Source organism: Mixophyes fleayi, chromosome 9, assembly GCF_038048845.1.
Source record: "Mixophyes fleayi isolate aMixFle1 chromosome 9, aMixFle1.hap1, whole genome shotgun sequence".
Classification (NCBI taxonomy): Eukaryota; Metazoa; Chordata; class Amphibia; order Anura; family Limnodynastidae; genus Mixophyes; species Mixophyes fleayi.
The window spans coordinates 68,745,103-68,817,191 of record NC_134410.1 but is presented as its reverse complement, the minus strand read 5'-3'; positions in this window follow the sequence as shown (position 1 = coordinate 68,817,191).

The following is a 72,089-nucleotide window of genomic DNA, read 5'->3' as shown; positions in this document are numbered from 1 at the left end:
TGACTGCGTAGTGTGGTGGCCCCCGGTACACAATTTGGTACCGAGGCCACAATATAATTAAAAAACCCTCCACGGGTCAGAATTCTACCAAAAAAGGGTATGGACTGCGTAGTGTGGTGTGCCCGGAACACAATTTTTTACAGCTCCAGCAATATAATTAAAAAATTGGGCATCAACTGTCACCGTTGTTTAATATCTGATACACCTAAATATGGACTGCACAGTGGAGTGGCCCCGGTAGTAAATTTGGTGCCGGGGCCACAATACCTCCTCCAACTTCCAAGTGTAGTGTTTATAAAGACAGACAGCGTCGAAGTGTTATTAGTTGACTTTCTTAACCCTAAAATTGTCCCTGTTGCAAATATTTGTGCAATGGACAGTTAGTTTTTCATTGAAAGACTCAAGCTTTCAAGTGTAGTGTTTATAAAATATAAACAACAATACAGTAGTTTTAGAGCACGTCAATACCTCTTGTTTTAAATTATGACAGGGCATTTTACTTTTGGTTTAATTTCTTGAATTTGTTTAAATTTGGTTTTACTTTTTGAACATGGCAAACGACTGTTGATTGGTCATATAATGCAAAAAAAAAAGTTCCAAGATGGAATTGTCCTTGGGCCCTCACACCCACCCTTATGTTGTTGAAATAGGACATGCACACTTTAACAAACCAATCATTTCAGCGACAGGGCCTACCAAACAACTTTGGCTGAAATGATTGGTTGGTTTGGCCCCCACACCAAAAAAGCTATTCATCTCTCCCTGTACAGACTAAACAGGCTCTACTGAGGCAAGATGTCGTCCTCATCCTCAACCTCTGATTCCTCTCCCCCTACAGTGTGTACTTCCTCCTCATCACACATTATCAATTCGTCCCCGCTGGACTCCACAACCACAGGTCCCTCTGTACTATCTGGAGGGCAGTGCTGTACTTCATTGAGGAATTGATTATTCATTTTTATAAACATCATTTTTTCATCATTATGAGGAAGCAACCTCCTTCGCCGCTCACTGACCAGGTTCCCCGCTGCACTAAAAACTCTTTCCGAGTACACACTGGAGGGGGGACAACTCAGGTAAAATAGAGCCAGTTTGTACAGGGGCTTCCAAACTGCCTTTTTTTCCTGCCAGTAACAATATGGACTGTCTGACATGTCTACTTGGATGGTGTCAGCAAAGTAATCATCCACAATTTTTTCTATTGTGACAGCATCCAATACAGCGAGAGTAGACATGTCTGCAATGGTTGGCAGGTCCTTCAGTCCGGACCAGATGTTATCAGCATCCCCGCCAGCGCCTCTTTTGGGAAAACTGAGCTTTTTCCTCGCAGCCATAGATGTGGAAGAAAATGAGGGTGGAGCTGTTGGCATGTCACGGTCCTCTTCAGAGGATAATCTCCTGACCAGCAGGTCTTTGCACCGCTGTAGACTTGTGTCCGCCGGAAACAGAGACACAACATACGCTTTAAACCGAGGATCGAGCACGGTGGCCAGAATGTATTCCTCTGACTTTAAAAGAGTGACCACCCTCGGATCCTGGCAAAGCGTACGAAGGGCTACATCCACAAGAGCTACATGCTTGGTGTAATCGCAATGGCTTACCAGCTCCTCCCTCACTTTCTCCAGCTGCTTCTGCAACAGCCTGATCAGGGGAATGACCTGACTCAAGCTGGCAGTGTCGGAACTGACTTCTCGTGTGGCAAGTTCAAATGGCTGCAGAACCTTGCACAACACGGAAATCAGTCTCCACTGCGCTTGACTGAGGCGCATCCCCACTCCTTTGCCTATGTCGTAGGTGGCTGTGTAGGCCTGAATGGCCTTTTGCTGCTCCTCCATCCTCTGCAGCATATAGAGGGTGGAGTTCCAGCGCGTCACAACCTCTTGTTTGAGGTGATGGCAGGGCAGGTTCATGCTTTTTTGATGTGCCTCTAGTCTGCGGTAGGCACTGGCTGAATGCCGAAAGTGTCCAGCAATTTTGCGCGCCACCGCAAGCATCTCCTGCACACCCCTGTCACTCTTGAGGTAATGCTGCACCACCAAATTAATGGTGTGGGCAAAACATGGAACGTGCTGGAAATTGCCCATATTTAATGCCCGCACAATGTTACTGGCATTGTCTGACACCACAAATCCCCATGAGAGTCTAAGTGGGGTAAGCCACTGGGAGATAATTTCCCTCAGTTTCTCTAATATGTTGTCAGCGTTGTGCCTCTTATTAAAGCCTGTAATACACAATGTTGCCTGCCTTTGCACGAGCAGCCATTTTGTAGATGCTGCTACTGATTCAGCTGTTGCTGTTGCTGCGGAAGGGGATGCATCTACCCAGTGGGCTGTCACAGTCATATAGTCCTTCGTTTGCCCAGAACCACTTGTCCACATGTCCGTGGTTAAGTGGACAGTGGGTACAACCGCATTTTTTAGAGCACTGAGGACACTTGATCGTACTTCTCTGTACATTTTTGGTATCGCCTGCCTAGTGAAGTGGAATCTCGACGGGATTTGGTACCGGGGACACAATACCTCCATCAACCCTCTAAATCCCACTCCACTGATGGCTGACACCGGGCGCACGTCTAACACCAACATTGCAGTTACAGCCGCAGTTATACGCTCTGCAATAGGGTGACTACTATCGTATTTTGTGGTCATGGCAAACGACTGTTGGACGGTCAATTGTTTTGTGAAAGACTTAGCGGTCTTACGACTTCCCCTCTGGGAAGATGACCGACTAACAGCAGCAACAGCAGCAGTGGCAGTAGTAGGCGTACTGCTGCAGGATTCCTCGGATGAATCCCGTATTGAGGAGGACTCAGTCTGGCTGCTGACTTGGGCTGCAGGACTGAATCTGATGGAGATTGTGGAGGAAGTTGACGAGGAGGGTGTTGCATGTGTGTATCCAACTGGACCACGGGATTTAGGTGTCCCTGTACCGATGAGGGTCCTAGCCCCAGTTCCTGAACTAACCACTGAACTATGAAGGTTATTCAGGTGACGTATAAGGGAGGATGTTCCTAGGTGGGCAAGATCCTTACCCCTGCTTATTTGAGCTTTACATAAGCTACATATGGCCATACATTGGTTGTCTGGATTTGGATAAAAATAACTCCAGACCGAAGAGGTGCATTTTTTGGTCTTCTGACCAGGCATGACGATGGGCTTTTTCATCCCATGGACATCAGCTATGTCACTCACCAGACTGTGAGTGCTTCTTCCCGTGTGTTTAGGAACCGTGGCCGTCCACCATCCTGAGGGTCTGCGCATGTGCAGCCCTTTCAAACCTTCAGTTCATGTTCCTTTTAGTTAATTGGCTGATCAGGCAACACTCCCTATTTAAAGCACCTGAGTTCCATACCTCGTTGCCTGATCTTGGAGTCTCATTCCCCATGAGCCTCTGAAGGTGTTCCTGTGTTTCCTCGTGTATTCAGCTCTGCTGATTCCTGTGGTTTCCAGACCACTTCTACTCCCTGTGGTTTCCAGACCACTTCAACACTCCTGTGTTTCATCGTGACTGTATTAGCTGATTCCTATCCGCTGCCTCCGTGCACTACAGTTATCAACTCACTTCAACTCTCCTGTGTTTCATCGTGACTGTATTAGCTGATTCCTATCCGCTGCCTCCGTGCACTACAGTTATCAACTCACTTCAACTCTCCTGTGTTTCATCGTGACTGTATTAGCTGATTCCTATCCGCTGCCTCCGGGCACCACAGCTATCAGCTCACTTCAACTCTCCTGTGTTCCATCGAGACTGCACCAGCTGATTCCTATCCGCTGTCTCCGTGCTCAACAGTTCCAGCTCATCTCAACTCTCCCGTGTTTCATCGAGACTGCACCTGCTGATTCCTATCCGCTGCCTCCGTGTACCTGCGGTGTCCTGCTTGCCGCTACCCTTCAGTTCTATTCGTGTCTGCAGCCAGCTGATCCACTCTCCGTGCTTCTACAGTGTTCCTGCCTGTGTCAACTCGCCTGTCTGCATCGGATCAACGCCTCGCTGCTTTCATCTCGGCTAGACCATCTCTACACGTCAGTGTTCTCCAGGTGTCCATTCCTATATACTACTGCTTCCTGAGTATTTGTTCCCTTCTCCGCTGGTCTACCTACCTGTGCGCTGCACCTACTTGACTACCGCTTCTACCCTCCTGGGACTTCGTATCCTGCCGGCCTCCAGCCATTCAGGTATCTCTGCACTCCTGTCTGACAGCCTGCTCCTGAACCACGGTATGCATACTTCTCATTGACTGTGCTGGTGTATTGCATATCTTGCTGGACTGAGTTGTTCTCCCCTGGAGTTTACTATCCGCTGAGAGTATTGCCATCATTTGACTGTGTTACCTTTTGCCGGATAGTTCCTGTGACTTTGTATTATTGTGCAGTGCTGTTCAGTCAATACTATATTGTGCATATCATCGTGGGATCAAGTTCAGTGTGCCCGTGTATACTCTGTATTGCAGTTCTCTCCCCGTGCTCCTCCTCACATATATATTCAGTGGTACAACTTGCTAGAGGCAGACCACTGATCCCTGTTTCCCGAGTCACCTGTTTCTAGTATCCTTTCACATAGCAGTGGTACAACTTGCTAACGCAGACCACTGACTTCCCGGATACCTCCACCTGGATTCCATTCCTTCACATAGACAGCGGTACAACTTGCTAAACGCAGACCGCTGACTCTCATCACCTCCTCGTTGCTGCTGGACATTCCTCCTCACTATAGCAGTGGTACAACTTGCTACCGCAGACCACTGACTACCCTCACGTTTCCTTTGTCCATTCAGTTCCTCGTGTACTACTATCTGTATATTACCAGTGCTGCTAGTCATAGACTTTCCTCGAGCATTCTCTCCCATCTTCTGTCTCCTGTTCCGTGATCACCCCGCTACCAGAGTACCATATTACTATCTATACTACTCTGGTAAGTCTATCACCTGGTGATCCCTGGGTAAAGACTCCTAGTGCCCGTGACAAGCTGTTTCCCCCCCGGTGCCTCATTTACAATAACCACATCACCATCCTCATCATCAAGTTCCTCCACAGCGCCAGCTACATCATCAACAGGCTCCTCCCGAGCCACCTCTTCCCGTACAGTGATGGGAAGGTCAGGCTTGACAACCACCAACACCCTTTGACTCGCCTTGAGGATTTGTGATAATTTCTCTTTAGAAGGCAGAGTTGTTTGCTGTTTTGTTGCTGACAGCATAACTCTCTTCAATTTTTTGTAGGGGGGGGGAGGAGGAGGAGGGCTAAGATCCGTGGGTGAAGCTGAACCACTAGTCATGAACACGGGCCAGGGCCTAAGCCGTTTCATTGCCACTCCGTGTCGTAAATGGCATATTGGCAACTTTACGTTTCTCCTCAGATAATTTTAAGTTTCTCTTTTTGCTACTTTTTCTTAACTTGGGCTTTTTGGATTTTACATGCCCGGTACTACGAGATTGGGCATCGGGCTTGGAAGACGACGTTGATGGCATTTCATCGTCTATGTCATGACTAGTGGCAGCAGCTTCAGCATTAGGAGGAAGTGGGTCTTGATCTTTCCCTACTTTATCCTCCAAATTTTTGGTCTCCATTATATGTAGCACAAGATACTGCAGAATGTGTGAACTTGGTAATATTGCAGTACCAATGGACTTATACTGCTGGATTGGTTTTGCAAATTTGGTATCACTTTTTTTTTAAAAAAAAATTTTAAAATATTTTTTATAACTTTTTTTTTATTTTTTAAAAACTTGGTAATAATGGGGAAATAACTATGCCCTTAGAAGCACAGAGCACAGGACACAGCACCACTGGACTGAACAGGACACAGCACAGGACCCAGCAGCACTACGGAACTCAGCAGGACAGAGCACAAGACACAGCACCACTGGACTTTTACTGCTGAATGTGTGAACTTGGTAATATTTCAGTACCAATGGGCTTATACTGCAGGATTGGTTGTGCAAATTTTGTTGTAATTAAAAAAAAAATTAATTAGTTTTTGGTATTTTTTTAAATAACTTTTTTTTATTTTTCTAAACACAGGGGAATATTGGGGAAATAACTATGCCCTTAGAAGCACAGAGCACAGGACACAGCACCACTGGACTGAACAGGACACAGCACAGGACCCAGCAGCACCACTGACCTCAGAAGGACAGAGCACAGGACACAGCACCACTGGACTGAGCACAGCACAGCACAGCACAGCACTGAACTGAACAGCACAAGATATAGCAGGACAGAGGACCACCTAACACACGCTCCCTCTACCCTGATCAATGCCCGAGTGAAGATGGCGGCGACTAGCGGGGAATTTATAGGATCCGAGTATCGCGAGATCCGACAATGGGATTATGAGTCAGAGCCTCAGTTTCAGATTTGAATTTGGCGCCAATACCCAGATCTGTCTCGGATACGACTCGGATCGGCAACGTTCGGGTGGGCTCGGATTTCATAAATCCGAGTGCGCTCATCTCTAATATATATATATATATATATATATAAATATATATATATATATATATATTCTTTCAGTAAAGTGCTAGCCACACCCACACAGTAGGTTGGCCACACCCACTTGTCAAATGCCACTCCCACTTAGATGGGGGGAGCCTGTGCCCTGTCTCGCCCAGGGCACTAAAATGTCTAGTTACGGCACTGGTGCCACGTGATCTGCAATAATGGGATTTTGAAAATATAAAGGATGGAGTGTAGGTTGAAGGAACTCCAGTTTACAGGACTTTCAACTGCAGAAAAAGTAAAGGTAGATGTAGTTTGTAGTTTCACATATATACAACCACTGCACCACATTAGTCGTACATAAATGCCTCTGCTGCAGAGCCTGTGTGTTTTATTATTGTCTATATAATCATATTAAACAGTACTGTAAAGAGAATTTGTAATCACATCAGTCCATGCCCCTATGAAGATTAGAGTTGAAATTCCGTCTCACACACACTCTATGGTTAATTTTATTAGAAGCCAGTTAAACTACTAGTGTGTTTTTGGACTGTAGGAGGAAACCAGAGCACTCAGAGGAAACCCACACAAACAAGAGGAGAATATACACACTCCACACAGATAATCAAAGCCGTGATCCAAGTGCTGTCAGGCAACAATTCTAAACACTTTTAGAAAATATAAAGGTTTGTGGATTTTCAATTTCCCCCTTACATACTATTATTATCTGAGAGAAGGATCTGTTCGCTGCACCCTACTGAAAACTTTTTCCTTTTGTGAAAGGCAAAAAAAGACAATAGATTCATTCTTAATAACTAAATACAAATATTGGAATACATCTCAAACTAAAAAGGTGTATCGGGCAGTTGGATACTTCGTCTTATGGAGACATAGGAACAATTTACACTGTAGAAACCTAACATTCGCTAACATTTTCTCTAGACTGCTGCTATGCCACTATATACGTATAAGATGTGTTTGTAGTTGGATCACAATATATTAAAATGTGTCTCCATCACCTTCAGCTAGGTCATTAAATATCACAAGGTTACCAATGTGTTAGCATACCCTAATTATTTGTAATACAGTTTCAAATACAGCATAGGTTGAGCTATGGTACGATTAAATTCTGCAATGCTGTGCAGCAGACGTACTGAAACTTTGTCCTAAAGAGCTACCAACAGTTCATGTTTTCAGGATTTCTTTAATCATGCACAGGTGAGTTAATCTATTTTTATGGGTTACAAATTGTCCCACCTGTTTCTATAGACAGAAATCCTGAAAACATGACCTGTTGGTAGCCCTTGAGGACTGGATTTGAGCACCTCTACTGTAGGGAGTGTTATCCTCCATGTTTGTGTGATTTGGTGCTCTTAAAATAATCCGAGACAACATAGTGGAAACATACCACATACACGCGCTTTTCATTCTTTCAGATGCTTAATTGTAACATTAATCTACAAGCTGATGTATTTTTGGTGCAGATTGGTCATACATACATTCAAACTCTGCACTTGCTAATTATATCGTATTAAACAGTAGTTGTCAGGATTTCCAGCATGAATTCCACAGATAGTCGTTGTACTTGAAACAATTTCCTTATTATAAACAGATCACAGAGGAAAAACTAGGTGTAGTCAATGGTTAAATAGCAAGTACAAATCCATAAGAGTAGCATGTACAGGACAGCATAAGAGTAGCATGTACAGGTTAACTCGGAAGCTGGATACCAAGCACAATAACATGACTGCAGGCTCAGGTAACCAGGATTACTAGATTTATCAGAGGAGCTGGAGACCAGGCACAAATAGAATGACTGTAGTCACAGGACACCAGGATTACCAGGTTTAGCAGAGGAACTGAAGAACAGGCACAAATAAGTTGACTGCAAACACAGGACACCATGGGAGACCAGACAGGAGGAAGGTCATGCAAGCCAATGTCAGAAGTCGGAAGATCCACAACAAAGCTAGGGAGTAGACAGGAGCAAGTCGGTGTCTAGGTCAGAAGAAAAGGTACAGGAAAATGGAACAAGCAGAGGTCAGATATCAAGGAACAAACAGCACCAGAACACAAGACTTTCTCAGAAACCAGTAGCTGAGACAAATGATGAACTGGCCCAGTTTGCTGGAAAAGGCAATCTATTAAAGGCCAGACACAGGTGATTGGGATCCAAGTTCAAAGATGATAAGTTAACCCCTTGCAGACAGGATCTGGAGAAGGCAAAGCAGCATTTATGAAGAAGATGCTGCATTGCAGCCAGAGGCAAATCGTGATAGCAGTGAGCTTGTTGTAATTATTGGTACAGATTACACTATCAAAATGTTGTTAGTCTGTATCCTTGCAAAGCATATTTACTGTGCCCATTTCTAGGTATGTTGAACAGGCCACATTGCCAGGTTCATTTTACAGGCAGCAAGGTTATGCTTATTGCACAGACAAAATAACTGGACACATTCCATAAAGCCCATTGGTCAATAGCTCATGCTATTGACTGGGAATATTACTAATTGGGGATATCCCTGGGCTTTGAGAGGACACCCAGCTCGTCACTTTATAGACTGCATCTGGGGATGCATAATTAAAGCACAACCTCTTTCTGGTTCGGAACTAATCATTGGGAGCACTCCTCTATATAAAGCTGCCTCTGGCACCAGTATGGTATTGGGTCCCCCATCTCCAGTGTTCCAGTTGTTATGCTCCAGTGTATGACCTTGGCTGTTACCTGACTCTTCTTTTGATTGCCTCCCTGATTGTGGCTTACCGGGTATCTACTTACTGCCTGTTCCTGACTACTCCTTTGGATATCCCTGTGTACCGCTATTGTCCGAACATTATTGACCCAGCTTGTTGTGGCCACTCCTGTGAAATCTAAGTGTACCACTACTGTCCAACCTTCTTACAGGCTAGACTACCATCCTCTGTTCTCTGTATCAGCGAGCTGCATGTCTCCCGCAGCAAAACCCATACCATAAAACAGGAATAAGATAACAGAATACTCACACTCACATATTTTCATGTAATCTGCCGGTGGAGGGTTAAAGGATGGGCAGTTCCTCAGTAGCAGACTTATCCCCTAAAACTGACAATTTTTAACATCATGTTGACACTTTTTAAAACCAATTTTTTTATCACCTCAACCCACCCATCTTCCTAGTTACTCAGTGAAAGAAGTGTGTCTGTATGCTAATCTGTTTTATGACTTTTTATGGCCTTTTTGTTAAAAATACTCTCCTAGTCATAAGTTCTATAACAAGGATATCTCTCTTCTGGAACATAAGAGATATAACATTGCACCAAATAAGTTATGATTCCCCACGCACATGTATAGGAAACATAATGATAAGATATGGATGATATATAGGTGCTACTGTTATACCTGGAGATTAAGCCCTCATCATCTGACCTGGATCATGACCACCTGTGCCTGGCCTTCTTAAGACTTCCTTTTTCAACAGTTCATTTGTCTCTGCTGTTGGTTTTTCTGAGTAGCTCCTGTGATCTGATCCCGATACTGACTCCTGTTTGTTCTACTGTTTTGCACCTTTGCTTGTCACTCAGATCATGGCTATGTTTGATCTTGCTCCTGTCTTCTCCCTGGTATTGTTTATGGATTTTCTGGTTTCTGAGCATTGCTTGCCTGACCTTCCTCCTGTCTGGTTCCTGCGTAATATGCTATGCCTATAGTGCTAAAACCTGGTAACCTAATCTGCACCTCACCCTTTGTGCCTGATATTCAGTGTCTTCGGCTTCATCTGTTAAATCTGTTATCCTGTTCCTGTTATTTCTATGGTCTTATGATAACTCTGTTTATAATAAAGGCACTTGTGGTTCAAGTATAATCATTCTGTGTGGAATTTATACTGGGAACCCTAACAATTTCCATGCTTCTTGATGGTATCTATTGATGAGGCATATCATGTGGCTAGATCCACTACAAATATGTACCAAAGTCTCCCAAAACATGGTTTATAAAAGGTAGTGCTTTCATGTACTATCTTCCCTATGTATATATAATGCCCTTGGAGTGAACCTACTTGTTCTATCTAGTAAAGGAAATTCTGAAATCTTCTAGCATCTAGGGGCTGTGCAATAAACCATAGTCTGTGACCTTTAGACAAGCATCTCTGGAGAAACAAACCATGCTAGGTGATACAACACAGACCTCTGAAGTAACACAAGATATATTAATCCCTTGTTTACTTACACACAGGAGTGTCACAAGATAAAAACAACTTTTATTTTGGGAGTAATCATGACCACATTTATATATTGTGACGAATGCAATTCAAACGACATGGTATCACATAAGCTGTATGTAATGGTTCTATATTTATTATATTTAGTAAATAATTATATATTTAGTCATAATATTTGTTTTTACTTATAGATTATGTAAAAATATTTTATCAGCTTACTAGAATCAGAAATACAGGATGAACACCGGCATTATCTACAAAAAGAAAGATGGCCATAATATATTAATTGCTAATAAAACTTGTGCATAAATGATTTGCCTTTATATATTTATAGTGACAGCTAGTGGGACAATACAATATGGCAACTCTGAGAATGACAGTGCCAGTGGTAGCCAGACACAGCAGACCTCATTTACGAAGAAGATTCAACACATGACTGTTAAAAATATAGGCTTTCTAACAGCTTAAGGCTAGTTTAAAAAAATACTTTTTGTATGGTGAAAATGTCTGTGTGCCCCTCCTAAAAATGTGCCCTTCCCAAAGATGAAATCCAGGGTCGGACGGGCCAGCCAGGGAGCCGGGGTATCTCCCGGTGGGCCCTGACAGCTCCTGGTTTTTTTTTTAATATGGGGGTGGGGGAGTGGGGGTGGGCGAACACGGGGGCAGGGGTGTGTGTGTGGGGGGGTCCGATAGCCAGGGGGGAAGTGATCAAAAACATTGATGGTCAGTGGACAGCAACAGACAGTCAAATCGCTAGGCTGCCTGTTGCTGTATGGGTTCCCACAGGGCTGTGCGGCAGACAGGAAGTCTCACTTCACTTCCTGAGGAAACTGAGCTGGGGAGAGGGGGGCCCTGCCTATTCTAAGCTATAGGGATGCAGAGAGGGGGGGGCGCTGCCGATTTTTAAGCTCTGGGGATGCAGAGAGGGGGTGCCTGCCTATTCTAACCTATTGGAATGCAGATAGGGGGGGCTGCCTATTCTAAGCTATAGGACTGCAGAGAGGGGGCCCCTGCCTATTCAAAGCTATAGGAATGCAGAGGGGAGGAGGCTGCCTATATTAAGCTATAGGAATGCAGAGAGGGGGGCCCTGCCTAGTCTAACCTATAGGGATGCAGAGAGGGGGGCCCTGCCAATTCTAAGCTATAGGGATGCAGAGAGGGGGGCCCTGTCTATACTAAGCTTTAGGGACGGAGGTGGGGGGGCTGTCTTTGCTAAGCAATAGGGATGGAGAGAGGGGGGCTGCCTATGCTAAACTATAAGGAGGGGGGCTATAATGTGTGAGGGAATGGGTGGGCTGTCTTAATAGTTTCATGGGTGGAAGGTAGGCTATTAATTTAATGGTGGAGTTTAGGTGGGGGGCTAATTATTTAATGGATGCTACTTTATTTGTGGGGGGATAGTGGGGCAATTTAATTTATTGGTGGGGCAATTTAATTTATTGGTGAGGCCTATTAAATTAAGATGGGGTGATGGGACCTTTTATTTAATGCTGGGGTGGTTTCGTTCTATTATTGAATGTGGGGCTGAGTTTGGGGAGGATGGTCGTGGGAAATGGTTATATTAAACGTAAATATTATTAATTTATTTGCTGGGGCATTTTGGAGGGAGGGTATTAGGTTTATTTATTAAATGGGAATATTATTAATTTATTGTTGGGGTTGGTTGGAGGGAAATAGATCTATTTATCAAATGTGAGTACTAATATTTTAATGTTGGGGCTAGAGGGAGGCATAATTATTAGTTGTGGGCACTATTGATTTAATGCCAGGGATGGTTAGAGATTTCTAAGTTTCATCTACCCATTTTTTTTCCAATAGGCCTCCAAGGATCCAGGCAAGCAGCAGCTGATCTAAAGAAACCAACAGCCACAGGTGGTGAAAGTGACAAGACAGGTAGAAGAGAGCAGAACAGTCTGCCAACTGTCCTAAATCTGGTGGGGCAGTCTCAAGTTTGGGTGACTGTCTTGCTTAGTCAGGATTTGGCAGTTGAGAGTTATGTCCTGCTTCACACTGTATTGCTTGTAAAGGCAGAACCGCGCGCAACTACCAGATATGCACACAGTTTTGCCTGTGTATTTGTCTAAAATGTATCTAAATGATAACCCCCTGTCTTAATTGCACCAGGCCCCCCAACATCCCCTTTGCAGTGCTACATGGTATTAGGTGGGTGTTAGGATCTAACCTGTCCCCCGCTCCGCTGCGCTGTCTGGTCTGGCAGCTTGTCATCTTCAGCGGTGAGCGCTCTCCCTGTTGGCGCCGCTACACTTCCAGATTCTCGCAGCAGGGGTCATGTGACTCTGGGCGGGGAATTCAAAAACTACTTATTCCTGCTCTGACACGCTATCTGTGTCAGAACAATGAGTTTCCTGTTCCTGGCTACCTGTTCCTGTGTATCTGACTCCTGTGACCCTGCGCCCTGTGTACTCCCATACTCCCTTTACTCCTGTGTACCAACCTGGCTGTGACCTGACTATTCTTTGGCTTAATCCCTGGCACCGCGAATTGGACTGACCATCACGTGTACCGACCCGGCTGTGTTATCGACTACTCTCTGGATTTCCCTCTGGCACCGTATACCTGATACCTCCTGTGTACCGACCCGGCTGTGTTTCTACTCCTCTGGACCCATCTCCTGCTACGCACTCAACCGACTCCGTTCATCTAGCCGGTTACTGCTCCAGACCTTCAAACCCTGGAATTCACGGTTAGTGCCTGTATTTGCATCACTTTGTCACATTGCCTGTTTGACTACCCATTACTTAGAGCCTTCTCCCTTACGTCAGTAGGCTAACCTGGGGGCCGCGACCTGCGGTTCTTCGGCAGCAAAGTCCACCCTACCTTGCGGTTGTTCTTGGTGAAGACCGGAAGGCCGTTAGACTCCGCGCCCTAGGTAAGCCTGTGCAAATACTGACTAAGGCATCAGAACTGTAACAGTGGGCCCCAGTCATTGGTTTCCCCGGTGGGCCCTTCATGCCCCAGTCCGACACTGATGAAATCTAATTTTTGCTCTGCTCCATAATACTAGATGTAGCGCTGGCGGACACACAGGCGCAATAGGGAACTGTAGTCAACCAGGAACTGCAATCCCCAGCATGCACTGAGCTGCTGTCCGTGGATGGTAGGAAGAGCTTGTGAAAGGGGGACGGGCTAATGAAGGAAGGGAAACCAACAGAAAAAAAAAAAGGAACTAATGGACAATAGCACAGACAAGGGGAGAAGAAACTGACCTGGCACTGGGGATGGCTGGCAATCTTTTGCCCAGGGGGCAAGACTCAACTCAGCAGCCTATTAGGAACATTTTAAAGGAAAAAAAATGCAATTGGCCCAGTGACCCAGCCCAAGGTAGCCGACTATTGTACTGGCCCAGGGGACAGATGTCCCCCAGCCCAGCCCAGGATGCATGGCACCAATGGAAGAAGAGAACAGAAAAGAGCACTGAAAAAATAAAGGCGCTGAGGATAACATGAAGCAAAGATTTTATCACAGGGTTGTAGCGGTGATCAAAAGGAGATTTAACTAAATTCTTTCAGCTGGCTCGGAAGTGAGACAAGTAAGACAGTTCAGAAAAACTGCAAGAGAAGAGAAAGAGATTGAAATCTCATGAGGAAAGGAGTTCTCCAAAAAATGGTTAAGTAACCATCATTCACTTATCGCTTGGGGATTAGACATTGTATAAAGCTAGGTACACACTGAAGAATTTTTCAGACCGATGTGCTATCTCAAACGATTATACCTACGACTCAAGGTCCGATCAGTCTGACGATTCATGCAGACACACTGACACGATTTACCTTCAGATCTGTGCTCTTCATCTGGTCCTTTATCTGGTCCTCTAGTCCGGATAATGACAGCACAATATTCATTCATTCACTACTGTCACATTATCACACTGATTAAAACCTCATTGTTATAGCTATCCACTTGTGCTAATGAATTTTGTTAGCTTCTGTGACTCTGAAATAAAAAATTCTGTCTTAGAACGAACAAATGAATTAATCCTTCTACAGCACTCTCTACATTTATTCACTCTGACATTCAGTGTTAACATCGGCTGAAAAGAGCCCAACTCTGTAAACTCTATGGAGATCGTCGGCATGAGTGCATACACACTACATGATCGTTAGGTGATTGATCGTAAAATATTAAATGGTACGGCCAACCAAATGAAACAATGATCGGCACTTTGGGATGACTTTAGATCATTCTGTCACTATACACACTCACACGATATCTGACCAAACGGTAGGATGACGGTTAATTTGTCCAATTATTGGACGAAAATCGTGTAGTGTGTACCTAGCTTTAGTTAGCTAGTAGTTAGATAGATAATAAGTGAGGAGAGACCTGAGGACTAATTATAAGCACTTTTGCGGGACTGTGCTTAATAACAAGGGCTGTGTATTGTGAGGAGCAATAAGGAAGCAGAAACTGTATAATTTGTATACAATAACTCAGATTGTCACCTCAAATAAAAGATGAATTACCACTGAAAACCCTATAAATTAATTGATTGCTTACAAACTTCACATGTATACCTATGAGAGAGAGATTAAGTTTCACCTGTGCCTTATGTGGACATTAATTCTGGGGCAGTAAGAGGACATATTATACTTATTATACATATTATACTTTCTATTTCATAGTGAAAGACCAGAGTAACAGTTATAGGGATATAAATGGCTTCAATACCACGGTTTACCGACAACTGTGATAATACGCTAGGTCAGTTCCCACTTGTATATTGGACTAGAATTAAATGAGTGGAACGGACTAGTTGGACGTTGTAATTTATATAATTTGTATATTTTTTAATGAGATTATATATATGTGTATATATATATATATATATATATATATATATATATATATATATATATATATGTGTATCCGATTGTAGTTAGTGAATCCATATTATTGTAAATGTGCTAGCTATATTTAAAACTTAATTAAGAAATTCTATCCAATTCTATCCAATAAGAAAGTCAAGTCGAGCTCAGAAAATTTCTTTGGGAGCTTACGCTGAATTATTAAAAAGGTCAGCGTGGTCTTAAAAGAGCAATTGGTATACTGTTATTGTTTGTGTGAGCCTGTGGTTTTATTAGTAGGGGGCGGAGGGTTCTTTGGTCTACCTCTGATGTTGCTTATACAGAACACTACCCAACAAAGAGCCTCAGACCAAGGTGGAGGCACTGTGCTACTGAAGATTGAAGGTAAAGAGAATACTACAGATCAAGGCACATTTCATTTAAAAATTAAAAAAAAAACTTAAATAAGGGGTGTTACATAGACATACCAGTGCACCTACTTCGTACTTTGGAAGGATGTTACTCAACTACTCCCAAACTTCTGCCTCTCTGCAAAAGTCATCATTTTGCTCAGTACACGTATGTGTTTTGTCCGCAATCTAGGTGCATAACGATGTGCATGATGCTGCCAACGAGTATTATGTGCTGTACATTGCAGACTTTGTGCTTGGGATTGAGCGTATGCATGCAAGGGAGAGATTGAGATGTAACACTGGGGGGTAAATGTATCAAGCTGAGAGTTTTCCGTCGGGTTTGAAAAGTGGAGATATTGCCTATAGCAACCAATGCTAGCTATCATTTTGTAGAATTTACTAATTAAATGATAGCTAGAATCTGATTGGTTTTTCAAACCCGCCGAAATACTCTCAGCTTGATACATTTACCCCTGGTGGTTAGAACACTTGGGAGCGGGGCAGAGATATCAGTGATGTACATTTTTAAATGAATGCTGTAATAGAGAGCAACTTATTAGTCCCTAACCTTATTTTAGCACAGTTTATAAAATTAAAGTAAATATCTAACTGGTTGCTATTCATTGCAGGATCATTTTCATGTGCACAGTATTTCATACATTTACTGTATCTTTCATGTGAGGCTGTACAATCCAGTCTGTGCTTTTCAGGAATGCGATAATTGTACAATTGGTACATTATGTTAATGTAGCCATAGCAGATACATTGCACAAACATAATGACAGCTATAATAAATAAAGGGTGCTGCACTCTAGCAATAGCCACATTTGCCTGATAAACTTCATCCAGAACTGTTTCCTGTACATGATATAACCTCAGCGCTGTCTAAACCAGTCAATAATATTTTTGCAGCATTGTTAATGCAGGTTGAATATCTATCTAGTGTGCTCTCGCATTTTATTTCCATGAGGACATCAAGCACCAGGAAGAAACAGAATTCTGTCTTTTGTCTCGGCAGCAAACAACTACTTTTTGTAAGGTTTCAGGAGGTCATTGTGAAATGGGAGAGGAACAGCATGCAGAGAACTCTGAAGGCAACACCATTACAAGTGTATATGTCCAAGCACAATATTATTCAGTATTTTCCTATGGAAGACTCTTCCCTTATCCTGTACAGCAGGAGTGCAGGATACAAGGGGATGAACCTTCTTCTTGATCTTCAAGGGTGGGGAATTATTTTTTCACAAAGTTGCCAGTATACACACGGAAACACAGCTGTAAGGAATCGCTGCTTTGAGGAGTTTGCGATTTAATCTCTAGTTGATTGAAAGCCAACATTTTTACACTAAGATGTAAGAAAGTTTAAGATTAACTTCAGAATTAGTGGGAGATAGAAGCATGATTGCCAACTGAGCCTTATTTCAAAGGTTTTGTGTAGGTATGAGCAAAATTGCGTAAATCTAGTTTTGTTAACTGTGTTGCAGATATGCAAAATTTCGATGTTACAATCTTCAAATTCTGCTTTTGCTTCACCATTCCATGGAATGCCATCCTGCACAATATTTGTAAATTTGCGGAATAAATTCCAGGCACATGTGGAATTGCATATGTAAACGTGTCTTAACTGCATTCCATTGTGTTTACAATGTGCTCCCATTGAGAGGAATCTAAGTTTACGCGCATCAGACACGTTGAACTAGAACAAGATTCCCAAAAAATGCACTGCAGCACAAATAAAAGGCATATATACTGTCTCATTTGGCTTGTGGATGGCAATCAAAGATGGCTACACTTTAGATCAGTTCTGTGCCCCAATTCCCTCGTAATCTTCATTTCACAGAATCTGAAATAGTTAAACATTTGTGAAGGCAGGGGACAGTTCCAAGGTGGTACAGAGGAGTGTCATCACACGAAGGACACGGTTGTTTAGAAGATCTATTGGACTATCATGTCAGTCCAGCTGCTGGACTTGGTGAGTTCAACTGTCATTGCTGTTGCCATCTCTGTCCTTCTTTGGTGACCTCTGCTGCCACTCATAACATCTATGAACATTGGAAACAAGTGTCCTGGCTCTGTGTCCAGCAGTGTGCATAATGCCAAAGAAAAATATTGGGCACAGTGCTACTCTGAGCTGACGGGTGACCACAGGAGCGTGAGAGAGAAAGCCTTTTCAAGTATAACAAGATCATGGAGGTCCGGTTAATATAAATGGTGAAGGACAGTCATGGTTGCCAGCAGCTGACCATCTTGGAAATTCTGCAATGACTAGATTGCCTTTCATGTCTCCACCTTCTGCACTCTCCTCATTCTAACCATAATGTTAGTGTCTACACAGACAATTGGTGCATTTCTTACAACATGTCTTGTTTGGATTTTTTATGTATAATTCCCAGTAACAGTCCTTATTTTACAAATATTGACAACTGTACAATATAATTCTCCTTCTGTCTGTTGGTTCTCAGTATCTTGTTATTCTGTTTGCACTATGCTTCCTTTCCTGATCAGGATGCTGGATGATGTCCCTAGTATATGTTCTTAATTTGTATGTATTTACCACTGAATAGAGCATCAGCTCTGTATAATGGGTACATTTTCCATTTATATTACTTACATATTTTTATGTATTGGCAACTGAACAGTATAAAGTATCTGTATAAAGTTCTCTGTATATGTTCTTACAAGTTAACCCGTGCATGATACTCATGCATTCTAGTCAAATCAAGCTACTTAAGGTGTTAAAAAGGTTCTTGTCTTGCATTTGGGCCATAGCCCAGGCCTCCTCAGGGGAAGAGCGTTACTTCCCGACGTAAGCGCCCTTTTTTAACGTGGTTTTGTCCACGTCACCACCTCATCATTCTTCTCCATCACCTCATCCTTCATTTTCATCGTCACATCTATCCAGATGTCTATCCAGACACAGGGATCTCTCTCAGCGGTCCTGAGTATCACCCCGGCAACCACCAACCACTCCCCACTGTCACCCCCGGCAACCACCAACCACTCCCAACTGTCACTTCTCCTTCAAGAAATATATATATTTTTTTAAAATCTTTATAAACACTTTTAACAATTAACAAATTAAATTAACAAATTAAAAACATCTTAGTATACCAAATTTCAGCCCTTTCTGAATTTTTTTTCCCACACACACTAAGAATTTAGTAGGTCAGTGTATAACTCCGCCCAGCAGGTGGCGCTGCAGCTTGGTTTTATTTTTTCCACACACACACACACACACACACACACACACACACAGACTAACACACGCCACTAAGCATTTATATTATAGATTATTACATTTACAACTGAGCAATACAAATTTCTTATTCTGTCTTTTGAATGCTTTATATATGGTCTTATTCTGCGTGTTCTATATATTTAAATGTATTGACGATCAGAAGCTACAGTATATTATTATTATAATTTCCAGCAGTCATCTGCAGGTGGCACTTCTGTGTAACAAGGGGAACATTTATCAAAAGCACAAAAACCCTATTGCTGGGGAAAACAGGTGTTTTTACTGGGGATCGGGCTTAGCCCTCTACAACAAAGGTGACTGCCGGGATTTAAAAATCTGGGCTTTTACTTACACTGTGCAGTTAGCCAGGTCTTGCTTGCACATATCCCCTGAGACAGCTGAGTATCGCCGAGCTGCCTTGTGTATTGATAAATTATGGCGATAACAACAGATTGTTTTTTTGAGCATCCACAAAAAAAAATCATCATTATTGCTGCATTAATAAATAGGCCCCAAAGAGAGCAAAGTGCCTATACTCCACTTATTCAGCAACATTGTGTCCAATTACATTGTACTTTTTCATTGTTATTTTTTTCTAAAATATGATTCCCTTGAAGGATTAGAACTCCTTTGTATTTTAGTGTGATAGAGCACAGATTCCCTGTTGACATTGAGGGTGTAACTAGTCTTTTACTCCCCATTACTCTCAGAGTCACAAAATGCCTCTTGCATCCTGTTTAGCTTCAGCTTGTTTACATGGCTCCCACACACTCCCTGTCTAAACAACAGGCAGATGCTGAAGACCAGGGACAGTGGCTTCTTAGACTTCTGTACTGTTCTTTGGATGGATGCCCTGTTTATCCTACATTTCCCTTATCCGCTGCTCCCTCTATTGCCCTGCTTAGTCTTCTGGGGGGTCTGTTCACATCTTTGCTGCGTAGGATGAGCTCACAGTTCCAGGTGACGGACAGATGGGCCGAGCAAGTTCCAAACAACGAACACTTAAGTTGTAGGTCGAAATGCATAAATACATTGCAACAACTAATTAAAATTGATCAGTAAAAAGTTAAAGTGATGACAACAAATAATGAAGATCAACATATGGGTGGTCAATGGGAATGCAAAAATACAACAGCAAAAAGTTTAAATAATTAACTGGATAATTGACACAAACCTCAGGGAGGTTTGACCTGCCACTATGAATTAATCATTCATAATTCAATACAAAGGAAGCCATTACCTTATCACCTACGCTTTTTGCCCTACATCTGCATTGTTGGAACAGGCATGTAGTTAGTAAATGTACAAAGATGGCTCATTTCATTGCCATAATTTACACAAACAAAAATTAAAAACTCCTCGCAACACTCAACCCATTATTTAAAACATACTGATTATATAGCTGGATATTCTTATGTACAGAACTCTGATTCTATTTTGTGGGTGATAGGTGCACTTAACATGGTTATTCTACACAATTTAAATAATGCCTTATTACTATACTTCATAGTGCTCAGAGAGTCTCTGGTCCAATCAAGCATTGCCTTCCCTACATGTTGAAATACCATCACCATACAATTTCTAATGGCCTGATGTTGTCAAACACAGCAGCTTGCATTATGCAAAAGGGTGGCAATTACTAGAGAGTGCTCGTTACCTATAAATGTATAAAATTGTGGGAGGAGGGAATGGCGGGAGTGGGATGAGGCCTTAAATGGAGGCTAGGGTGAAAAGGTTCAGTCGTTTGTAAAGACTGATTATAAATAGAGAACCAGGGAGCCCAGATTTTGTGAGATAGAAATAATATCTCATGATAGATGTAATATCTCAGTATACTGGTCATATTTTCTATTTGATATGCTTGACGAATGTGTTTGATACCCAATGCCAAAGTTGCTTGGGGTCCATTTTTTTCCCCAGGTAGCTGCAACCTTACATAAGGCAGAGTTTATTTTACATAAAGTTTATTTTTCCTCTTTTTATTTATTTATTTATTTATTTTTAACAATATACATAGTCCATGAATTTAATTGTTTGTGTCTTTAAAATAAACAACAATAATTGAAATAACTGCTAATACTCTGCACTGTAGGATACAATTGTGAAGACTATGTTAAGCGAGGCCATTTTAGCTGAGGGCACTTAAAGTGCATGGGTTATAGCGGTGCATGGAGGATTGTCGGGGGGGGGGTTTTCCCCCGCCGACCCAAAAAAAAAATACAGCACCGCCGCGGACGCTTCTTTGACAGCGCCGCGGCTGCTGTATAGAACAGTGGCCACTTAGTTAGCGCAGGGGGGGGGTTTCTAGAGACTCAGAAACCCCCCCTGCGTGCGCCACTGGGTTATGTCTTTCAGGCCCTTACCCATTCGAGTTAAAGTTGTATGATTCCCAGCCAATAGGATCCATGGGGAGTGGCATAGTCACTTCAATAGTAACTTCCATGGATTTCTAGAGCTTTCCTTCCCGCACTTTCACGGATGAAGGAGCTCTCTGGAGAAAGATAAGATTGTTTAAATTGTCATGAGTATTTCAAACTTCTTCCTCTCTCTCCGCTGTTATTCGTTTCCCCCTTTTCTCTTCCTCAGGCACTTATTCCTGTACCTTCTTTCCATTTTCCTTCCATTTCACCGCTTTTGTTTTTTCTTCCCCATTTCTCCTTTCCCCGCTCGTTCCTCCTTTCCTCTCCTCCCTCCTTCCTCCTCCTTACTTTCAACTCATTCCTCTTGTTATCGCTGCAGTCTTGTAAAGCTTTATCATGTCCAGACCAAAACGGTCAGCGGGTCCCCCAGCACGGCTAGCAGACGGGTCGCAGCTCCCGGCTGGGAGTCTGCGCCCGCCTGCTAACACAGATAACACCACTGCAGCAGTAGCGGATCCAGGGGGAAGGGGGGGGGGTGGGCGATCGCCTACCCAGGGGCTTGCTGCCGACAGCTGCACACTGTGCAGGTCCGTTCAGCAGTGACAGTGGGCTGCCCGACTGCTCTGATTGTGTTTTAAACACAATCAGAGCAGCGGGACAGCATACTGCCACTGCTGAACGGACCTGCACATACTGTTCATAGGTCCCCCTTCATCCTCGGTATGTGCAGATACGCTTTTTTCAGCTAAGGCATTGTTCACAGTAATGGGGGTCCCAGTGGCGCATGACTAGACTGAGGGTCCTAGCACTTGTTTGTCATTCCTGGGTATCGAGATAGACTCTATTGCAGGTTGTTGTCGTTTGCCTAAGGAAAAGGTAAATAAATTAGAGGCAGCGGTTTCTGAAGCGCTTAGTTCCCCGGGTAGCTCCTTGCGTCGGGTTCAGTCCCTCCTCGGTTCACCTAATTTTGCTTGCAGGGTGATATCGAAACAGCGGAGGGCTAGCAAATTTTAGCCTGGGGTGCGTGACTCAGCCCAGCAGCCTATAAGGAACATTTTAAAGGAAAAAATTGAGGTAGACCAGTGACCCAGCCCAAGGTAGCCCACTATGGGACTGGCCTGGGGGACAGATGTGCTCCTGCCAGGTAATTAACCCTTTGGCACATGGCTGTACTTGATTCCACCCAAAACTGAAATTGAGAATTATATTTTAATAAATATAAAGAAGAAAAGAAAAGTTGGACTGGCATAGTCGAGAAACATGATTAGACTGTGGGTAAATAGTCTATAGTAATGCTGCTTTGTTACAGGACTGCTTAAACTACAAAATGTCCTGTGTATAAAGGGTGGTTCTAGTGAATGGTTTAGGGTTTATGACATCAAAGAATATGTGCTTAGGGGCACCATTAATGTTGATGTATAATATCACCCCTGTATATTTTATTATTAAAAGTGATTTTAAAAATATATGTAGAATGATAGAAATTCATTTTTTTCAATGTTTGGTTAAGAAAAGCCTGTGCTAGTGATACCCTAGCAAAGGTATATGTTGTATTAAAGTTTCATACAGTTTTATTTGATGTTTTCAGATAACACAGTCAAAACATTGAACAAATATTTATATACGGTATATGTGGTTGCCTTTGGTTTTTAGGTTAGGTTTTATTTTATAATTAATCAGACTGAATTCCACAATTATATATTTAGTTCTGTCATTGAGATTTAATTCTGTAAAATATGTGGATGTCCCTTAAAACGTTTCTCCAGCTTTTCCTACGAAATAAAGAAACTATAACCATGTTGTAGGTTTCTGTGAAATCCAGTACAATATTCAACAGTCTATCTGGTCACATTAATTTTACTCCAAACAAATAAAGATATTAATATTCATGTTACATATTTAATGATCTCTCATGCTTATATACCATCAAGCTTGTCAGTTCTGAAATTAAAAATGTCTAATTCTGTTTTGATTTAATCTGACTGTTTTGGTTGCTTTGGCAGGCTACTGCCCTTTGCTCTCTATATTCTGTCAAAATTTAATGGAGCGTAAGGCCCTGAGGCCTGCTGAGGCCCAGTCCCTGGATACAAACCTCCAGTTGGTGCCAGAAAGGGCATGTCACCCATTTCCTTTTCCCTTCTCATCTGTGTGGGCAGATGCTGAATGGTAGTGGAGTCAATTAGAAATGTTAATTATGACTGAAAGAATAAATATTAAAGCACCACTCATAGAACAAAGAAAATATCTGTATTAGAATATGGGACCTGTAGGGTCCATTAATTTAACTGTATTTCCTATGGAACTATACGGTAAACCTATTTTCCTTTAGAAGTTTACTAACATACCTAAATGACTTGTTACTTAGGATACCCAACTTGCTTACCTACTGACTTTCTTATGTTGATGATGCTAGCATTGAGAGTCGATTGTACACTTGGCTCACTGTTACTAGTAGTAGCGAGAGATGCAAGTATTCATTGTGTTACATATTTTGAGATTCTCAGAGCAGAATGAGAAAGGAACTCCCTGAGTGGGTTCTCCTGCTGTATGAGCATGGAAGCCAGCTCAATGTAACACACTACATGGGATCTTCATAAGCATACACCTCTGAAACAGCATAACATAAAATACAAACATATTTATATACAAAGCTTTTTATGTACTATTGCTTTCACTTCAAGAGGAGCTTTTAGCTGTGTCGTTTTGGCACTGCTCAGTTAAATGTATCATCTCTGTCCTCTATTAATTTAAAAATGCCTCACAGAAAGGAGTTTATATGAGATAGGTGTCAGTCTGTTTTGATGTGGTAATGCCACGCTTTATACTGCCATGCCATTTCCAGGAACTGGACTTTGTGTTCTCTGGATGACAGATACGGTATTAAACACCATGAATCTGTTCTATTTGGAGGTGAGTGAAATATAAAGCTGAGAATTAGAGTAATATATACCCTAAATGAACATATGTTGCTTTTTGTTTCTGTAAATGTTTAATATGACATAAAAGTTAATTTAGGGTAGTAGTAGCAGCAAGAGTGAGTGTTTTTTAACAAAGATATTTTTCATATAGAAACATGTCATCACGCCAGATTCCGTTTATTTTTCCTTTCATTATCTGTGAGAAACTTTGACTCTGTGAGACAGAGCGTTTCTATGAAGAAGTTACAACTAGCAGAATGCATATGATATGATATATTGAAATATCATCATCATCATCATTTATTTATATAGCGCCACCATATTCCGTAGCGCTTTACAATTGGGGACAAACATAGTAAACTAATAAGCAAACTGGGTAAAACAGACAAAGAGGTGAGAAGGCCCTGCTCGCAAGCTTACATTCTATGGAAATAACTCTAGTGTGAGAATATTCACAAAGGTGGCAATAGTGTGTTTTTTTTCATTAAACTGCAGATTGAAGATGTGTAGAGGTGTGCAAAGTCGCCGAGGTGCCCATCAAGAGGGTGAAGCTGGAACTAAGAAAGAAGACTACTCACCATCCCTGCATTCCAGTGCTGGTAAGTGTTCATTTTCTTTCATGGGTCCCGGCAACGGAGGGCGAGTGAGCCAATCAGGGCTCACCTTCCCCTGCTGGCCAATCGGCGGCCAGATAGGTGAGCCAATACTGGCTCACCTCCGACCGTTTGAATTGTTGGCGCAGCGGCAAGCCAATCAGGGCTCGCGGTGCCACCGAGTGACGTCGGCGCCTGCTGCTTAAATAGCCATTTTCAGTTCAATTTGTCGACGGAGGAGACGGAAGAGGACATCGTGGGACATGGAGTGTGGAAAAAGCAGAAGAAACCGGCGGAAGTGGCAGGGAGCCCTGATAAGGGCTAGGAGTTACCCTGCCACAAGAAGACAGCGCTGCAAGAGGAAAAGCCAGTGCGGAAGTCAGAATACACAGAGATCAAAAAGAACAACAGATCATCGGCTGGGAGCCCTTGTAGGGGCTAGGAAGACAGCAGGGAGCAGCGCGCCGAAGAGGGGAACAGGCGCCACTAGCTGGAGGGTCTGAAAGACCCGGAGACGTCGGGGCAAGTTGAGAATCCTGCGCAGGGCAGGTGAGTATAAAATAGATTGTTAGGTCGGGCACAAGGCCCGTGGACACTTCGGGCACTAGGCCTGTGGCAACAGATACTGGGCACAAGGACCTGGCGCAGATAGGTATAGGTAGCGATTATCTAGGCACTAGGCCCCATAAATAGCTGGGCTTTAAGCCCATAGTTAGATAAGAGCACAAGGCCCTATAGTTAGATAAGGGGCACAAGGCCCTATAGTTAGAGTGAGGGGGCACAAGGCCCCAGTAGTAGGATTTGGGCACAAGGGCCATATGTGTAGTGTGGCACCAGGCTGTTAATTTCAGGCAATAGGCCTGGGTTATCAGTTTGAGCAAAAGGCTCCTGTTATTGTTTGTGTACCAGGCTTATTAGCTAGTCGGCGCAAGTGCCTGCCATTGTCAGACCATCCTAAACAGTAGTAGTGTGTTATTGAACTAGTGTGGTGATATAGCATTGTGTATTGTGTTTGGGTTGTGTTTAGAAGTCTCTTCCAGGTACAAGACGTCAGGCCCCCATTAAAGGTAGGCTCTTGTTTCCTGTCCACTCCCTTGTATTTATCCGTTCCTTTGTGGAAGTAGAGAGTTAGATCGCATCTCATACAGTTAGGTGTAGAATGCACGTTAGTTTTCCTGACCCGTAGTCCCCTGGGTCACGCAGAGTTACCGAGGCAGTGATAGGGTACCCCATTGGCAGTGCAGCATGGCCTATTTGAAGTTCCGGGGTTTGTTCCTTCAGTTCCACTTGAGTGCCTGACTCTGAGTTCCAGCAGTTCCGTCCGTCTGGCAGTTCCAGGGAAAGTGGTGTTACCACAGGGTTGGTCATGTCCGGTCTGAGTTCCGAAAGTGGCCACTGACGGTTCCAGGCGGAGGCGTCTTGCCATGTGGTGCCTTGCTCCACTGGGCTCCGGTCGAGCATCTGCATCTGGTCCTTGGTACTGTGTAAGTGCCCCTAGTGAGGAGACAGTCTCCTTGGTAAGTCCTGGGATTTGGGTTTAGTTTATATCCCCAGAGTAGAAGGGAAGTACAGGCTGGTGCTTCCCCGGGAAGAGGGGTGGGGCTTAGGTGGTACACTACATACCGCTTCTAGCAGAGTTGCGCTGACTGGTCATTAGTTGTTGTAGGATCAGGGCGCCTGTTGTTTAGCTAGTAGCATCTTATGGGTGGTACACTATAGCCTCACAGTTAGAGTAGGTAGGAGACTGTGAGTTGTTGTTGCAAGTGACGGAGGAAAGCGAGGGAGCAGGAGTCAGAAGTGGGGATTGCTCGGTGAGTATAGTAACTATGTTTCCTTTCTTCTGAGCGGGCCCTCACCTGCTGGGTGAGAAGAGTACTTGGGCGGGATTGTTCCTAGTCCCTAGTATTCCTAGCGCCGGGTTGTTTTGGCCCAGAGCAAAAACGAGGTGTCGGCAGGCGTGGTAGAGTGAGTGTCTCTGCCACATTGTCGTGGCCTCGGACATATCGTCACCAGGATCCTCACATTTGGTTTCTTCCTCAGGCAGGGGAGCGTGCCAGAGAGAGAGGACGTAAGATTGATCTTCGGTTTAAACAGGTCGAGGAAAGTGCGGTGTGCTTCATACTGTTCCCTCGAGATCGGGTGAGTCATTGTGGTGTAGGGAAGAGGATTGTAGTCTCTGTGGCTTTGTCTCCCTTAGCACCCCTTACAGATATTTCACTTTCGCTGCTATAAACCCACAAATACACCTTAAGTCCTAAATGCTAAATACTGAAATAAAGAGACAACACAAGAGTTTGTTGGCAAATTAATAGGTCACAGTTTATTAAATATAAATGGTGGTGGAGAAGGCAAATTGCGAGGCGGCAAAACAAATAGCAATAACCAAACAGTGTATTGCCATCTGGCACTAACCACTAGTCTCAGGACTAAAGTCTTTTATGATTGGCCAATGCTAAATCTGGTATTAGAGTGACCATGCCTCCTCTGGACTCACAATGATGTGCCCGCACAAGACAGGTCAAGGGATCCCCATCACAAGGCCAAAGTACTTCTTGAGAGGGCAAAGAGGGCAGTGACCTGTGGCCAATCAGTGATAGCACCATATGAATTGGTCGCTGTCTCACAACTTCCTTTCTGCCATAGCTGGAGACCATTAACGGCCTACAACCAGCCACTAACCTACTACCCCCAATTTACAAAAATCTGCTCAATAAAATAACATAGCCCTTCCTTGAGGTGGACCCTGTCTAGACAATAGAGATTACCCTGATCGTGGGTGATCCAGGGATAGTTAATACAAACACCTCCTAATTCCCGAATTACCCACCCAGTGGACTTGTTCAGTTTCTTCAACATACCCAGCATTACAGGTGCTGAAATCGGACTTCTCCAAGAGGAAAAATGTCTGACCAACATAAGGTTTCCACTGGTCATCGGGTTTTTATCAACTGCAAGTTCTCTCTGATGGCAATAATTAAATCGAGTGACTTGCCTTTTCCCAGGTTGTTACCTCCTAAATGTAGGACCTATATGCCTGAGGGGCTAGCCTTTTCTATCTCAGATGACATTAAGGGCATAAGGGCCTTTTTTTTTTTCAATTTCTTCAGCACACCCCGCATTACAGTGGCCAAAATAATTTCCAAGAGAGTCTGGGAATCATGTTGGACCAGCATAAAGTTACCACTGGCCAGCGGTCTTTTTTTTATCAACTACAAGTCCTCTCTAACAGCAATAATTAAATCGTGACTTGCCTATAATCAGGTCATTACCCCCTAAATGCAGGACCAATATATCTCAGATGACAATAAAGGCATTAGTGCCAACCATGTTAAACCCCTCTTACCTAGCCATCGTATGGTTATGGGATGTGAAAAAAGGACCAATTGTTTGCTGCAGGGTGCCTGGCTGCCCAGTGCTGCACATATGAGTGTCCATTCACGTATATACGAATCTTCTCCAAATGATAACCCAGAGACAAATAAAGTAATCTGTCATCAGATACCAGCCAAATCTGACCATATACTGACTGCTCTGTTACATAATTTTCACACAATTACCTAGAAGCAAACAAAGTATTGAATATCAGAGCGCGGCCAAAGCCAACCAGGTACCGTCTGCCACCGACATACAGGTGGTACTGGACACATGGAAAGAAACAGGAGGGGTTAAGGTAGGGGATGCATTAACCCATACCCCCTGGTCTGGGGTGCTACCTGTCACTTTGCCTGACTCAGGTTAAACCTCTCCAATTGACCAACACCTCTCATGAACATAAAGGCCCGGCAGAGCTTTTACCATCTCATCGCACCTGGGACTGCCATATCGACCTTCTACCGGGCAAAACTCCTGTGAAGGTTCGTGTTTGTCCTCTTTCCCTATCAGAAAAACAAGCTTTGGCCAAATAATCAAGGAGAATCTCCAACATGACTTTATTAGATTTTCTGGCTCTCCCTGCGACCCTGCATTGAGGACCATGGTTTCAATGCGATCGACCTTCTCCCTGGCAAAACTCCTCTGAAGGTTCATGTTTGTCCTCTTTTCCAACCAGAGACACAAGCTAAGGCCAACTACATCAAGGAGAATCAGGCAGGCGATGAGTAGAAGACCGCAGTTAACACCCGTGACGGTCATTACGAGTACCCCGTCATGCCCTTTGGAATCTGCAATGCCCCAGCTATGTCAACGAGATATTTAGAGATCTTCTCTACTCATGTGTGGTAGTATACCTCAATGACATTCTTATTTTTTCCCAAGATGTTGCTTCACACCATCTTCACGTCGCTGAGGTTCCCTCGAAGCCTCTTCTATGCCGTTCCTTGTATATATTGTCTCTGGATCAGGTTTATGAATGGACACTGAGAAGAACTGTTCTATTTTGGATTGGCCGCTCCCATTTGGCTTTAAGCCAATTCAGTGCTTCCTTGGCTTTGCAAACTATTGTAGACAATTAATCCAGAACTACTCCACTTTTGTTGCACTCATTAAGGCCCTCACATAGAAGGGAGTTAACACTAAAATATGTCCTCCGGAAGCTCTGGAGGCTTTCAGTTTTCTCAAGGAGGCTTTTTCATCTGCTCTCATCCTCAGACAATCGGATACCACCCAGCCTTTCATTCTAGAAGTCGTTGCCTCTGCCATGGCAGTGGGAGAGTTCCTCTCCCAAAAATCCATTTCCAATAAACTTCTTCTTTGTGCTTCTATAAGTTTTTGCCCCCAGAACGGAATTACACAATTTGCGATAAGGAGTTATTAGCCATGACGTTTGCCCTGATTGAATGGCGCTAACTTCTTCAAGTAGCCCGGTATCCCGTTACCATCTTTATGGACAATAATAATCTTCTGTACCTTCAGAATGGCCAGTGACTTAACTCTCGCAAGGCTCGCTGGTCGATATTCTTTTCACGCTTTAACCTCCGTGTGACTTACAAATCTCGCCATATGAACATGAAGGCAGATGCTCTCTCCCGGTCCTTCAACTCCATGCAAGACTCTGAACAGTCCCCTGAACATTCCATTTTGGACCCCAAATGTCTTCTCTCCTCATCAGTATCTTCTAACACTTCTCCTCTAGGCAAAACGTTTCCTCCTTCTCGTCTTTGGAAAAGGCTCTTCCATTGGTTCCATGCTTCCCGTTTCTCCTACCATGTGGGCTTCCTCAAGACCTTTGAAATCATCTCTCAGAACTACTCTCCAAATCGATGTGAAAGAATTTGTGGCTGCTTGTAATATCTATGCACAACACAAATCTTCCCATCAAATTCCTTCTGGTCTTCTACTGCCTCTTATGGTACCATCTAGACCTTGGACGCACCTCAGTATGGATTTTGTGACTAATCTTCCCCCCAGTAGAGGCTTCGACACTATTAGAGTAACTGTGTACCGTTTGTCAAAGATTGTCCATTTTGTTCCTTTGGTCGTACCTCTTTCTTCTCCGCTTTTAGCACAGCACTTTGTAAAGGAGATCTTCCGCATTCACGGTTGCTCAAAATAGTATCAGATCGTGGAGTTCAATTTGTCTCAAATTTTGGAGAAGAGAAGAAGAACTGGAACTGGAAAGGTTTTGGCTCTGAAGAACATTTATGGGTCAACACCATGCTCCTCTAGAGAAACTCTATTCCAAATTTCCTTGAAAGGATTCAACTAAGTGTCCTGTGGCCGTCTTTAAAGGTGGGGAGGTGCTGTCAAAAGCTGTGCCCGGGGTCGGGTCCTGGCATACTTAGATGCACTGTGCAGGTCTCCCCTTCAGCACTTAGCACCGCGTTCCTCTGAAGGTGGTCGCCACCTTGAATTCGGGTCTACGCATGTGCAGACCCAATCCCCCTCTGCTATTGGATGTCTCTCCTCCTACAGGATATTTTAGGCACCTGACCGTGTAGTTAAAGCCACGTGACGGTCATTGAAGGAGCAGAGAGAGGACAGGATAGGGCATGCCAGACAAGAGGGGGAAGGTGGCCCGGAGCCCATGAAATTGAATGCGGGGGGTAGGAGAGGTGAGGGGGAAGATGGCTGAAGTGGTGACACGGCTGAAGGGGAGACACGGCTGAAGGGTAGACACGGCTGGAAGAGAGGGGTGTTGGTAATGAATGAAAGCATCTGGATTAATAAGGAGTAGGAATGGCGGGACATGCTGGCGGAGGGGGGGATGTGAAGCATGATGCAGGGTCGTGGCAGGGAATTGGGGGACTGGCGAACTGAGAGAAGGTTTGTAAAGGATATGTGGAACAGAGAAGCTTAAGGCTGAAGGAAATGAGGAAAGGGAGAGAGAAAAGGGATAAAGACGATAAATAAAGTTAAGAAAGAAGTGTGAAGCACCTGATACTGAGTCTGCCCTGTGTTACATGTTCCCTGGATTTCCAGCAGAGAACGAGAATCCAGCATGCCTTAGGAGGAGCTTCCCATAGGAAAACTCCCATGGACATCCTATTGGCCGGCATCTCCAGTGGAATTAACTCCTAATGTGTAAACACCAAATGTTAACCCTATCACCTGATTTTAAGGTTGGTTAGCTTATGTCTTCACTTGTCATTTCATGCAAACTTACATTGGAAATGAAGAAGCTCGTAGTCTGATCCATCACCGGAAGAGAATAATATAAATTATACACAGGCACAGACTCAGACTAAGACTATATATTAGAGTTCTTTCATTTGTCATATTTCCCTTACATCTTTTTTTTCTCCGTTTAACTCACATATGTTTAAACAGCGAAAGCACTATTTTATATCCTATTTTTTTGTGTATACCACAGGGGAGCAAATTTGAATCCTCCTTATGGGAGGAGCTGGGCTGATTGAAGTGTTTTTTGTTGAATGCATGGAATGCTGTGACCAAATGCAATATTTTGTTTAACTGGATGACATATTATTATGATCTTCAAAGGGTGGGTGCATTTAGGAAGAAGTTCCCCATTTTAGAGGGTGGCCACAGAGACTTTTTGGATGCACAAAACATCCTAATCGTTGAACATCATTTGAACTGATAGTAATTGGGTGCTTGCCATTACTTTCAATGGTACATCATTGGTAACATGTAGTCAAAAAAAAAAATGCTACTCCTCATAACTTTTTTGGTGCAGAGAACCTTATTTACATTTATTAATACCATCATCATCATCATCATCATCATCATTTACATATATTAATATAAATGAAACTATACCTTCCAACATTTGGGTGGGTGGTCTCTTGAATGGAGGTATGGCTACTGCACGATGTGAGCATGGCAACCCCCAGGGGCATGCCTAGCTCTTTTGAAGCGTTACACTGACGGTTCTCTCCTCCCCTCCAAACCCTTCATTACCATGTGTACAAGTGTGCACTGCACCTGCCATGCAGAGCAGCAGTGAACAGACATTACCTCCTTAATTTCCCACCTATCGGGATAAAGCTGTCTGAATCGGGATGGGGGGACTGAGCCCTCAGATCAGGACTCTTCCACCTTAATCGGGACAGATGGGAGGTTTCATGAAACTACCATGCTGGACAAGCCATTCTCTTTGTCAACATCTGTGATTGCCATACCTGCCAACTTTATAAACCTCCCCTTATGGAGATCCTGGAGGGAAGGTCAAGTGGCAAGTGCAGAGGAGGTGGCAGCTCAGCAGATGATGTTATTTTGGCCCCTGAAATGTCCTTGTGAAGTGGTGTGATCTGAGAGAAAGGCCTGCTCTCATGTGAACTACGCGAAACTTGAGAGTCTTACGTATATATTGGTAGAGTATGCAAGCATGGTGATTACTCAGCGCCATATTTTATCATCAAATTGTAATTCCATATTGTACCGATTTTACTAATTAAGAAAAGCATGCATTTGATCCATGGGGGCATATGCCTCCCCCCACCCTCCCCCCAGGGCGTTCCCTTGGTGAGCTACCTGCATTTTCTTTTTACTTTAAAATGTTCCTATTAAGCTGTGGAGCAGAGTCTGACCCCCCTTGGCTACAATTTGACAGTCAGCCCCTGATTTGATCTATTGGAGCACATTATCAAATTGACCAATTCTCCTTGCCATGGAAAAATAGTGATTGTCCAATGCCTTATTATACTGCATAATTGTTCATACATACTATACTGTGATCTTCATTATTGTTAATCCTTATATTTGATTTATTGGAAGTTCCCTCCTTCCTTCCACTAGTCTTCACATATTTTTGAAATGATGCACAACCCCCACATTCTTGTTTTTTTTACACTGTAGTCTTGTCTATAGACTGTGTGTGGCTAAGGTAAACTAGAAGCCTGACAGATTGTGGGTGTTGTGACGTGTGTCTCTGTCTCTCTGGGAAAGTTAGCAGGTAGGATACTGCTTATTAGAAGGAAATATCATTCATTGTCAATGATAAAACAGTGTCAGTCGTTCTGAAAATGGCAGAATATTTGTGCACCTATTGCTATGCAAAAACTTTTAAACAAAACATCCATCTGTGATCTATGTAAGCACCCCACAAATCTTTACTATTTCATTTAGTTTAAGAATTTCTGTGTAACATTAACGTGTTAGATCTGTGACCAGTGAATTAAATGAGTTAACCCTTTGGTTGCCAACAAATACAACAACATTTCTGTGCTTTACACTTACGCCACACTGTTGCTAGACCCTTTGGCACTCAGTCTGCTAAGGTATTTGGAATAATGTATGTAATGACTTTAACTACTGCTAATGTGGCATTGACGTTACTAAACAGAAGACCCTTTTTGAGGAGGAAAGCTTCACTCATTGGAAGAGCTGTTTAACTCATATTAATGGATTTTCTCTCATCTGACTCTACTTCGTTCTTATTCAAAATATCCAGAGTGTCTAGCAATGGGGAATTACGTCACAATTATTCCACTCACTAACACCAACTTGGCCCAGGCTCTGATTAGAAATCATGGGCAACTTAGGGGGGGGTGGATACCCTTAACCAGCCTAAAGCATAGTGCCAAGCCATCACTATAGAGAATTAGCTCAGCATGGATACATGAATGAAATGTCTGCAACCAGTTGTCATGGGCAACAAATTAGATTTTAATTAAACTGGCCTGTTGTCAGGAAGACAATGCAAACAGAGTTGAGTACGGGCCCACGTGGATGTGAGGAGCGGATATGAGGTTATTAGCGTAACCTCAGAGGATAAGGGGAAAATAAAGCATATTAAAGTATAATTGCATTTAGAAATGAAAGCAATCCGTCTTTTTGCACCTGGCAGGACGTAGTGGGATCAGATAACAGAAGAGATGTTTTTTTAGCTATTTAGCGGCTCTACCATTGTCATTGTGAGTGCAGTGTGCATGTCTCTGTTACCTCTGTCCACTTTTTCTTTCTTTACAGCATTGGTTACAATTATTAAAATAACACCCAACATGATTTATTGCTACGTACATTTTCTCTAATAGGGAATAAAAAGGATAAACAGTTTAGTCATTGATAATTTGGTGCACACAATGTAGATATTAAGTTGTGTAGGCAGGAGCTGCTTTCTTATTGCTTCATAAAAAATTTGCATTTTGGGGGGTCATCTATGGCTAATTACACAGTGTGTATAATGCAAATTTGCATTATTATACTAGTACTGTTCCTCCTGCCTTTTTGTGCAAAGCTCCCTTAAGATAGCCATACACAATGCCGACACCCAATACAATCAGTGGCTGTCTGTATTAATGTCCAATTTCACCACATGTGTAGGTGGCCAAATTGGATGAGGTCCAGCCAATCTGCCTCTTGGGCCAAGTGGCCGAATCACATCTGGCGTCAGTGGGGCTTGTTAGTACAGTCTGATATTGACTGTATGCACTGATGGGAATAATCTGTAACCATCATCCAATCACATTTGCTTCCCCAATAATTATGCCATTGACATTGATATGGTCATTATTCGGCACTGCAGTCCTATTTAGCCACACACACTGCAATATTGGGCAAATTACTGTGATATACAAGTGTATAACTAACATCAGACTGGTGCCTGTATATGTGGTACATACATGCATCATCTACAATACACTTCTAATGTTCTAGTTAGGACTCCCATCTCCCTTAAATCTGTAATTCTAATGAACAGTTTGATTCTCCCTCTTAAGTTATTATTTGACTTGGGTAAAACAGTAAAGCTGCTATGTCACATCTATGGTCATCAACTCAGGAATACAGACATAAATCAGTAACAATGAATGTTTCTATAATTTGTCCCATGTTATTTATTTACACAGCTGGGGGAATACTGCAAAATGCCTCTGAAAATGTACTTCTATTTAATTAGTCTACCAAACATATTAATCAAGGTATTATAGGGTTATACCTATCATTTTTATTGTTTCATCTTTTTCACTATTGTTTTTGTTTTATTTATTTATCGTTTTAATTAGTGATATCTATAGTAATCATCAGAAACTAAGTTTCCCCTAACACAACAAGATTCACTACAAACTGGATCAAACCAAAGTAGTACTATTAGATGTACTATACATAACCATTTAGGTTCTCTGCAATAGGTCAATATGTTTTTGCCCACGTAATACCCTTTATTGCATAAGCCCAGGAATTAGACCTCATCATCCAAACCCTCACTATAAAATACGTTTTGGTATACACAAGATTAGATTTCGTTCTATATGGATGCCCTCTGCCCCCCCCCCCCCTTCCCCGTTCCCACCCAACTATCACCCTCTTTCAACAGCCAATTTATTTGTTTATGTAAAAATAAACTAAGGAGTTGGAGCCTCTATGTATCCTGGGGCTGAACCTCAAATGCTGGATTTCCTCTGTTATTAGTCAACATCAGGAAATGTGTAATAATAAGACCCCCACTGATGTGTTCCAGCATAGAAAATCCACTGACATGATTTAATACTCTCCCGAGTGACCTGCATTCCTAAAAAAAGAAAGGACATAGGTATCCTTACAGGAGGTGTGGACAAAAACATACTTGGTGCCATTATATGGTACTGTGATAGGAGACAAACACCAGTATAACCTGTTTAAGTCTGTCTGTCACTCCACAGGGTGACTTCCTTATAGAAAGCCAGAGGGTGTCTTGTGCTGACAAAGACAGGAGATATGGCCCATCAAGCTTGTCCCTCCCATGGCAAACTAAGCACAACACTATTGCACAACAGGATTTCAAAGACAGCTCTCAGGAGGGTTCTTTAGAAATAAGAGACATCCAATATATTGCACTTTCTTTATGGATCAGCACTTATTGCCCCTAACCAGGGGAAAGCTGGATTATTGTCAGGCAAACTAAGTATACTCCATGTACATTACAATAGTCCTTTCAAATGTTTAAATTTTTCTCCTTGGACATGTAGCGCCAAGCTTATTTTAGATCTATAAAATCTCTGACAATGATTTTGGGAAGTCTGCAAATTAATGTAGATGAGCTATACAAAAATGTTCCGGAGGTAGGAGCTTCCTACAAGTCTTTTGCCTGTGTATGAATAGGTACATTATAAGCAAAAGTCACTTAGGGCATTACACATTTGTTAAAAAGTCATAAAACTACAATGAATTATGGAACTGGTAATACTGTCTCCTAAACTCAGTCTTCCACTGTTACTACATGCATTTGGTACAAACAGTAGTGATTTATTTAGTATTTATGCAAAGAAAAATACGTCCATATTATAGAGCAGGCCTGGACAACCTGTGGCTCCCCAGGTGTGGTGAAACTACATGCTTCAGCATGCTTTGCCAGCCAGTAGGTGGCAGTGTATGCTGGGACTTGTACTCTCACAACACCTGGAGGGCCACAGGTTGTCCAGGTCTGCTTTAGAGCCTATATGCTGAATTTCATAATCTTGCATAAATATTGAGTTATTATTTACTAAAGTTATGACGTAGCTGCGTGGTAGAAGGGAGGAAAGTCACTTTATATTCTAGGATTGCATGAAAATAAAGTTATACATATGGTTCTAAAGTTTGTCCTACACAAATCCACAAAGATGAGCATTTGCCATGAAATGCGTTTAACAGCTGAGCCTAGAGATGAACAAGTCAAATTTCTACTAGTCTAGAGCTCTGACTAATAGTAGAAAATAGCACCCTGTTTTCACAGTAGAAAACAGAATCTGTAAACTATTATTCAATACGGAAAGTAAATGCCCATACATGCTGTATTTTGCATAAAATCACACTGCGCACGCCCAGAACCGGAGAATGCCCCAGGAACGCGGCAATGTTCAATTAATCTTCGAGTGCAAAGGACCCTTACTACAGCCTATGATTTCATGATTGGAATGGATAGGGGATTGGGCCTGCAGCAGGACATCTCTAAGGTAAGTGATTGTCGTATTACTTGCACCAGCTACAGGTTTGGTGTAAGTGATAGTGATGACGGTCATGGATTCATGCTAGAACATGGTTTACAATCAGGAGCAACTGTAAAAATGCATTTTATGTAGAGTAGATATTATCCTAATAAAAGTATTTTTATGGAAGAAAAAAGAATGAAAACAAAGCAACTTTTATATTTTAATGTTTTGTCATTGACTATATTATTAACAGGTGACATTAATTTGATAGTTTTTTTGTTTTTTTCTGTGCATTCTTTTGTGACTTTATATTCTACATATGTATTGGATGTATCCTGCAGTGTATTGTCTGTTAGAGCAGAGTGGACTTAGACCATATTCATACAGAAGTATCTTTACATTGTCACGAGCCGCGGCGGTACTCACAGCCGCCGCGGCTCGCTTCCTGTCGGTCCCAACGTCCCGGCCGTCACCATGACGACCGGGACGTCATTTCCTTCCAACTCCCGACCGTTGCCAAGGCAACGGTCGGACGCTTCCTCAGCGCCGTGTCCTGGCAGCCAGGCGCGCATGCGCTCTAGGGACAATCAGGCAGATTTAGCCTGTGGCTGAATTAGCAGGCATTAGCCTGCAGGTGTGGATTTCAGGGCTAAGCCCTGATTGGTCTTGCTAGGTGCTGGCAATTAGCCTACAAGCGTGGCCATGTCTAGGGGCAGGTTCTGATTGGTTGTGGGTTGTATTTAAGGCAATGAGGTCTGCTGCCTCATTGCCGGTTATAGCTTCTGTGCTCCAGTCTGCTGACCTGCTTGTTCCAGTTCCTGTTTCCTGTATCTACGTTTTGACTTCCCGTGTATGACCCTTGGCTTCGTATTTGACTTCGCTTGTGTTTCCTGTGACCCTGATCCTTGGCTCGTTTACCCGTTCTGCTACTTTGCTTGTGACCTCTGACCTCAGCTTGTTCATTGTTACTGTTACCTGCTGCCGACCTTTGACCTCTGCGTGGACCTGACTCTTCTTGCCTGGGTTCTCCCCAGCCGGTACACACTTCACGACCCTCTGTCAGTCTGCAGCCCAGTCTGTCCCCACCATCAGGGGCTCCAGTGAACACCTGACTGGCAGAGTAGACTCCGGGTTGTGTTGTGCCGGCTGGAGGGGTTCCTAACATACATCCGCTCGTTACTGAATATGGAATGCGTATGCCTGATGTACATACGTTTTTAAAAAGAAGCACATTACGTTCTGCATTTGTTCATGAATCATGCCCTTAATGTCTGCAAACATTATAAAAAATACATCAAGCAATGACATTTTTAATTGTTAACTACATAGTTTAAACATAATTTTGTCTTGTTATGACTTAATTCTATAGATTTTGTAAGAATACCACAGCATTCTCTCCAGTGCAGAGCTGTACTTCACAACCACGCACATTTCTATGTGATCTTGTGTCACAGATAAGCAGCAGAACAGACATTTAAGACTTTCACCAAGAAACAAATGTGCTACCCCCCCTCCCCCCACCAGTCAGAATCAGCACAATAGAATGACAAGTCAGGGGCTTTAAGTCAGAGCACAGCTATGAAATTCTCTGCAAGTCGTTACTGTAATCTATTCCCATCTTTATAGTAAGAAAGGAAAAACTTTCTTGTTTCATTGATCACATTCTTTGAAATGGAAGTCTTTTCAGGCACTGAAAATAAAGAAATAAATATGAACATCTTAAGATTTGTCAAAAGTTGTTATTTTACGCCCACTTATTGTCTCTAAATGTATTTGCTACCATTTACTTGAAATGCTAGTGTGCCAGGGCTGTGGGGTGAAAATACACATTGTTTGTGAGGTGTAATACTCTGCCCTTGACAGAGATGATCTGTCAGAGGGAATTTTACACAGCACCCTGGCAGATAGAGGTGCATGGCAGGTATGATGGATAGCACCTTCTCCTAAGACTCAGTATATACAGTCCCTAACATCACTCTCTCCTCAGTTTCCACCCCCTTTTCATGGAATGCCCTGCATTAAATTGATGGATGGGAAGCAGAAGGCAGCCCAGGGAGAGTGATTCATTAAAAGCCTCACCCTTTCACTTTGTTTAGACAGGGTGTACAAATCTGGGAGCAAACTGACCTGATGAGGGTGAAAGGTCAATCATGAAGTCAGCACTGGGCCTGTAAAAGTTATTTAAACTATCTCTCCTGTTTATAGTATGCTGCTACTTCTCCACTTTCTCATCGTCATTCTCACACTGGGTCTGTGTTGAATGGTAAAGTAGATAGCTGGCTCAGAGCTGTTCTTATGTGGCTTAAAGTCATTAATAGTAACCTACAATGCGTTGTGTCTGTGATTATGTAATTTATTGCTGTATTTCATAACCTAACAGAAGCATTACCCTGTTAAACACAATGCCCAGTAATTTGTACCGAGATCCAATGGAAGAATCGCGTAGTTCAAAGAATACATCATTTGAGATGGGATTTAACCCATAAATATTATTATTATTATTTACTGAACATACCACCATTAGAGATACTAACCCATATTCTGAGTCTTATTATTTGCATCCTATATTTGCATACTCTCTTTGACTTTTATTCTGCCGTGGCCATGCCTGTTAGTGACCTAGTTATTCTGTCCCTGTGTCACAGGAGATCTGTACTAGAAATGACTGCAGGATGTTAACCCTGAAACCATATGAACTTGAGTGGAGTGTCTTAGATTGAGTCCTCCTGCAAATATTTACTTACAGACAGGAAACCAGATATATTGTTTGTATCCTGCAGCTCTTCACAGAGAGAATGATCTTTATTACATTATGAGAAGGGCTGTATCACTTAGCTCTGAAGACTAGTAGAAAATGGGCTCTGTAGGAACGGATGCGTCATACAATGACAGCTCATATTCTCAGCACTTAGGGCTCCCACATAATTATTTTTTTCTCTTGAAATCTTTTTCTTTAAGTGGTCATTTTCCTTTTGTTGATAATCAAAATTGTGCTGTTCTTTCGTTGCTTTCGCTGCTACGTATTGTGCTGTGATACAATATGCTGCCTATGAAATCATACAGGAACTGAGGAGGTGAGCTCAGAGCCAGGAGAGCTGTAGTAATATCAATGGTAGTGAATGATTGCTAGACTTGATTCATTGCGTTTGGAATCTAGACGGGAGAATGGCTTGGCTGGTAGGAGCTAAGAAATGTACATAAAAGGAAATGTGTAGAAATAAAGGTTCTGTGGCTCAGCATACACCATTACAAAACAGAGCTATTCATGACATGTCCCTATACTACTGGTGTATTCATATTTTTCTTACCTACATGTTGTGGGCTCACTGAAACATGAAGAAATCGTTGCATGATAATTCAATCCAACATAATGATCTATGTGAACAGGCTCATGTATCACTATTAGCTTGTACTAGGCACATTGCCTGTGTATTGTTCATATTGGACCTGAATCATTAAATCACGTAAATGCCGATATCGTATTTTGCATTAAATTGCTCTGCGCATGCACAAAAACAAACCATACATCAAAGAACGCAACAACGTCTAATCTTTGAGCGCAAAGGACCCTTACTATAACCTATGATTTCAGGGGCGGAGCAGGGAGGGTACTGGTCAAATGCATGTAGTCATTGTACAGTAAGGGCATGCCAAGCTCGACCGTACACAGCAGCGTTTGATTCAAGCTTTGGGTCATCACAATGGTATGTGTTTTTCTGTCATATCTCTTGCTTGAACTACAGGTCTGGTGTAAGTACCGATTACTAGTGATGATGGCTGGGTATGCATGCTATAACATGTGTTGGCAATCAGGAGCATATGTAAAAATGCATTTTATGTACTGTAGTCATTAATAACATCCTAATAAATGTATTTTACGGGGGGGCGGGGGGGTTGGGGTTGGTTAATGTTGTATCATGAATGACTATGGACCTGATTCATTAAGGGAAGTTAAGCAAGAAATTGAGTAAATTTTCTTACTCAAGTTTTTTGGACAAAACCATGTTACAATGCAAGGGGTGCAAATTAGTTTAATATTTTGCACATAAGGAAAACACTGTTATTTCATGTAGCACACAAATACTTGATAGCTTGTTTGTATATCAAAATTTAAAGTTGATCTATGAAAAAAAGCCAGAATTTTCTTTATGTGCAAAATTATAAACTTATATGTACCCCTTGATTTGTAACATGGTTTTGTCCAGGAGAAAACTTGTAAAAAAATGAGTACTTTCCTTAATGAATCAGGCCCTATATTATTAACAGGTGACATCAACTTGAATACTTTTGTTTTTCTCTGTGTTCTTTTGTGCCTTTATATTCCACATATATATTGGACATATTCTGCAGTGATATGTCTGTAAGGGCAGAGCGGACCTAGTTCCGTATTCATCAACAGACGTATCTTTACATCCGCTGCCTTGTTGAATACGGACATCCTTATGCCCGATTTATGTGCGTTTTTTAAAAAAATGTATTAGTTTTGCGTGTTTTAATGAATCAGGTCCATTATACATATGTGTGCTGACAGAAGGAATAGGAAAGTAGTGTTATATGTACACAAACTATCTACTTTTTTGTGCTGTACAAAAGTTTATATCTAGTCATTTGTGTTATGTGTGAATTTATGGGATTCACATAAATTATATATCTATGTAGCAATTGCTTTAGTAAAGATTGCGGTACGTGACAGTTGTTAAATTGGACACATATATGTACATTTGTGTAACAAGATACTGATGCCGATGGGAGCAGAAATATATGCAGTCCATAGACTAGATTAGAAGTGTTTGGCCAGTCATCACTGTTAAACAACTAGATTGAGACATATATATTTACTAATTATTTAATTAAGGAAATTCTAAAACTACACATGACCCAATAAAACTTGAGTGCCCATACCTTAGTATTTGTACATTTGCACACGATTGTGCACCCAGTATGCCATAATTTCTTTTTGTTGCATAAATCAAATGTCATTAGCTGTGTGAGCAGCTTTTTTGTTTTACAATGATGTAATTATATGATGTACATCTGACTTACATGCAACAAAACTGAGCTTTCTCTTCCGCTATCACACATTTATTCAAGTTTTTACATCTTCATTTGCATTGGATTGCTTACATTTGCATTGGTGAATAATACAGCCATGTTGTTCAACATGGCTATTTATAATAAATAAATAAATAAATAATAATCTTTAACTATTTGATTTTTCCATGTATGGTTGAATTGAGGAAAGCAATTTTGAAAAATGTAATCTTTCTGCAACTCTTCACGTATTAACATTGACTAATATGAAATAAGAATTGCTGGGCAGGTCCAACGTTCAGCTCCACTTTCCCGTATTGCAGAGTATGGACTGGCCCAGGGGAGGGCTAGCAGATTTTTCTCCGGGGAGGCAAGACTCGGCTCAGCAGCCTATTAGGAACATTTTAAAGGAAAAAAAGGAAGGTAGCCCAGTGACCCAGCCCAAGGTAGCCCACTATGGGACTGGCCAGGGGGCAGATGCTCCCCAGCCCAGTATGCCACTGGACTTTCGTATGCAGATTTTAATACCAGTACACAAATGGAATCTGCCTGTGTATACACTATGGCCATCCTGTATGAAGCGCACTAATATACATTGCAGAACCAAGGTATCTAGATTGTTAAAATACACATCTATTCTCCACACCTCAGGAGACACCTCTGCAAAAGTAGAAGTACTACTAGGTTTGACGGAAGACAGAAAATCTGGAGGACCTCAGTGCAAAGTGCAATCTCCTACTATTTTTTTACAAACTCTTTCATTAAATAGAACTTTTCTGGTTCCCCCTAAAATACTGCTTGGGTTTGCATCATTTATGGCTTTAGCTAATCATGAAATCAGGACTGTCATAAATGCCTGCCATTAAAAGTAAAGAATGAGAACTGGTCAACTCACAACTACAAAAAAAAATAATAAAGTCCTTTTGTGGAGTGGAAATGGAACACCCTTCAATACAGGGGTGGACTGGGCCGGGGGGCATCGGCTACCCCCGGGCCGCTCAGTCTGAGTGCTGTTTGGGCCGGCCAAGACACGCGATGCGGGTCATGTGATGCGGCCGCCTGTGTGCCCCCCCCCCGGGCTGAACTTTGCCAGCCCGCGTCCGCTTAAATATGTGCACTCTACATCACTTTATCTAGTTTTTATACTGCTACGCAAATCTAGGTGCTCTGCTGTGCCTACTTCGTATTTTGCTATGAACACCCTCACTCAGCCCGGTTCCGCCATCAGCCAGTGCAAATGTCTGTTGTTCCTTTGTAAAATCACATTGCTCCACAAACCTATTCACTTTGCCAGAAATCTAGACACACTTGCACAAGTCAAGGCACATAGTGCTACCAGAGAAGGACTTGTGCTGCGCCTCGGCTGTTTTGTGCTTCATAAATGAAGCCCCATATGACAAGCTCTTAAAGCTCTGCATTAATTTATGCTAACATCTGCAAAAAGTAAGAAGCAAACACTTATATAAACGATAATCTATTTTAATAATGAGCTCTCATATTTCTTATGTAGGTTGACATTTTGTTTAACAGAAAGGTTTAGGAACCTAATAAATAACCCACTCTCTCTCTCCCAAACATTACCCAAACATCAGATGCTTGCTATTAGTCTGAGATACTAATGTTGGTGTGCAGTGACATCTAGTGGACAAAACATTGCTCTCACATATTTATTTAATCCTTAACTATATAACCCTGGTATTTACGTGTTTTAATATTTTGCTATATATTCATTGTTTTATTATATACTTTGTGTTGATTATAAGAAAAGCAAATAATTAAATATAAATCATTACAATAAATGATAATCTGAGTAAAACGAAATCATGACATTTATTTATTTTTCTATATATATTAAGCAAAATATATAACCACCTGGAATACATAAAGGCATTCATGAGCTACCAAAATTGCAGGCTTTCACAGCTTTGTTTCTGCGCCTATTTGGCTGCTAAGCATATTTTCAGATGCACACTCACTTATTGGTCCTTGGAAAATCAGTTTTGTGAGTTTGCAGTTCCACTTGAAAATGTGGGGAAATTATTACATATACTACCACTTTAGGACTATCCCCTTCATTCATTTCAGTTTCTACATGTATGTCCTAAAATACTGCTTTGTTTAAGTCTTAAATTAATCCTGAGTGTAAGAGGACATTGGACCTGTCCTTTTCTCATGTGCCACTTTTGTGCATTTTAATGTTTTTAATAGATGAGAAGTGCGCACATAAATACGCAGCGAGGCAGAGGTGCTAACCACTTAGCCACCGTGCTGCCCCAAAAAGTATTCTGGCAGCGGTGGGACTTCATTTAGTCTCATTCTGCATAAGGATGATTTTTACATATTGCTGCAATATTGGGCACATTTGTGTACTTAATCCACATGCGACAAGCAATGTCCATGATACATGCAATGCCTCTAGCTTACAAGCATCTGATTTACTAAGTTGGGTATACACTACAGGTTTTTCATCCAATTATCCAACGATCACAAGAAAAATGACCATTTGGTCAGAAATTGCAATAGTGTGTACACTTCCATGAATTGGCATGCTATGCTCATCTGGACTTTCGATGGTAAAATTGTTAGAGAATTTGCATCTGCAGTAATTTCCTGTAGTGCATACACAGCTTATGAGGTTACATAGAACTTGATGTAAGATAAGTGCCTATGACAGTCAAATCCTACAGATTATTGAAGGTGTAAGTGGACAGTCCCTTCTATAGCTAAAAATAAATCCCCTCTTAAAAATGTTTAATTTTTTTAATTACACAAACTGCAATAAGCCAAACAACTAGCCTGTTATCAGCATTTTGAAAATAACACTAAACCCCTGTTATAAATCACAAGCCAAAGATCAGACACGTCTGTTCTCTGCAACATTCTTTAAAGGCACCAGGACTTGTACTCCTGACTGGCTATTACACAGAGTATTTAGATTACACTCCTGGCTTTGTCAGATAGCAAATAGCATTTACACATTGTAGATAGGAAGCAGGTTGGGATGTGCTACTATTTATGGCAGTTATGAGTAACCTTATGCCATTTAGCTGTTGCCTAACTACATCACCCGCAGTGGTCGTGAGCTGATAGTGAGCTGAGTATTACAAAATGCCATTAGACTAAAAAGGAACTAAAATGTACTAGTTATTTTTGTATCCACACCAACCCACTTAAGCTTGTTATACCATGTTATATTAATTAGCATGGTCAGGAGAAAAGAGAGTGTAACCACCTCCACCCAACATGTTAAATAGTGGTCTGCTCTAGATAGAAGTGTCTGAAAACACAGTCGGGGCTTCTAGCTATTCTATATCATCAAGCCCCATCTAAAAAGTCATGATGAACTCTTGTCTATCATCATCATCATCTTCAGCAGCAGCAGCAGCGTCACTAATTCTAAATTCCCTAACATACACAGGCACACACACAGACACAGACACAGACACAGACACACACACAGACACACACACACACACAGACTAAGGTCAATTTTTTTATTTCATTTGAGCTTACTTTCACGAGATACAGGGACTGAAGGCCACTTGCTGATATTTGCGCTGCTAAGCTAGGAGGCGTGAAGTGTAAACACGCCCCACGGTCTTCGCCAGTGAACCCCGCAAGAGAGTTTGGTGCAAGGGACGTGCAGGTCGCGGCCCTCCAAGTTACCTGTCAGTGGAGTGGATGGTGATCAGACGTGGTTGTGCAGGCAAAGGTCAAACTGTTCAGGCAAACGCGGTATCAAAGGGAAAAGCAAATCGGAGTCAGCAAGCCAAAGGTCAGATTCAGCGAGAGCAATCAGGCCAAAGGGAGATCCAGGAGCAGAGCCAGAGGAAGCTTGGTTGGTTCAGAGGAGGTCAGTCAGACAGCAGGGAAATAGTCTGGAATGCTGGAGCATAGGAAGACCTAGATACTCTGGCGTCTACCTAGTGTTAGGGGCAGGTTTAAACAGAGGAGCGGATTCCCTGATTGGCGGCAGTGAGACAGGAAGTGCACATGCGAACGAACTGCACATGCGCACGGCAATGCAAGGCCTAGAGGAAGAAGACAGCAAAGGAAGGCGTTTGTCCCTGGCACCAGGGACAGGCTCGGCTGGGAGGTAGGGGGGCATCTTAGAGGGTACCCGTAGTCTAAGGTTACATTTTGAGAGCCAAGTCCCCAACTTGCAGAACTGGTACCATTTTTCGATGATGGTCTTCTGCGAGTTTATACTGCTGAGAGGACTGTAATAACTTCTCTTTAGTGGTGGAACAGACTTTGCCAAAATCGACAAACCATAGCATGAGCAGCAGGAACTGTATTTGTTGGGGAGGAGGAAAAATCGGGAAGAATGGGGTGGGCACCACATACAATAAATTAGGGTGAGGAATCAGAGGACGCATGGGTATGGTTATTATGAACAAACTCCGCCCAGGGAAATAGATTGCTCCAGTCAGATTGGTTATTATTGGAGAAACAGAGGAGAAATAATTCAAGATCTTGGTTAACCCGCTCTGTCTGGCCAATAGTCTGGGGGTGATAACCATAGGAGAATTTCAGCCCTATCCCCAGATCTTTACAGAAGGCTATCCGCGATCGGATATGAATTCCTGTCGACACCCATGGAGACGAAAAATGTCTTTGATAAATACTTCAACAAGTTTGGAAACATAAGGAAGCCCTTTCAATTGGACAAAATGAGCCATTTTTAAGAACCTGTCCACAGTTACCCAGATGGTATTGAAGCCATTACTGGGAGGGAGATCTGTGATAAAATCCATTGAAACACTTGCCAGGGATGATCAGGGATAGGCAATGGTAAGAGTATCCCGGATAGAGGTTGTCTGGGTACTTTATTCTGGGCTCAAATAGCACAAGCTGCGACAAATCCCTCACATCAGCGCGAAGAGTGGGCCACCAGTAACGATGTGACAGTAAGCAGGGCCATCTTAACAACATTGTGTGCCCCCGGGCAAAGCAGTGCATCACCCCGATGAACTGCTTTGTCTGGGGGCCCAAAATATTGCATAAATATACCCCTATATGTGTTTTTTACCCCTATATGTGTGTAAGAAAAAAAAAGGGACATATATATATATATATATATATATATATATATATATATATTTTTACATGTGCTTACTCAGCGTCCCCTTTACTTTTCTTCCAATCTCCTTCTCTTCTGTTTTCTGAGTCCTAGCTCCGTGCTGAGCTGGCAGTGAATGTCGGGTGTGATGACGTCATCATGCCCGACATTCACTGCAAGCACAGCATGGAAGAGGGGACCAGGGAGGGAGCCGGATCTCCACATGACCTGACCACCTGACCTGAACAGTCAGATGACCACAGAAGGTACGTTTTTTTTAAACAGGATTTTTTTTATTTTTGGCCTACCTAGGGCCCCCTTTCCCGCTGAGTCCCGAGGCACCTGCCCATCGTGCCCAGTCGGAAAGATGGCCCTGGCAGTAAGGAGAGGGCTTTTACAAAATCAGTATGACCCTCACATTTAGTGGTGTGGGTCCAACGAAGAGCCATAAGGTGAAGATGTGGTTCCAAATAGGAGCAGCCGACAGGAGGAGTCTTGGATGAAGTCCTGGTAAGGGCAACAATAATGGATGGCTCAAATATGATAGGAGGCTCCAAGGTAAAAGTGAGATCGGACTCGGCAAATGACTGAGATAGGGCATCTGCCCGGGAATTCTGAGCAACGGAACGGTAAGTTAGTTTAAGGTCAAAGCGAGCAAAAAATTAGGACCACCTGGCCTGATGGGGGTTCAAACACTGAGCATCCCGAAGGTAAACAAGATTTTTATGGTCGGTGAAAACTGTAACTGGATGGCGAGCTCTCTGTAAAAGATGATGCCACTTTTCAAGCGCAGATTTAATAGCCAGCAATTCTTTGTCGCCAATTCCATAATTATGTTCAGACACAGAGAATTTTTTTTAGAGAAAAACCACAGGGATGAAGATCATCCGAAGGGGATTCTTGCGAGAGAACAGCCCCTACTCCGACTGAGCAGGCATCCACCTCCAGAAAAACAGTGTTTCTCTTGGTTGGGCTGATTAAGGACAGGGGCAGAAATGAAAGCCTCCTTCAGAGTGGCAAACGCAGCGATGGCTTCAGGGGTCCAGTTTCTTGGGTTGGCCCACGTCTGGGTCGGTGCGGTAATGGGAGCAATCAATGTGGAAAAGTGCTTAATAAATTTCTTGTAGTAATTAGCAAAACCAATAAAGGGCTGAGGCCAGTTTAGGAAAGCAGAAAGTTTCTTTGGGTTCATCTGGAGACCTGAGCCGGTAACGATATAACCCAAGAATGAGATTTGAGGAACTTTAAATAGTTTGCAAAACAACTTGTTAGAACGGAGGGAACTAAGATCAGGAGAGAAAATCATAATGTCATCCAGATATACAACCACTGTACTGTAGAGCAGGTAACGTAAAATCTCGTTAATGAAGGACTGGAACAACAGAGGAGCATTACAAAGCCCGATGGACATCACTAAGTATGCGTAATGCCCATCGAGGGATCTGAAGGCAGTTTTCCACTCATCCCCCTCCCGCATTCTAATTAGATTGTAAGAACCCGTAGATCCAGCTTTAAAAAGATTTTAGAGCCGCTAATCTGATCAAATAACTCAGCGATGAGAGGAAGAGGGTATCTGTTTTTAATGGTTATGGCGCTCAACTGCCGATAGGCAATACAAGGAAGTAACATCCTGTCCTTCTTCTTCATGAAAAAGAAGCCAGCACCTGCAGGAGATGAAGACTTCCTGATGAATGCTTGTTGGAGTGTCTCAGCTATATATTGAGACTTTGCTTGGTTCTCAGGTAAGAAAAGTGGATAAATCCTACCCCTACGAATAGGTTTATCCGGTAGTAAATCGATGGGACAGTCCCAGGGATGGTGCGGAAGAAAGGTCTCGAGAAGACGTCCTGGAAAGAAGAATAGGGAGCTGGGAGATAATTCTGCAAGAAAAAGTGGATCTTCCAGGTTTAATTGTAGAAAGACATCTCTTGAAACACTTGGTACCCTAAGAAGTAACCTGCGCCAAATTCTAGTTGAATTGGGGTCCATGAAGTCTGAGCCAAGGTAACCACAAAATGATAGAGTTTATAGACGGGGAAGGACCAAAAACTCAATCCACTCTGAATGTAGCACCCCTACCGTCAGCCGAATTGAAGAAGTGATCCAGGAGACTGAACCATTAGTAATTCAGTTCCCATTCACGGCAGTGAGGTATAACGGCTGAGGCAGATCTCGAGTTGGAATGTGGAGCTGAGAAGTCTTTGTGGACTCTGGCTAATCCAGAGTTCACAAAGGCAGAGGTCATGAAGGGGTCATCAGGAGTTTCCAGAGTGATAGACATCAAATATTCTGAACCCGCAGAGGTATAGGGAGTAGTGAACTTGACTCCTAGATCAGCCTCCCTGCTACCGGCTAGGAGGAGGCATTTCCCGGCCTCTTTGAACAGGCAGAAATTAAATGACCTGGATCCCTGCGCCTCTCCCTCTCTTCGGGAGAGAAACAGGACCATCCAATCTGCATAGGTTCATCAAGAGGCTCCAGATTCTGAAAGCGAAGAGCTAAACGTGGTAGGAAACGTCTGCCAGACGATCTCTCTTGTGCTTGTTCCTGGAAGCGTAAGTGGATCCTGTTGCATAAAGAGATTAAGGAATCGAGGTCCACCAGGAGCTCACGGGAAACTAACTCATCCTTTATGTGGTCTGCCAGGCCCTGCCAAAAGGTTGCCACCAGGGCCTCGGTATTCCATTTCAACTTGGACGCCAAAGTGCGTAACTGGACTGCATATTGACCCATGGTCTGTGAGCCCTAGCGTAAATTCAGGAGACTGGAGACAGCAGAAGAGACTCGACCAGGCTTGTTGAAAATTTTGCAGAAGGCTTCATTAAAGGATGGGGCACTCCGTAGAAGAAGATTGTTGCATTTCCATAAGGGGGGGGGCTCAGGTCAAGGCCTGACCGGAGAGCAGGGAGATGATTGAGCCAGTTTTCCAGACCATCGAAGGTCAATGGTCAAATGAGCCCTCTGTGTGCTTTGTAATAGTGTGTATATTCAGCCACTGTAAATACATTTCACAGATAATAATTCGGTTATATAATTGGTTTTTACCTTTTGGCAACCGTTGCTTCTTTATTTGCACAAGTGCACAAGGTACTTGTCTGCCAAATGCACCCCCACTTTCTGGCTTTCAATACTGCACCCAGAAAATCAGTCTGTGATTAGTTTTGCAGCTTTGCCGAGCCAGATACACCTGAAAATATGCATGATGGAACAAGTGAAATATAACTTAAATGAGAGAAGGGAGTTGTTGGTTAGATGTTTAAGTTTCTTATGAAATGCTGTTTGGGTTATCTCCCATTTATAAACAGACCTTTTAGCATGACCATTCTAAAGAATATTTAGTGGAATTTTTATTATCTATATTTATCAAAAGGGGGCATAAGTTAGTCTAAATATGATTCATAGAGAAATCTGCAATCATTATTTTTTACCTGCATTGTTTTTTTTTTTTGAGGATGAACTTTACATGGATTTTGTGGGAATTCACAAATTACTTCTTGGACCCCTAACTGACCAAGCTCAGATAAATACAAACACGTGCAGAATAAATCTATCGTTTATTGTACTATCCAAAATCTCAGATCTTCTTCTTACAAATGACTCTTATAATGTATTAGTTTAGTAACCTCCTTAGGTATTTGCTGAACATTGCCATGTTCCATTTAAACATGTTGAAGTATTTTGAAAAGCATTTCATACTCCGAAACCAGAGACAACTGCTAGATTTATTGTCACTTTGTATACCTTAAGTAGCTGTAGATCTTTAAGTAACTCAGTTATTGATCATTTCCCTTGGCTATCAGCACTGGGAATATCCACCCTGTGTCAATATGAGTCAGTCAGTCAGTGTATTAAACAGGCCAGGATTACATTTTTTGCAACTCGTTTGTGCTGCCCCATGCCATCTGTCCCACTCTGTCTTTGTTTTCCATTATTTTAATCCACACAGCATCTTATTTGTTTCCAATAAATAAATGTAACTGAGGCCAAAATGACAAATGTTTTCAATGCTTTTAAAATGTAAATAATTGTTTATGTAATCTGAAAAGAAAAACATAAAAACAACGGTGTGCCAGGTGAGCAGAGTGTATCCTCTAGACCTCTGCCCCCCTAGAGGCTATGCAGCCTTTCATCAGTTCTGGGCCTTTTTATAACAATACAGGAGCAGTGCATATATTCAGTTGACTGCTTATTGCCATGGATGGCAGGGGCGCACGCAGGATTGCCAGGGTTTCCCCCCCTGACCAAACCCCCCCAAAAAAAAACCTGCGAGAGAGCACCGTGGACGCTTCTTTGACAGCGCCGCGGCTGCTGTATAGTACAGTGCCGCTATGGTGGGCACTTTGTTAGCGCGGGGGGGGGGTTACTGGAGACGCAGAAACCCCCCCTGCGTGCGCCACTGGATGGTAATTAATGTCAATAAAGTTTTGCAACAGTGACTTGTATTATCTTTGTGACATGTACATGTATTCTGTACAGTTTGTACATCTTGGGATCAATGGAGCCGGTACATGTTTTGCTCTGTAACATGAAATCTTCACAGATTCAGGGAATAATAGGCATTTTTATGTCAGACTGCAGGCCCACAAATGTACGCACTGGCATCTGTATAGACATGGATAGAGGGTGCTTATCTGTAAATGTGCACGCTGGATCAGAGCTGTAACGTAGAATTCTAGCGCCTGGGGCAAGAAAGACAAATGACGCCCCCCTAGCCCTCAATTTTAACCAAATGAACCTAAAATATTCCTAAACTGCGCCCCCCTTCGGTGTCGCCCCTATCCAGTGGCGGATCCAGGGGGGGGGGGGGGGGGGCGATCGGGGCGATCGCCCCCCCTAGCAGCCTAAGATGTTAGAAAGGAGCGAGGCCTAAATCACCCCCCCTAAATCGCCCCGGGTACACCAGTTTTCTAGATCCGCCCCTGCCCCTATCGCACAGCCCTAGTTACGGCCCTGCGCTGGATACATAGGTATTTCTTGCAAGTGGAAATAGTGGCGCTATATACCGGTAAATAAAATGATGATGATGATGATGATGAAGTGAGCCTCAGTCTGCCTTTCACATCAAAAGTTGATTGTGGTTTATGGTTGTAAGTAAAAGTGTTTTCTCTGTGCTGCTGTACCAGTGCAAGATGAATAATTATGTGAGGGTGCTTATAGCGGCCACAGGTCAGAGATCGTGCAGCTTTTTATCATAATGAGAACAGAGAGTATCACAGATTAAAGACATGACCGTGTTATGTATCCATTTTGAGAGCCCTTTATAATAATGATATTTTACTGGTAAATTTGTGAATTAATAGATGAAAGGTTAGAAAGAAAAATGTGCCAATAAGGATCTTGCATTTACAAAGTGTTATCAGGTTTATATTAGAGACCCCTGGATGTGTGTCTGGTAACATGTTCTGTTTCATGTCAAACTCTTCCTTCTAGAAGCACAAATTGTATCTCTTACAGGCTCTTCTGGGAGCAATTATCAGTAATTAGCTCCGATAATTGGAACCATTAAGACAAAAGCTTACATCTGCTAAGAAGAAAGAGAATCTAAGAGATGGTATTAAGTCATTCATTAACTCTCAGCTTCCCTCTCACTTTCGCTGTGATCACATGATGCAGGTAGGGTAACAGGGGTCCTGTCATCTTGCTGAATTTGCTGCTTTTTTGCATCAAATACTTTTCTCATCCTAAACTGAAAGTATGAGATTGTGAGATAGGGATGTGGTTGTGTGCAAATAGACAGGTGAAATTAATGTGTATTTAAAAAGTAATGGGGAAATACAAAGTGTGTAAATTATCATAAAAAGAAAATAATCAAAACAACATTTTAATGCTAGAGATATACCAAGAATATTTGGACTTCATTTAATCATAAAAATATCACATTGTCCATTCACGCCTGCGCTTGTAAAGTGTTTCCGATAATGTTTACTTATGCTCCCTGCTGGGTGAATGCAGACAAGTTTATCATACCCTTAAAATACCCTTGCTTTTTGCTTTTACCCCTTTTATCACAATGTTTCACAAATTGCTTTTCTTAGTCTCATTTCATGGCATGATCTTTAGGACTGTGTCATCTTTCACCCCTCCACCAACACACAAATTTGTTCATATTGCACCTGCATTACTCCACTCACCTCTATTTCACACCCATGAACTGTTGTCCTATTTATTATCTCTAACAAGTACAGCCTCCACCTGTCGCCAGAAAATAAAAGGCCACACATCTTACAATCCCCTTGCCTATCTCTCGCTCACTCTGCTTCTATTAGCTGGTGATATATCACCTAATCCAGGTCCCCCACACTCCTCACACACACATACATCAGAACACTACCGTTCTATAGCAAACCTCAAACACATCACCTGTCTCCCCTCTCTTCCCAAGTCCTTTAAATGTGCCCTTTGGAATGCACGCTCTGTTTGTAACAAACTTACCTCCGTTCATGATCTCTTCCTCTCAAAAAACCTCAACCTTCTGGCAATAACAGAAACATGGCTCATGCAATCAGACGCTGCCTCACCTGCAGCACTTTCACATGGTGGCCTCCATCTCACCCACACCTCCAGACCTAAGGGCAGACAAGGAGGTGGGGTTGGACTACTTCTCTCCCCACAGTGCACATACACAGTTCTACCAAATGTCCCATCACTCACGTTCACATCTTTTGAAGTACATGCTATTCGCATTTTTAATCCATTCTCCCTACGTGTTGCGGTGATCTATCGTCCCCCTGGAGCACACCAACAATTTATTGAGGATTTCTCTGCATGGCTCCCTCACTTCTTATCTTCAGACATCCCCACCATCATCATGGGTGACTTCAACATCCCCATTGATAACCCACCTTCCAAAGCTGCTTCCAAACTACTCTCTCTAACATCCTCACTTGACCTCTCCCAGTGGATTGAATCATCTACTCATAAGGATTGCCACTGCCTTGATCTTGTTTTCTCTAGACTATGCTCAGTTTCTAATTTTATTAATACACCCTTCCCCCTCTCGGATCATCACCTTATCAGCTACACTCTCACCCCCACTGCTCTAACCTCTCTACTGTCTAACTCAACCAAGCCTCCTCATACTCGTAGAAATCTTAATTCTATTAATCTTCAACAATTTTCCACCTCTCTCCAACACCTTCTCTCCCCTATCTCTACATTCTCATCCCCTCAGATGGCAGTACCTCATTTTCACCTAACCTTAGCAACGGCCCTTGATCAAGTGGCTCCAGCGACACTTCATACTACACGTCGACTTCGATGTCAACCGTGGCACACCAAAGCAACACGAAATCTTCAAAAACTGTCCCGTAAAGCAGAACGTCACTGGCGTAAATCTCGAAGCTCTAATGACTTCTTCACATATACTTCTGTCTACCACTCCTATCGAAATGCTCTGGACACTGCAAAACAAACATACTTTCAATCTCTTATCTATGCTCAGGCTTCTAACCCCAAACGCCTTTTCAATACATTTAATCATCTTCTCAATCCTCCCACCCCGAACCCTCCATCTACTATCAGTGCTCAGGATCTTGCTTCCTACTTCAAGGACAAGATTGACAAGATCAGACTAGAAATGGTATCCTCTTCCTCAACAAGCCATCAGCTCATTTCCTTCCCACTACCCTCTGACACCCTTTCTTCATTTGACCCCACAAATGAAGAGGAAATTTCTACGCTCTTCTTATCTTCCTACTCTACTTCCTGTCCTCTTGATCCTATTCCCTCGCAAATTGGTAGATCCCTGTCTTCTGTGCTCATTTCACCTCTAACTCAAATTTGTAATCTCTCACTCTCTACTGGCATCTTTCCATCACTATACAAGCATGCAGTGATTACTCCTATTCTAAAAAAACAAAACTCCGACCCAAACTCTCTCTCAAATTACCGTCCCATCTCTCAGCTCCCTTGCCCCTCCAAGCTTCTAGAGAGACTTGCCTACACTCGCCTCACATGCTTTCTTTCCACAAACAACCTGTTGGATCCTCTTCAGTCTGGCTTTCGTTCTCAACACTCCACAGAGACTGCGCTGACCAAGGTTGTTAATGATCTGATCACTGCTAAGACTGAACGCCATTACTCTCTCCTAATTCTCCTTGATCTCTCGGCTGCATTTGACACCGTTGACCACTCTCTTCTCATACAAACGCTGCAATCCCTAGGTCTTCAAGACACAGTTCTATCCTGGTTCTCATCTTACCTCTCTAATCGCTCTTTCACTGTTAATTTCTCTGGAGCCACCTCTGCTCCGCTTCCCCTATCAGTTGGAGTACCACAAGGCTCGGTGCTAGGTCCTCTGCTGTTCTCTATCTATACCGCTTCTCTTGGAAATCTAATAAGTTCCTTTGGCTTTCAGTATCATCTCTATGCGGATGATACCCAAATCTATCTATCCTCTCCTGATATCTCGACATCTGTGTTGTCCCGTGTAACTGACTGTCTTTCTGCCATTTCATCTTGGATGTCCTCTCGTCAACTCAAACTTAATCTTTCTAAAACAGAGTTAATAATATTCCCACCCGCCAACAAGAGCATACCTGACATTTCTATCTCTGTTGATAACATGACCATAAATCCCACCCCACAAGCTCGCTGCCTAGGTGTAATCCTTGATTCACGCCTATCCTTTGTTCCCCACATTGACTCTATATCTAAATCATGTTACATACATCTAAAGAACATTTCCAGAATCCGCACATATCTCACACAAGACACTGCTAAAACCTTAATTCATGCACTAATCATCTCCCGCATTGACTATTGCAATTCCCTCCTTACTGGTCTTCCCAAAAACAGACTCAAACCCCTAAAATCTATTTTGCATGCTTCGGCAAGACTGATTTTCCTTGCAAATAGCTATTCCTCTGTTGAATCACTCTGTATGTCTCTACACTGGCTGCCTGTCTTCTACCGAATCCAATATAAAATACTTTTACTAACCTACAAGGCCATCAACAAAGCTGCACCAACATACATCTCCTCTCTTGTCTCAAAATATCTCCCAACTCGGCAACTCCGTTCTGCAAAAGATCTGCGTCTCTCATCCACCCTCATTACATCCTCCCATTCCCGGTTACAGGACTTTTTTCGGGCTGCACCCACTCTATGGAACTCTCTCCCTCGCACAATAAGACTCTCCTCTGTTCTACAAACTTTCAAGCGTTCTCTGAAAACCTACCTATTCAGACAAGCTTATAATATTCCTCAACCACCATCTTAACCTCACTACCTTTAGCCTGTTACACAATTTCACACAAGACAACTACCCCCGGACCAACATTGTTGTGTGACAGGATCATTTAGCTTATGAGTCACCCTACCTTTGCAGTCTGGCTGGGCCAAGATGCAAAATGTATACTTAACCTCATGTGTCAATCTCCCATTGTCCCATAGATTGTAAGCTTGCGAGCAGGGCCTTCTCACCCTTTTTGTCTGTTTTACCCAGTTTGTTTATTAGTTTATTACGTTTGTCCCCAATTGTAAAGCGCTACGGAATATGTTGGCGCTATATAAATAAATGATGATGATGATCATTCAAGTTAATAATCGCTGTAGCTGCTTTCTTTCCCAAAGTATATTTGTTAACAGATCCATGAAGGAATTCAGTGTGTATTTCATTACAAATGTGAAAGTTCCAGTGCCCAAGTACCATTACTCACTTTAAAGGATTAACCTAAGATGATCATGTATTTCTCAATGCCCAACTGAAGTCTTCCTTGTGATTTTATTCTGTTTGTCATTGCTTTGTTTCAACCACGGCTTGTTATCACTGTCATTGTCTTATAAGAAGCAATAAATGTTACAAAGCACTAAGTGATATATTTCATTACGAAATTTTGAATATAATACAGGCTGCACTATAATGATGTAACACATTTATTTATTTTGGGTATGAAAAAAGGATTTTTTTTAGATAAAATATAATAAAAATCGAATGTATTTATGGAACTCTATGTCTCTTTTTATTCTTTTCAAATATCTGTCACCAATTTACGTCATAAATATGGTATGTGGAATAATTAAACATATTTGGGCCTGCAATCATTTATTTTGGTAATTGTAATCTCTTTGCACAATTTTGCCTTACTTTTTCAGTTATATTTTATATTTCACTAATTGGGTATGATTATTGATATGGGGGAATAGGTTTTAATACCATATATATAAAGATATGACTTTTAAAAATGTATATTTTTGGGACTTATGAGTGTCCCCATATAGTATACTTTCTGTTTTGTCGTTCTGTTATGCAACATATATTCTGGTGTGTACCGTCTAAGAAGGGGGTGCACACCAGAATAAGGGATCTGTCAGTCTATGATTGGCAATATAGTAGAGAATAACTCCCATCATCCCTCTAGTGCAGGGGTAGGCAACCTGCGGCTCTCCAGGTGTTGTGAAACTACAAGTCCCAGCATGCTTTGCCAGTAGATAACCAGCAGATAGGTGGCAAGGCATGCTGGGATTTGTAGTTTCCCAACACCTGGAGAGCCACAGGTTGCCTACCTCTGCTCTAGTGTATCATGTCTTTTCTGTACATACCTCAACATTACCAAACTATAGCTAAGAATGTTATTTTTTTTCCCCACTATAATATAGCAGATAATTTTGGAACTGATTGTGGTGTCTGAAATTGGTAAATATCTGTGACAACAAGCATTGCATTGCAAATCAGTACACACTGCTGATTACAACTGTCATTCTGGAAATCTCACTCATCCAGCATCCCTTTTTGAAGAACATGGAGTGACTTGTATATATGCTGCACTCTGATAATGTCATGATACCTGTCATATCCCAGCAGAGGGCAAAGTTCACACTGAGGACATATCCAACTTTAAAGAGGCTAATTGCTGGATACCTCATACTTACCTACTTTCTTCAGCTCTCTTCCGGGAGCCAGCCAGTGGAGGGGGGCGTGAGGGGGCGGGGCGGCCAAAATCGCGTCATTTCGGCCCCGCCCCCTGTGACGTCATGACGCAAATTGCGTCATTTGACAGCGGGGGCGGGGCTAAACGCCGCGATTCATCGGGAATCGCGGCGTTTGGGATCTAATTCTGCCCACTTCACTAGGAAGTGGGGCACTTCCTAGTGAAGTGGGCAGAATTCGGGAGATTGCCACACTCGCCCGGGAGTCCGGGAGACTCTCGCAAAATGCGGGAGTCTCCCGGACATTCCGGGAGAGTTGGCAAGTATGGGATACCTGTCTTCTGGTATGTTTCAGTCTAGGGAGACTCTTTGTTTATAACCCATATACACTTCTGAGAGGTCTAGAAGAGGGCTGTGTTTATAAGGAACTGTCCCAAGGCTGATGAATGGAAGTAAGTAAAATACTACAATTATGAAGCATTTCTATAAAAGTTGGTGGAACTCCAGTGTACTGTTTCAATTATATAGGTTTTCAGTTTTTATTTAGAAAAAACAACAACCTTATCTAACAAATCAGGATGATAAAATAAAATAAAATATTAATGTTGGGGCATATTTATAAAAACTATTATACAGGTGTTGCCCATAACAACCAAGAAATGATTGCTTTAATTTTTTTTAACAAAGTTTTTATTCAATTTTTCGGAGAAAACAAAAACGAGTATACAGACAATCGCAGTTTAAGTGAGAGATGAAAACATCGTGTATCAAACACAAATATACAAATATACATCAAACCAAAAAGACAAAACAGGGTAAGTCACATCCTACAGGAAGGAGGCAGCCAAAGCAGGGGGGGGGCGTGAGATGTCACCAGAGAGTGCTCTAGCAGAGGAGTCGGTGAGACATACTGAGGATCCTACGTTTAATAAGTCAAAATTGAACAGAGAGGGGCTCTATTGAAACTTAGGAGACGAGGCTACAGCTGAATGGATAGAATAATAATCAGACCAGGTGAACTTCATCAGGGAAAGAGGATGAGGTGTAATTATGTTGAATTTTTGCTATGACTTTGGAGAGGGACGGGGGAGACGAACTCTTCCACTGCTGGGCAGTGGCAATCAGAATATGACCCACCACATATCGGTGATGGGCTGGAAAGTCAGACAGATATAGTTGGAGTAGAGCCAAAGTTGGTTGTGGTGCAATGACTAATGAAGTTACCTGTCGAATTAGATCAAGCACATCATCCCGTAAGGGTTTAATTTTGGGGCAGGTCCAGAAAATGTGAAAGAGGGATCCGGCTTCCCCACATTCCCTCCAACAAAATTGAGATACCACGGGCCAAATTCTATGTAGTTTAAATGGAGTGTAATCAGGGTTGGGTTAAGACATTGTAGGCCCCTGGGCTAGGGGTACTGTGAGGCCCCCATTTGTCAAGCGACTCCTCATAATGACACACACATCATGTTCTCTCTCCCTTCTCATAATGACACATGCACATGTCCTCGCCCCTCCTCATAATGACACACACCTGCCCCCCCTCCTCATAATGACTCCACTTCTCCTCTTCACCCCTGATAGATAAAAAAGAATGTACCTATTTACTGTCTGTTTTTCGATGGCACCGTGGGCCGGTCCGGCTCCCTTCGATCACCGATTAAATTAAATAATTTTTTGTAGTCGCGGTGGAGCTGTCTTGACGTCACACGTCACGACAGCTCTGTGAGCCGACCCGCACTTCAGGTTTGTGGCCGCTCGATGTGACGTCAGGACGTCATGCATGGCTGTGTAGGACTGGCTGTAGAGGGCGCACAGATTCCCGCAGGCTGCAGAGGCTGCTGAGGTAAGTATCTTTTATTTTCACAGGGAAAAGACCCAAAAATGTGTGCTTTGGACCCGAAAATGCGTGCAAGGGGTGTGGAGAGTACCCGAAAATGTGTGCAAGGGGGATGGGGCAGAGGACCTGAAAAAAAAGTGTGCAAGGGGTGTGTGGAGAGAACCCGAAAATGTGTGCAAGGGAGGGGGAAGAGGACCCGAAAATGTGTGCAAGGGGGGGGGGGGGAGAGGACCCGAAAATGTGTGCAAGGGGGGAGAGGGGCTGAAAATGTCTGAAGGGGGGAGAGGGGCTGAAAATGTGTGCAGGGGAAGGAAGAGGGGCTGAAAATGTCTGCAGGGGAGAGAAGAGGGGCTGAAAATGTCTGCAGGGGAGGGAAGAAGGGCTGAAAATGTCTGCAAGGGGGGAGAGGGGCTGAAAATGTCTGAAGGGGGGAGAGGGGCTGAAAATGTCTGCAGGGGAGGGGAGAGGGGCTGAAAATGTCTGCAGGGGAAGGAAGAGGGGCTGAAAATGTCTGCAGGGGAGAGAAAAGGGGCTGAAAATGTCTGCAGGGGAGGGAAGAAGGGCTGAAAATGTCTGCAGGGGGGAGAGGGGCTGAAAATGTCTGCTGGGGGGGAGAGGGTCTGAAAATGACTACAGGGTTAATGAAATGTCTTGGGTAGTATTCAAAAAATAGAGCAGTTTTGGGGGGCATGATATCTTTTTTGTGTGGCAGTTACATGGCTGCTCTCTGGTCTCAACTATCACTAGAATATTAAATACCAGTGAGATGGGGCTGGTAGAGGTTAATATTTTATTGACTACAAATGTTCAGATATTACTTATATATGCCTGTACAATGGGGTAGTGTTATCTGGCCATAACGGAGTGGTTTTTTTAAAATAATGAGCCTAATCATTCTGGGTGTTAACATTTGTTAACATTTTGTAATATAATAAATTTTTTGCATTTTCAGTACAGGACTCCAAATTTCCCAAAGCCAGCAAGAAGACAACAAAGCAGCAAGAGAGAAGAGCAAGAACAGGTAAGAGATAATGGCTCAATCAATCTACATTTAAATGCTGGAGAATATTTCCGAATATTTATATTTGGGATTATTCCTATACATTTGGGGGGGAGGCGCTGTTGGTGTATTTGCCTACGGTGACCGGAACCCTTAATCAAACCCTGGGTTTACTGTAGTATTTTATGTTTTCTCACGCAGTCAGAAAAGTACGCTTTTGTAAATCAAGCAAACTACTTGGTACTTGTTAATCTGTGACTGTGCTCAAAACATTATCAGAATAGGTTTGGTTAGTTTGTGTCCAACTACATGTATATGACAGTTCTTTCGATTGTTTTTCAAATGTAAATAGGTACTTTAGTGCAGTTATGTGCAATATTTATGTTTTACATGTTTTACTTGTTATTTATAATACTTAAGTTATTTTTGGTTTGATGATGTGCCTTTCATATAGTATGTTATGGTTCAATAAATTACTGTGGCCAGTACGTCTCAAAACAATTACTGTCATTTATGGTTCAGGGGGAAGTAGCATGGACACATTATACATTGTATTTTAACTATATATATATATATATATATATATATATATATTATACATTTATTTTAAAACATTAGAGTTTTGTGTATTTTCACCGTGCTCCAGGTGATTTGCACAACAAGGGAATTGATCAGGGTGGGCAGAAGACAAAGTGTGATACACAAGTTTGTGCTGTTGCTTCATGTTGGACTGCACCAGCAACGTCACTTCAGCGTGCAACAATATTGTGCATGGAGCCGACATCAGGTGTGCCTGTGTGTTTTAAATGCCAGGGCTGATTTTTAGTCCCAGTCCAGCCCAGGCAGGCGCCTCCCGATCGCACCTCTGTCCTCTTGGCTGCTGTCAGTGCAGGCGCCATCTCTGTGCACTACTTAGTGTGGTCAGATCATAGTCTCAAATGACCTCCTCAAGAAGCAGGCTATGTGCCCACACTGACAGCAGCCTGGCAGCTAACAGCATTTGATTTGCTGTTACCTGCCTAACGGGAGGGAATAGCTGCATATTGTGACAGTCGGGGTGTAATACAACTTGTGGATCATTTTTATGAGCATCTCTGAGGGCTTAATACATTTTGAGATTTTATATATAATTTTAAAAATGCGTTCCCAGTTCTCCTCCATTAGGGGATGACCAAGAACAAGTTCCCATTGCACTTGTACAGGCATTTTACTTTGTTCAGGCGTGGTTAAAAGGCACTGGTACCAAGCTGATATACCCCCAGCGTGGTAGTTTGAGTAGGTCAAGAGCTTCACTAGTGGCGAGGGGGGAACTTAGCAAGGACAAGCCAGAGGTCGGAATCTGGAAGTGCTCCTGAAGTGAGGAGAACGGCACTAGGACACCCTGCTCATAAAGGTCTGATAGCCTACTGACTCCCCTGGAAATCCAAAGATCCAAGCGCAGATCTGGGATTAGGTATGCCACAGCAGAAAGGGAAAGGAGAGGGGAGGGAAGAAAGAAGTCCTGAACCACCCTTACCAACTTATCCCAACTAGCTAAAGAGTCTTTTACACTAGGCAATATGGACGCTGTGGTTGGTCTTGTCGCTCCCTCCAACCAAAGAAAATCTTTTATTGGAAGTGAAAAAACAGTGTGGGCTTCAGTAGAAACCCATGGTTTGCGAGGATGGGGAGTCATCCATTCCCTAAGCCGATCAAGCCTAGCGGCTTGTTGATAAAGTTCCAAGTCAGGTGCAGCAAGGCTACCTCCTAACTTGGGACTAAATAAATGTGATTGGATCAACCTAGGATGCTTGCCTCTCCAGACATATCTCAAGGCGCTCGTGTAAAACTTGTTAATTATTTGGAGTAGAACCAAAGCGGGAATGGACCTGAACAAGTACAGAACTTTTGGTAATAGCATCATTTTGAGCGCAGCTATCCTACTGATCCACGAGACCTCAAACTCCATCCACGAGTTAATGCTGTAAAATGGTTCAGAAGAGGGATATGTATGTATTACCCAGTATTTCTTTATTAATGTTTGTTCCCAATTGTAAAGTGCTACGGAATTTGCTGGCGCTATATAAATAAATGATGATGATGATTATATAATTGCAATTTCCCCAGGTATTTAAGTGATGAGGAGCACCAATGAAATTTGTAAGTGGCTTGCAGATAAAGAATACTATCTTGCGAGATTCCCACTCCCATGGCTTCTGATTTGGTGGAGTTAATTTTGTAGTAGGAAGCCTCAGAGTATTCCTGGAGAACTCCCTGCAAGGCGGGTAAAGAGGCTTCAGACTCGGTCAGGAATAGGAGGACATCATCTGCAAACAAGCAGATATTATGATGTATGTCTCCAATCTTGGTGCCAGTGATAGCAGGCATTATCCGGATCCATTCCTCTAAAGGCTTCATCGCCAATGCAAAGATGAGCGGAGAGAGCCTGGGGGTTGGGAATCATCTGACCTGAAGTTGTAAAGCTGCATGCAGTAAGCAGCTGACTGGTTAGCAATGTCTGGTGGATTATAGATGCAAGTACCGTGAGGGCCTGCAAGGACTTTGATCCAATTAATGGCATTTTTCCCTCTGAGTTTATGGGCTAGAAGTTTGCTCGCCCGATTTCCGAGGGTGTGGAACTTCTTATTTAACCTAGCTATAGCGTTATTAATTTGCAGCAGCGCAACAGGTTTTAACTTTTTATGAAGATCGGCCAGGGACGCTTTGACGACAGGATCAGACTGGTTGAACTTATGTCGCTGCTCCAATACAAGAATCTATGCTTCGTAGTATTCAAGTACCTCTAATTGGATGTGTCTAACTCTATAGCTGCTTGCATAGCTGCTCCCCTCATGGACGCCTTCAAAGCACACCAGTGCATGAATTCTGAGGTGTCTCCCGGGGTATTAGTCTGCAAATAGGAGTCTAGCACATCACTCAGTTCCTGTTTACCCATAGTGTCCAAAAGGATGTATTCGGCCATTCACCAGGATCGGGGTGTAGGGTCTCTAGCCGGGGCCTCCAAACACCAGGTCAACGGATCTTGATCCGAAGTGATGGGCTTAATCGAGATGTTAGAGACCCGCTGAAGAGACCATTTATCAGAAAGCAGGAGAGCTATGTGAGAGAATGAATTATGCCCTGGGGAAAAGAATGTGTAATCTTGTTGTCCAGGATGTTTCACTCTCCAGACATCATATAGGGACAGCAGCCCACATAGGAGGTGGGGTAGCTCTTGTTGTGGAATTGAGGGGGGAATGCAGGGAGAGTCTCTTGGACAGCAACAATATCTGCTTTATGTATAGCAAATAATTTGAGAGCAATTCTGCGCTTGTGAGTGGAATTCAGGCCTTTGGCATTTATAGATAGAAATTGGACCACGGTGCAGGTTGGCAAAGATGAGCAACGACTTTAAACATAACTTGAACAGTGGGGTAGATGCATCTAGTGATTGTTTCCATGAGGCTGGCAGAAAAGTTTAACAAATGTGGGGACGTGGAACTGGACCTGGGTGACTTGACCTCAGGGTATTCGAGCAAGAATATCAAATTGTAAAATAGACATGAAATAGTAAAATATACTATATGCAATATAAAATACACAAGTAGCAACATTATAGACAACCTGCCTAAAGAGAAACATTGTTGTAAACATTCAATGACAAGATATTGCTATGCGTACATGAAAAAAAAATGATTAAACTACAGCAGGCATCAAGCACCATACCTATCTCCCAGAGCCACGAGGGACCGGAGTGGAGCAAACCAAACAGTTGCGTGCCTCAGAAGAGAGAGGCAAGGCTATGCAAGGCTATGTAAAACCATGTAAATCCAAGTATTTAACAAGTTAACTATTTATCCTAATATATCAAAATATCGAAACAGATTGCGACGGCCATTGATATGTAAGATGGTGGTAATCGGTATCCCGGCAACCACTATTCCTACAAAAAAAAAATGATTGAAGACAATATACACTTACCTTCACAACGACGGCGTGGATATCCGAAGACTTGGATTTCCGAAGACTCTGCTATGTGATGCGTGGTAATTCCAAAGATGTTGCATGCCGGGGCTGGATTGTGATATTGCCAAACACATTTAAAGATGTACGTTAATTAAACCGTTAGGGTTAGGGTTAACTGACGTCACAATCCAGTGCCGGCATGCAGCATTCTCGGAGTTACCACGCGTCGCATAGCAGAAGCAGTCTTCGGAAATCCACACCGTCACTGTCAAGGTAAGTGTGTATTTTCATAATGGTCATTATTTAACAAATTGTTTTTTTTGTTAGGAATACTGGTTGTTGGTATCCTGAGCATCGGGATACTGTACCCCACCCATGTAAGGAATCTACTACTGTCTTTTATATAGAGTTCATATCAGGAGAAGAAGAAATCGTCCATCAAGTAACGGGTCTTGATCAATCCTCTCGAACCCGGGTAGGAGCTGGCAAAGCTTTTTCTTCTATGAGAACATTCCATTCATGGAGAAGAGAGAGGCCCTTATCCAGAGTGGATATCACCACCTGGGTTCCATTTTGTTGGACAAGGAGTTTAGTAGGGAATCCCCAACGATTGGGAATGTTCGCCAAACGTAGAGCCGAAGTAGTTTGGCGGAACAAAGGCGTTTGGCCAGCGTAGCAGTTGAGCTATCAGGGAATTGCTGGAGATCGCCAAGGGCCTCCTGGTTTAGGGAGGTAGGGAGGACTGCCCACAGGGTTTGTTCCTTATTGCGAAAGAAGTGGACCCAAAGTAAGGTAACTTTAGGGGCAGCTTCTGGGGCCTGGTGGGACTTAGGTAACCGGTGAATCCTATCTATAAGAAGGTCTGAATCTGATGCCGCTGGTAGCAACGTGCGAAACAAGTCCATTGCATAGCCAAATAAGTCAGCATTTGAGACAGAGTCCAGGATATTGCAACAGGCCAGTCTTCCAGGTTCGTGATCTTGTCCCGAGATGTTGACACCTCCTCCTCTAGCTGGTCATGAGCAGCAATGACATCATTGTGTGAGGAGACCAACTTCTCCAGGTTGGTCTCAAGGCGATCCATTCTAGCGCCAATCTCCACCAGGTCAGATTTAATTTCTTTAACTGTGGCCCGGAACTCAGATTTGATATCAGACTTCAAGGCCGTCAGGAGACATTGAATAGATCTGAGGGTAACAGGGCCATCCATGGTGACCAATGGAGAATCTTCTTGGGCCACATCTGGGTCCGGTTGCCCCTGAGGTTGAGGAGATTGAGGCCGCAGAACCCCTTCCGAGTTATTTCACAGGCGGAGGCGACTTAGCAGATTTAACTTTCTTAGATGGCATGGTGTCGCAGAATAAGGGATAAAGGAAATCCCAGAGGGAGATTTACGATAGAGTAAGTAGTGAGATTTTGCCAATGGTCCCTGAAGAGAAACGCAGTATCTGGCGTTGTGCTTGTATAGAGATAAGGTCAGGTCACAGTCCAGCATTCGAGATTAGTTATTCATTAGCCAACCACGGGGTTATGATTCAAGCTGGTAAGCAGAGAGATAGCCCCAGGATAGCAGTCCTTCCCCTGCACTATATAGCAGTCACATGCCACCGCTTGAGGGGTGCAGGACTAGATAGGTGCCAATGGATATTTAGATGAAAGCACCCTAGATGCAAAAGATGCACAGATTTGGAGAGATATCTCTTCGTGTAATGATGACCCAAGCAACAGTGGGCCATATTCCCAATATTTGTAATGCTGGTAATAGTTAGAGCTTTATAGCGTATAGTTAATATGTGCCCTTTTATATACTCACATCTGTGGCTTACTGGTCCAGAGTGTCAGCAGCCCGTTTAGATGATGTGTGACCGTCTGGGAGGCTGTGATGTCTAGAGTTGTTGCCAGCCGGGTGTGAGGCCGGATAATGGGTGGTAATTATGGCCCTCAGTATTTGGGGTTCAGATCGCTAATCCCCACAATCGCAAATCGGAAGTGTCATGCCGCAAACCAGAAGTGCCCTGCTGCAAACTGTAGGTAAATCCAAGCACCAGGCAGTGTTGAGAAGCCAGGAGGGGGTCCAGCAACGATAGGCAACAGAGGAGGGACCAGCTGGATTGAACAAGGAAGGCAGTTGGGACTCAGCAGTTGCGCCCATGTAACGGGCAGAAACATGAGCCTGTTGAGAGCCAGAAACAGCTCCAAATGGACCAGTCCTCTGGCCCAGTAATGCCAATGAGGCTCAGACGGGAGGTAAGCCACAAGTAGGTTGCCTAGGGGTCCCAAAGGTGATGTATAAAGGCCTCAGGAGTGAGAGCTTTTTAGCACTGCGTCTATGTAAGATGGCGTTCAGGCCTCGCCCCTGTTTGCCTTAATTTTTAAAACTATATTAGACACATTACAGCAGCAGTGGTTAACAAGTGGTGCACATGCTAACCGCGGCCCTGCCGATTCTGCATCTGCGAGCTCCCCCCCAGCCGTTCTGCTCCTTGATCTTCAGAGCATACTCATAGGTGGAGGAAGTGCGCTGTGCTCTCCCTCCGAACTCTCTGTGGCCCCTTTGAAGGTTGGAGGGCCACTCATAGGACAACATTTTCTTTTCTTTACCATTATCTTTAGGATAGTCTTTGTATGTTCTCAATAAATCCTTTTTAAAAAATAAGTAAATAAATCAGTATATTGTGTATGATCATTGCTCTTTAAATGCACAGTGCTGAGAATATAGAAAAATATTCTAAATATAAATAGTATATATCAACATTATATATTGTGGTCTTACAAACCTATTTGTGTTTAGAATAAGAGAAATATGAACATATCTTGGGTAGTGAAGAAGTTTTTATCTGAATGGCCCTACGCATAATGGGGCTCATGCAGAGTTGAATGTACGTCTTTTTTCCCCCCATAAGACACACATTTTCGCACTGTGTGTGCACACCAACATCTATGTACTAAGAGGCAGAATGGGGGAGAGAATATTCAGGCAAGCGTGGACTAAGTACAGTAAGAGTGTTTTCACATAATTGCGACTAAAGTAGACCTAGACGCAGGTACATCTGTCAGGAGGCGTATTTTATGGGTGTTAGAGGGTCGGTCCAATGATGATGATAACTATCAACAGCACTGTCTAGCCATTTCTAATTGACTAATTGCATATTGTCACTACAGCTAATAGTATACTTAAATCATTAGCATTGTGGCTTTATGATATGCCAATCAGCCACAAAATTAAAACCACGTGCCTAATATTGTGTAGGTCCTCCTTGTGCCTCCAAAACAGCTCTGATGCATCGAGGCATAGACTCCACAAGACCTTTGAAGGTGTCCGATGGTATCTGGCACCAAGATGTTAGTAACAGATCCTTTAAGTCCTGTAATTTGCGAGGTAGGGTCTCCTTTGCTCTGACTTGTTTTTCCAGCACATTTCACAGATGCTTGATCAGATTGAAATCTGGCGAATTTGGAGGCCAAGTGAATATCTTGTCATGTTCCTCAAACTGTTCCTCAACAATTTTTGCAGTGTGGCAGGACACATTATTCTGCTGAAAGAGGCCACTCCATTAGGGAATGCCGTTGCCATGAAGGGGTGTACTTGGTCTGCAACAATGTTTAGGTATGTGATAAGTGTTAAAGTAACTTCCACATGAATGCCAGGACCCAAGGCTTCCCTGCAGAACATTGCCCACACTGCCTCCGCTGGCTTGCCTTCTTCCCATAGTGCATCCTGGTGCAGTGCCATATTTAAAGTTGTAGCGCCCAGGGTGAGAAAGAAAACTGCAACCACCCCTAGACTTTAATTTACAACAAATTAATGTAAAATATTCAGAAACTGCGCCCCCCTCTAACATTACGCCCCTCTCCCACCGCCCTAGTTACAGCTCTGTCCTGGTGCCACCTCTTCTCCGGGCAAACAAGAGCACATGCACCATGCTGTGTACAAAATGTAAAAAAAAATGTGATTCATCAGACCAGGGTACCGTTTCCATTGCACCATATTTCAGTTCTGGCACTCACATGCCCATTGTAGTCACTTTGGAGGTGGACAGGGGTCAGCATTCGTACACTGATCAGTCTGCAGCTGCGCAGCCCCATACGCAGCAAGCTGCGATGCACTGTGTATTCTGACATTTTTTTTTATCATAGCCAGCATTAACTTTTTCAGCAGTTTGTGCTACAGTAGCTCTTCTGTGGGATCGGGCTAGCCTTTGCTCCCAATGCGCATCAATGAGTCATAGACACCCATGACCCTCTCAGTGTTTCACCGATTGTTCTTCCTTGGGCCACTTTTGGTAGGTACTAAAAACTGCATACTGGGAACACCCCACAGGACCTGGCGTTTTGCAGATGCTCTGATCCAGGCATTAAGCCATTACAATTTGGCCCTTGTCATAGTTGATCAGATCCTTATGCTTGCCCATTTTTTCTGCTTCCAACACATTAACTTCAAGAACTGAATGTGCACTTGCTGCCTAATATATTCCACTCCTAGACAGGTGCCATTGTAACGAGATAATGTTATTAACTTCGCTTGTCATTGGTGTTAATGTTGTGGCTGATAGGTGTATGTTATAATATATTATTTATTATAAGTCATAACCATCTATTTGCATTAGTTAATTGACATTTCCCTATAGACTACTGCAGGAAAAAGATTCCCATTTGATTTTTAAACTGGAAAACAAAAGATGTATGCATTTAATTTATATTTTGTGTTTGTATTTTTGTTCGTATGTAATTACATTTTATGTTAAAAATGTGATTTTCACATTTACTACTAAAACTGTCAAGCCATATTTCTACCCTTTATCTATGCTTTCTCTATGCTATTGTGGGGTGAAAGTATACACACTTGTTACTTCTGATGTATGCCTGACTCAAATGCTATTGTTGTACAGCTGGGTATGTCTTGAGATCCATCCAACTGAACATCTGTATGTAAATGTGCTTTTTCTTGTGCTCCTCTTTTCCTGCGTACGTTTGGGTGCAAATGCATGGAATACTACATGAGCCTCAATCTCAAAATGCTGGTTATATTTATTGTGTTTTTTTTTTTTTATTTCTTTTAAGTGGGTTCCTGTTTGAATTGCAGTATGCAGCTGAATGTTTCAGACTGTCATTTTATCACTTTACATAACTGGTTTGTATATGGTTTGCTGAGTAAGGCATGTTTTAATGGTCTAGCATATATCAATAACATGTTTCTGGTGCATTAGCTTTTAAGATCACAAATTCCTACTCCAGATGTATAATATACTTCACAGACTGTTGTTTATTTCAGCCCTATGAATCACTATATCAGAAGTGGAAGGGACACATTCTCCTTTGTGTCTTTAGGTCTGTGTTTTATGGATCTCTGTTATCAGTACAATAATGCCTTGTGATTTCTAGTTGTACACATGTTTACACCACAGGACAAATATTTACCAGGGATGAAACAGGGCAGACAGATGAGGAACAGATAACATTCTACATTTTATCTTTCACTCCTTATCACTGTGTTCCTCCATGTTTGCGGTCATATGGCCAGGACAGATAATTCTCGGAATTTCAGATTTGAGACATTGTTTTCTGCTTTAGTAGTGACAGAGACTTCTACACAAAACTCAATGACTAGGACATGGTGACAGCATCTCTTTTCCATGTAATAACACAAATTCAGTAAGCAGTAAAATTGTATTATAAGTGTAGGCCTAGATGTATCAAGAAAAGAAAAATAATAATATTGGGTAAGTCATGATGCAGTTGTAATAATACATTGCAGAGTAAGCATTTTATGAATGCATTGTTCTTGACATTTGCAGTAAGTTCTGATGACAAGTTGTGTACCCTTTTCATTAGTGTAACTACTGCAACATGAGGATCTTGAACACGGTGGGGCCCAAATGGCCGATGCCATATACATGGTGGCCACTTAATACAGTGTTCCTTGTCACCCTTGTACATCCCCTAGTTGTCATTGATGACCAGGAGGTTCAGTGTTAGAGCCAGGAGCCACCAATTGGTTCATGGCCCTATAGTTAGTCAGCACAGTGTCACAGTAATTAGCATTGCTGCCTCACAGTGCTTGCTCCATGGGTGTGAGATATGTTTGTGAAGATATGTTTAGGCAGCATGGTGGCTTAGTGGTTAGCACTTCTGCCTCACAGCACTGGGGTCATGAGTTTGATTCCTGACCATGGCCTTATCTGTGTGGAGTTTGTATGTTCTTCCTGTGTTTGTGTCGGTTTCCTCCAGGTGCTCTGCTCAACTCCCACACTCCAAAAACATACTAGTAGGTTAATTGTCTGCTATTAAATTGACCCTAGTCTCTCTCTGCCTGTGTGTGTGTGTGTTTGTGTATGTTAGGAAATTCAGACTGTAAGCTCCAATGGGGCAGGGACTGATGTAGGTGAGTTCTCTGTACAGCGCTGAGGAATTAGTGGCACTATATAAATAGCTGCTGCTGCTGATGAAGTTAGTATGTTCTCCCCGTGGGTTTACTGTGGGTGCTACATTTTCCACCCAATTCCAAATTATGGTAGGTTAAGTGGCTGTTGTCAGAAGTGTAGAATAGAATTTAGGCTGTAAGCTCCATTGTAATATTATGGCACTATATAAATAACTGGGGATAAATAGCTTTCATAATAACAATGTGGGCAGAATACAGGAGATGAAGGCTTTCGTATTGTGGATTATAGTTGAAACAAAGTTTAGAGCTCTCGTGAAATTTTGTAGAATGTGATCTTCCCTTATCTATCACTGTTCTTCCCATATATTTCCCTTTATATTTGCCACATGTTTAAACTGTTGTATTGATAGATATTGCTGTTGTATTTTACTGTGAAAGGAATTGTTAAAACCTGTGAGAAGTTATTACCAACATTTGGGAAAATATTTTTCTATACAGAAAGTGAATGTATAACTGTTGAGGGTAAAGGTTATAAAAATGTAGTATATGCTTAAATAAAGGTAGCATATGGTTAAATTAAGGTAGTATACAGTGAAAACAGGTAGTCTCAATTGTAATCGTAGAGTGTACAGATAACTAGTACCTGTAAGCTGTGCGACAGTTGTATATGTACGTATGTTGCATATGCAATTGTGGACGGTGAGAGGAAAGCCTGGTATTATTCAAAATTTAGTGCTCCCAGTTTTAAAGTACTCAGGAAGAACGTCACT